The 72,089-nt window shown below is 37.3% G+C and overlaps 2 protein-coding genes and 4 long non-coding RNA genes across 8 annotated transcripts; all 6 read right to left on the bottom strand.

The window, feature by feature from the left end:
• Nucleotides 1–8,596: 8,596 nt before the first annotated feature.
• Nucleotides 8,597–9,280, bottom strand: LOC110944053 (extensin-like). The gene has a single exon (XM_022185775.1). It carries the CDS (start codon nt 9,278–9,280, stop codon nt 8,597–8,599), a length of 684 nt encoding a protein of 227 aa, XP_022041467.1.
• A 3,235-nt stretch (nt 9,281–12,515) lies between these two features.
• LOC110939441 lies at nt 12,516–12,987 on the bottom strand. Its single transcript, XR_002592259.1, has 2 exons — nt 12,910–12,987; nt 12,516–12,794 (listed from the first exon to the last, which is right to left on the bottom strand). It is a non-coding gene; the product is annotated as an uncharacterized LOC110939441 (long non-coding RNA).
• A 3,340-nt stretch (nt 12,988–16,327) lies between these two features.
• Nucleotides 16,328–21,954, bottom strand: LOC110942032 (receptor-like cytosolic serine/threonine-protein kinase RBK2). 3 transcript variants are annotated; one of them, XM_022183725.2, is made up of 9 exons: nt 21,711–21,954; nt 20,428–20,543; nt 19,967–20,336; nt 19,053–19,304; nt 18,822–18,976; nt 18,010–18,089; nt 17,181–17,316; nt 16,962–17,111; nt 16,328–16,657 (listed from the first exon to the last, which is right to left on the bottom strand). In XM_022183725.2, the coding sequence occupies exons 3-9, from the start codon at nt 20,313–20,315 to the stop codon at nt 16,514–16,516; spliced, it is 1,266 nt and encodes a 421-aa protein (XP_022039417.1). In that variant the 5' UTR covers nt 20,316–20,336; nt 20,428–20,543; nt 21,711–21,954; the 3' UTR covers nt 16,328–16,513. The 3 variants fall into 3 exon arrangements, with proteins under 3 accessions (XP_022039417.1, XP_022039416.1, XP_022039418.1); XM_022183724.2 differs by having other exon boundaries at nt 19,967–20,332; XM_022183726.2 differs by lacking the exon at nt 21,711–21,954 and having other exon boundaries at nt 19,967–20,343; nt 20,428–20,527.
• Nucleotides 21,955–28,688: 6,734 nt separating this feature from the next.
• On the bottom strand, nt 28,689–29,548 carry LOC110939442. The gene is made up of 3 exons (XR_002592260.2): nt 29,298–29,548; nt 29,135–29,188; nt 28,689–28,957 (listed from the first exon to the last, which is right to left on the bottom strand). It is a non-coding gene; the product is annotated as an uncharacterized LOC110939442 (long non-coding RNA).
• A 9,341-nt stretch (nt 29,549–38,889) lies between these two features.
• Nucleotides 38,890–43,150, bottom strand: LOC110942033. Its single transcript, XR_002594592.2, has 3 exons — nt 41,666–43,150; nt 40,093–40,177; nt 38,890–38,992 (listed from the first exon to the last, which is right to left on the bottom strand). It is a non-coding gene; the product is annotated as an uncharacterized LOC110942033 (long non-coding RNA).
• A 5,409-nt stretch (nt 43,151–48,559) lies between these two features.
• Nucleotides 48,560–55,316, bottom strand: LOC118480530. Its single transcript, XR_004863136.1, has 2 exons — nt 54,934–55,316; nt 48,560–48,653 (listed from the first exon to the last, which is right to left on the bottom strand). It is a non-coding gene; the product is annotated as an uncharacterized LOC118480530 (long non-coding RNA).
• Nucleotides 55,317–72,089: the final 16,773 nt, after the last annotated feature.

Raw genomic sequence — 72,089 nt, 5'->3', positions numbered from 1 at the left:
TGACACTATGGGTCATAGTTGATCGGCTCACCAAGTCTGCACACTCCCTGTCGATTAAGGAAGCGGACAAGTTCTCCACTCTCGCAGACATTTACCTTAAAGAAATTGTTCGAGGCACGGAGTGCCCACATCCATTATTTCGGATCGCGACGTACGATTCACGTCGGAACTATGGCAAGCGATGCATAAATCTTTTGGCTCACGGCTAGTCATGAGCACAACCTATCACCCTCAGACGGATGGGCAGTCTGAGCGAACGATTCAAACCCTTGAAGACATGCTTAGGGCGTGTGTTATCGATTTCGGCAACGGCTGGGAAAAGCATCTCCCTTTGGTGGAGTTCTCGTACAATAACAGTTACCATACCAGCATTCAAGCCGCTCCATTTGAGGCATTGTACGGACGTAAATGCCGGTCACCTCTCTGTTGGGCAGAGGTGGGGGATAGTCAAATTACGGGTCCAGAGATTGTAGTGGACGCCACAGAAAAGATTGCACAGATACGACAACGCATGGCGGCAGCACGCGACCGTCAGAAAGCCTACGCGGACAAGCGTAGAAAGCCATTGGAATTTGAGGTCGGGGACCGGGTTTTCTTGAAAGTTTCACCCTGGAAGGGTGTGGTACGTTTTGGCAAACGGGGCAAATTAAATCCGCGGTACGTCGGACCATTCGAAATTACAGAAAAGATTGGCAAGGTAGCCTACAAGTTGAACCTACCTCCTGAACTCGGTGCAGTTCACAATGTATTTCACGTGTCGAATCTGAAGAAATGCCTAGCAGATGAGACCCTTATAGTTCCTTTTAAGGAACTCACTATCGACGAGCGGTTGCAGTTCGTCGAGGAACCACTTGAAATCACGGACCGGGATGTGAAGGTCCTCAAACACAAGAGAATCCCTCTTGTTCGAGTTCGTTGGAACTCCCGACGTGGCCCAGAGTACACCTGGGAACGCGAGGATTAGATGACAGAAAAGTACCCCAGTTATTCGAAACCAATACAACCACTACTGAGGCTGAAGCTACTACTACTGAATTTCGGGACGAAATTCCAAATCAACGGGGGGATGATGTGACACCCCAGGAAAACCAGTAAACGATACAGCTTACCTAGCTTCCTCAGTGAGTGCATACCAAATTTCGGGACGAAATTTCCAATTAGTTGGGGATAATGTGACAACTCGAGTTTCTGACTTTCACTTTCGCATTAAATGCGCGTTGACTTTGACTGTTTAGTTGTTTGGATTATGGACTTGTAATTGTACACGTTGTGTTTTGATGAAATGAATTGTCGTGTTGCACATATGTGATTACTTGCTGTGGTATTAAAGTTATTATTGGAATATTATTAAAACACTTAGTTTAGATCGAAACATGTTATGCCAATCGAAGGACCCCGAAAGATATCCTTCGATTCGAAGGATCAACTGCCGGTTCGAAGGATCTCGAAACATATCCTTCGAACCAAGACCATATCCTTCGACTGGAACCCAGATCCTTCGGCCCAGTCTTTCAGATGGGCTTGGCCCATTTCTGTAATACGTATAAATACGTATCAACATGTACCGGCTGTCATTTCTATCATATTCCCAACCCTAGAGCTCTCCAAACTGTGACGGCAAGCTAGTAACCACAGGAGACCCTTGCGACCAAACCCTCATTTCGGTTAGTAAAATCTATTTGATTCGATCGTTCGTTTATATGCGTATGTGTTCACGTGTAGTGTGTTCTTGATTGTTGATGTAACCTGAACTGATACATGCCTGAATATCATGATTTTGGATACGATTGAATATCGATATAGATTTCACATAGGGTTTGATGATGTGTTAATGTGCGTTAACCGGTTTCGTGATACGTTTAAACTAGGTTCATGCTAGACAATGATTTCTGGATGATTGCGTTATGATTAGATGTGCTAAATGATTCTGATGATTTGGTAATGATGATGACGGCTGTACAGATGATTAGGGTTGCTGTTCCTGTGAAAACGTAACTGATTGTGAAAACGTAACTGTTGATTGATCGAAAGATACTGTTTGTCGAAACATAGGTAGTGTCGAAAGATGCTGGTAGTCGAAACATAGCATTGACCGAAGGATAGATATGACCGAAACATAATTAAGTTGACCGAAAGATACCTTAGGTCGAAAGATGACTGATGGTACGAAACATACCAACTAGTCCGAAAGATAACTGTGAAAACTTGTAAGTGTCGAAAGATTACTGATGTGTCGAAAGTTAACAGTGGATCGAAGGATAGTGGCAATTATAAACATCCTTCGAAGGATGGAATGTATACATGAACTATTTGACATGCCATGCTTGATGATGAATGTTTACATTTGTAATTGTGTGCACTAGCTGATGAGTAACTAGGAAATGGTACGTGTTGCGCCGATGTACAAACTGACTGTTACGTGAACATTATATTGCATGCGAATCATTGTGAACATGAACTGATTTGTTATACATGCATACAATAGGACGTGATTAATTACTTGTGAGTACATAACCTAGCATACCGAGCAAACCAAGGTGAGTTCACACTCTTACTAAGGCATGGGATTCCCGGGTTGTGGGAATGGGTTAAAGGCTTGATGATAAACTAATAACGTACATACACTACGCTTTTCCTAGACTATCACCTATCATAGTCCTCGGATGTCAGGACGGTTCCGTAGGTTGGAAAACACCTACGTGGTTCCGTAGGTTGGGATAACACCTACGTGGTCAGATGCCAATTACTATCCTCGATACAAAGGATACGCACGTAAGACATACGTGTACGCATTACTTACTTCTTCCGTAGGTTGGGATAACACCTACGTGGTCATATGCAAATTACTATCCTCGATACAAAGGATACGCACGTAAGACATACGTGTACGCATTACTTACTTCTTCCGTAGGTTGGGATAACACCTACGTGGTCATAATACGAATAGTCTAGTGGTCACTTAACATGGGAAGCCCCCACCTGTATAACTTACTATTGGCCCGGTAGAGCCACCCGTTACTTACTATTACGCATTTACGTACTGTGAACTCGCTCAACTATTTTGTTGATCCTTTCTTTTACATGCCTTGCAGATCGTTAGGCACTGGGAGCTTGCACTGGAGGCGCGGACGTTGTGGACTTGGATCGTGAACATCATATGGAACCCATATGATACTTGATACACTTTTACATTGGATATTTTTATATATACGCTTCCGCTAAACATTGATAACTGGCTTATGTTTTGGAAACACCTTTCATATGGATTTGTTCTGAATTATATTGCAATTACTTTTACTTTATACAATGTTCTATATGATTGGTGGCTTGGTCCTGGTCAGTCACGCTCCCAAGCGGTGATACTCCGCGTGTGGATTTTGGGGGTGTGACAAATTCGATACAATGAACATTTGAACATTTGATTACCAATTATGTGTATTAAGTTGATCGTGAAATCAAATTTAATTTGACCATGCTCTGATACCAATTGTTAGGATCTGAGTTTTAACTTATGTGCTTTCGTATGTGAATAAATGAAGTAATTGATGAAATAAATGAAGTATTAAATGAAAATGGAAAGAAATTAAATGAACACACAAGAATGGGAAATTTATCAGAACTATTTATATTGAAAATCAAAAGATTACAATTACATAAATGATTCTACAACTCCCCCTCAACCTAATCACTCATTTAGATTATTCGTACAAAAGGAATGTGTGTGATGTGATGAATTGATCTCTAACAAGTGAGATCTATTTATACAAAGTACAAACATTTGTTGGCAATCAAAGCTGACATTACCTTGACAACAACTTCTAATATTCCTAATAGAAAATTCCACATATGTTAGAAACATCTGATGGAATGTAATAATTGGTCTAATACTACTAAAATCTGTTTGGACATACGTTGTTACATTATAAGGACTGCTCTTTAAACTTCTGTTTGCTTGATCCAAACATCTGTTCTTGCCAAAACAAATGTTTGGTCTTCTATATCAGTGATTTGTCTTTAACAAGGCTTTGGCCTTTGAACAAACTTTTCTTCTTCTTTAACAGCGGTTTCATGTCTTCAACTAACCTTTGAAGTCTTCAAACAGATGCTCTGTTAGTGTTCAAGATTCACTATCTTTGGGAGGACGTGATCAAGGTAACATGTTTTGGCTTTTGTAATCATCTGTTCTTTTGTTAGTCCAACAGTCCCTCCTTACAAATGTGAGGTTATGGGTTCAAATCCTTGCAAGTGTAAGGTAAAGATTGAATTAAGGTGTAAAAGAAATCTGTTAAAAAATATATGTTTTGTAAGTTCAAAATGTTCTCAACCCTAAATAAGAAGTAAGAAGTTGTTAATAATAAAATATATTTAATAACTTTTTTTGTGTATATACTGAATTCTCGTCGTTATGTGTGGAGGAATTTCACTAGCTTGATTTATAATATGAAATAACATTGTTGCCAATGTGGATCTTTTGATTCGTAGTTGTGATATTGTCATTAAAATTTGAAGAAAATAAACAACATAGTTTTTTAAATTCACAAGAAATGTGACAACCCTCAAATTTACATGTAACCGTACAGTTTATTAATGAAAATTAAAGTGTTTGATGACTGTGCTGAATCATTTAACTGCTTCTGATATCTGTGTTATACTTACATGTACTTGTCAATATACTAATAGTGTACAGAAAGGTCACTAAATAGTCCGTTATATTTTCCTGAGTGTTGAAAATTAAAAACGTTACAAAAATATATATATATAGGACGCTTTACGAATTAATTAAGCACTGTAACGGAACAGTATCGGACCGAACAACCGGACTTTACCCGGAACACCAAAATAATGCTAGAAGCATTGTTTTTATTTTCTGAACCAGTTATGGTCCCCCAGCACCATAACACCCCTTGTAACATGATAACACGTTAAAGTCCCAATACTATACTAGAAAACTAATTAGATTACTTACACTACCATGGAAATTTACACTTTACCCCCCCCCCATTACATATGGACGGCCTAAGGTAGTGGCCCCCACCAAAATCCTCCATAATCTTCCTAAGATTACTTAATCTTTTCTTGGATTGAGAAAGATCATGATCTAGATTTGATTATGTACTACAAGAAACACATGACAACTAATTGGTGCAAAAAAATTGCACATAGACCCCTCCCCCATAGGCATGAAATCGGCTCACATGGCCTATTTCAAGACCTTCACTTGATTCTACAAGATTTGTGGAGATTGTGTAAGGATATGCTATGTACCTTGGTAGACATAGGACCCAAGGGTTAAAAACTCATTGGAAATTATAAGTATGAACCTCTAGGTCATAACACACACATTTCACTCAACACCCCTCTTCCCCTCACTCTCTTGCTCTCGGCTCAACCAAGCAGCCCCATCACCACCATCTTCAACACTCAATCATCCATTCCAAGCTTGTACAAAGGTGCTACGGGTCATACAACGAAGCTCGGTGTGTTCGGAAGTTGAAGGACCTCTCTCGTTTCCTTTTAACCACCACTTTTCCACACTTGAGCTTCCCTAGCCTTGTGCTAGTAGTAAGTTTCTTAAATCTTCATATTGTTCATGTATTTTATGGTTAATAGATGATTAATGGTTAAAAACTTATGAAACTCTAAAAGAACTTACATTAATCTTGGATAAAAGATGAATAAGATGAATAAAGGGAAGATAGGTGTGTAAATCATGTAGATCTTGTGTGATTATGATTATTGGTGGATTATCTGATGTTTTGCTGATTAATATTGATGTGTGATGTTGTTGTGATCACTAAACATGATTAACGGAATCAATCAAACACAAGTTAGTAAGTTGGAAAGTGAAAACAGAATCTGTCCCGGTTTTACAGCCAACTTCAGTTGGCTATAAACAGGTCATAAACTCAACGAAAAACTAATATTTCGAGTCTAAAATGTGATATTAGGAAATACGGTTCTAATGGAACCAGAATCATAATTTTTGGACTCCGTTTACTATTTTTAAAGTGTCATTTCGTAACAGCAGCTAGAGCTGCATTTTTACTGCAGAAAATGGGCGATATGTATTCAGTCATAACTTGAGTTCTGTGTCGAATCAGCCTATGAAATCTGTACAGTAGATGGACACTGATGTCGTAGTAATTGTCCCACTGGAATTTCGTCAATCCGACTTACAATGAATTTTTAATGAAATATTCCGTAGACTGCAGTCAGAAAAAGATAAATCTGATTGCAGTCCGGAAAATGATTTTTAATAAAATATTGGCGATGAATTAGATCCCGAGATTTTTACACAATAATATTTGGGTCGTTTAGCATCTTCTGTAGAAATTTGGGAATTTTTGGAACAAGTTAACTATTTTATTAAAATCCCCGAAAACAGCCCGCTTTTGAATATTTAAGCTGAAACTACGTAAGTAGTGATTTGCGTGTCTAAATGTCGAATATGTTATCTGTGAATGATCTAACATGTTATGTGTCGATAAAAGTGTTATGTGTAATATCGTATGTTTAATTGTGAATGGGAATAGATGGGGAGGTTACAGGGGCATAAACCGTCAAAGTAATGCATGTTATGTGATAGATACGTGTAGGAACTTTGTGCTCTATTTGAAAACCACTAAATGACTAACTGGTAATTATATTAGGACGTGATTGACCGACCTCGTCTGTTAGCTATATTTGAGAATCTAACCGAGCAAACCGAGGTGAGTTCTCACACTTTCTAAGGCATGGGATTCCCGGTGGTTTGGGAATGGGTTAAAGAATTAAAAAAAAACGGAATCTACATATCTTATTTAAGTAGGATATGTACGGCCATTCTCCTCGGGTAGGATGCCAGTATTAGTCCTGCGTATTCTCTTTGGGAGAACTACGTACGTTCGTCCTCCTTCGGTAGGACAACAACCTTAAAACTTACTAGACAAAACTCTATCATAAGTCCCTCATTTTATATCGACTTAATCGCCGAGGCCAATGGCGAGCGGGTCATTAGTTAATAGCGCTATTAGGTTTAACAAACCTCACACCGTGCCAGTCGGACGGGCGTGTACTAATGGACTATGGCAAACCATCAGTGATGATAGACACTGATGTAGGCCACAACTTACTTGCGTAGTAGTCGATATCATACGGTCTAGTGGTTCACATGGGGAAGCCCCCACTAATCATGAACAGGGTATGGGTAATAAAGAATGAACTGGTTAAAACTTTCTTTCAACTAAGGGGTAACCCCCACGGCAATTACGCCAACGAAAGACAAACCACGTTTTCGGAAAACAACTTAAAAACTAAACAACCAAACGTGAACTCACTCAACTTTGTTGTTGACTCGTTGTTACATGCCTTACAGGTCGCTAACTGCTTGGAGCTTGCACGAGGATGGAGTCGTTGTGGTGTACGGACAGTTATGTCCAGTGTTTAATATTTAAATCATTATGAACTTATTAAACCTATGTGTTAGACTTTAAACTTATGAACTGCGAACTTATGTTTTGAACTTTATGTTTATGCTTCCGCTGTCTAAATTAAAACTTGGTTAACTAGCTTTTGGTCACCAATCGTATTGTGGTTGGCTTGATTTACTTAAATACGTTGTTCAGTATGATTAGTGGCTCGATCCTGGTCACATCACGCCTCCAAGCGACGGTACTCCGCATGGTAGATTTTGGGGGTGTGACAAGAAATACCTAACATGTTTATTTAACATTTATGGTTATTGGAAATCAAAGTGAGGAAGAACAACATAATAAGTCATTGTCTTCATTTTCACAATATATTTTCATTTTATTTATTTGTGAAAAGAACATTTTAACTACTCTTCAACTTTCATTATTTTTCACTTATCCCCTCTCCTATTATAAATATAATATCAGTAAATGATTTCAATTAATATCATGTAACACTCTCTCTTTCAATTTATTAATAAATTATTTATTAATATGTTATATTAATATTATTAATTTATAATAACAAATAAACATAAATTACTGTTAAATATAGTTACCGAAGGTTAGAAAATTAACAAATATATAATTTAAATTAATTCTTATATGATTATTAAATTATATTTCAGTTTATGATTTTAATTTAAGATCACTAATAATAATTAAGTTGTTTCTCATTATTGTAGAATATATTTACATAAGTATTTAAGTTTACATTTGATCGGTGGGGGTAAATTAACGAGATATGTTTGATTTATTATAGTTATTAACAATAACAAATATATAATTGAAAGTAATAACTACTGAAATCCTCCGTTCGATGCAGCAAAATTCAGTTTCGATCGGTATCGATTTGGTTTGTTATCGTACGTATATGGTACTACCACTCGATATATCAATTAAAAGAAAAAAACCAAAGAAATAAAGGAGTTAAACTTTGGAGTATTTTGGTCAATTAAATTTCTGTTATTTTTACTATTCATTGCGTAGGAAACATAATAGTGCTCAAACTAATGTTTAAAATTTAGAAGTACTAGGGGTCTGTTTGGTATGGGGTAATGGAATGGACGATGAAATGGAAAAAAGTAATGATATAGATCGTTACAATTCCATGATCTCGTTTGGTTACCATGTGGGAATGAAATGAATCATACCTTGTGCTGTTTGGTAGACAAGAAAATAAGAAGGAATACAATCAGTGATGGGTTGCGGTTGCGGGTGGTGGCAGTGGTCCATGGCAACAGTGGGTGGTCGGTGGTGGCAACGACGATGCCGGTGTTCGGTGGTGGAGGGTGGCGGTAGTCGGCAATGGCACCTATGTTCGGACGGAGGGTGGCGGTGGTCGGCGGTGGCGGCGGTGTTCGGTGGCAAAAAGTGGCGGTGGTCGGCGATGACGCTAGTGTTCGGTGGCGGAGGGTGGCGGCGACGGTGGTTGGTGGTGGCGGTGGCCGGTAGTGGTGTCGATGTTCGGTGGTAGAGGGTGGCGACGACGATGGGCGGTGGTCGGTAGCGGCACCAGCGATGACAACGCTTGTGTTCGGTGTCGGAGGGTCGCAGTGGTCGGCGGTGTTTGGTGGTGGCGGGTGGTGATGGCACTGGTGTTTAATGGTGGATGATGGTGGTGGGTGGCGGCAACATGGTCGGCGGTGGCGCCAGTGATCGACAACATAGGGTGGTGGTGGCTTGCTAATGGTGGAGGTGGTGGGAGGTAATGGTGATGAAGGTGAGAGAGAATTGAATGAAAAAAACAAGGGGTGTGGATGTAATGAATTTGAGGGAATGTAATCCTCTATGTAATCGGTGATTCCATTACCTTGACCAACCAAACACATTTTTTTCCATTCTCTCGTAAGCGTCTATTTCATTCTGCCTCTCATTCCTATATATCAAACACTACCTAGTAGATTCTTAATTTGTAAATTTCCATTTTAAATTATGGGTACTTTTCGTCCTTTATGTTTGTATCAGATTGCAATGGATGACCTTTAACTTCAATAATTACAGTCATAATCCTTTATTTGTAAAACTCATTACACACTACGTCCTTTAGCATTAACCAGATTAAATTTTTCAGTCAAATCTATTCATACAAGGGCAGTTTAGTCTTTTTACTTAATTATTTATAGTATTTAATAACTTATTATAAAAACAAATATAAATACCCTCTCTCCCCCCTCTCTCTCTCTCTAAAAAAGCTTACAATCAGGTTCAAAATTCATCATAATCAGATCAATTTCCCCACTAATCGATCACAATCAAATCAATTTCTTTGATAATTCCACCAATTTCTTCACTAATTCCAAGAAAAAAACAAAAAAAGAGAAGATAATTACAAAAAGGTATAGCTAATCAACTAGAAGATTAACCAAAAATCAACGATTCATCACCAACACTAAACTAAAACTCCAAAAAAGTAAGGTGTCAAATTTAAATGCTTTACAAGAAGACAACGAAAAAAAAATGAAGATTTCTAAAAATTGAAGATTTCTTGAAGCTTTCGTTTACTTCCAATAAAATGAAGATTTCTAAATCAACACACAAATCACTCAGATTTAACTTCAATCATACATTCACATACCCCCAATCGAAAATGAGTGAACAGAGAGCCGGAGAACAACCGTCACTGACGGAACCTGTTTTCAGATCACATTAAGCTGTTTCGGCTCAGATCTATCCGATGACAACGATCCGACATCTTCAGAATCCTATATCTTCGATGTCGCTAGAGGAATCGATGTCGGTGGTCCGGCGAGTGGAGGTGCCAGGTCTGGTGGTACATCAGACGCTTGTTTTCAAGTGAAGTGGTCGGATTAGGGTTTGTGGTGGTGGTGGTCGTAGGTGGCAATGGCACTGGAGGTTGTTTTGGATGGCAGAGACTAGAGAGAGAGTGAAGAAAGATGGTTGGTTTAGAGAAGAGGGTTTTATGCGTGTTTGTTTGTATATATAATCTTTTTTAGTTTATTAACAAAAGAGTAAAATTACTGATTTACCCTCAAGTGCAAGTCATATAACTAGACTTAACTGAAAATTTTAACTTAGTTTGTGCTAAAGGACGTAGTGTGTAATGGGTTTTACAAATAAAGGATTATAACTGTAATTATTGAAGTTAAAGGTCATCAATTGCAATCTGATACAAACATAAATGACGAAAAGTGTAATTTACCCTTAAATTATTCATAATTCAAGATGTGCAAATCGTAAGTTTTAATTTATGTATTAAATGACGATTAGCAATCATTATCCATGACGTATTGGTCTTTTACACTGTGTTCCAGAGTTTACTAACGGAAGGAAAGGAAAGGAAACAAAAAGAAAGTAAAAATATTTTGTGTTCCAGAGTTTCATTTAAGGAAGGAAAAGAAAGGAAAATAAAACATGTCGTGTTCCCGAGTTTCATTTAAGGAAGGAAAAGAAAGGAAATGACGGGAAAGCTAGGCTAAATTATTTTGTTTTTCTTTATATTTCAAAGAAAGAAATTGACATTTAGAGGCTGTTTGGTAGCCTCTGAGAGGTTTTAAACCATTAAGAGGTAGCATCTGAATGATCATTAAGAGGCTACCAAACAGCCCTTACTTTTATCATGGGGGTTTAAATAAATTTTTATATGGTAATTATAATATTTATTTGCATGAAATATTTCTTTTATTCAACTCGTGTAATGAACGAGTCTATAAGCTAGCAAGTTTAATAAAAGTATTGGCAGCCGAATACTTAAAATACATTAACCTTATGTTTATTTGTTTAGTTTATATCTTATTATATCCTTATACAAAAACCAACTGGTGTCGGTTAAAACCAATCATCGAACAACTCCCGTCGGTAAGAAAAGGCACAACGTTTCGCTTCATATACTTATGCAATTAACTAAGGCGCCGGTAGAAAAAACAATATTAATATATAGAAACCCAACTTTACACTTTTCTTGCCGGAAAGTAACCGACGCGCGACACTCTGTTCGTAATTCAAACCCAAAATCCATCATGTTCGACATCAAAGCAACATACTTCTCTTTATTCATTTCCATGACTATCATTTTCCAACCGTAATTCCACAATCAAGTCACGTTTTGCCGGCGAGGGTGATTACTTTCTCACCCAAAAATCACCAGAATCGTTGTCAGATTGCGACGCCGACGATTCCGATGCAGATTTCGTTGAAATTGTGACCGAACCTTCCGGAGTTCCGGTCGTTACAGACGGTTTAGAATCTCAATCTCACATACTTTAAGTTATATGTTTCTACGATTTTTTTTCATTTAATTGGTGGTACTCTATTTTGAATTTGAATATTGGTATGATTTGTAGTATACAAGGAAAGGCCTGTGGCTTGCAAAAAGGTGTCTCCTTTATATATGTTTAACCGCCTACAATTTAGGGTGTTAATTGGGTTTATCGTTCAAGTTTTTGGTAGTTCGGGCCGGTCTATTTGGTAGTTTGAGTCTGGATATCTTTGTTGATTTAAAAAAAAAGTTGGTTTACAATTGTACATACTGCACTTTTGTTCCAAAAGATTCCAATCGTCGTGCTGTTTGAAAAAGTTAATATAATACAGGCCAACAGTTGAATCGATGTTGTTCGGGTTAATCGGATTACGGATATATATGGCTTTTGATGTTCACTCATACAGAAACAGAGATAGAAGATTGGTTTCGCACGGTTGCGAGGGGTGTAAATCAGTCTTCAGGTTTGTGCTTCATTTTGTCGCCATTTGTAGAATATTTTGTTTTGAATCCGGTTGATTTGGTCGTATTGTACGTTGCATGGGCTAGCTTCTAACGGTTAGAATATGAAGTTTCGTTTGATCACATTAGGAGACACGACCCGTTAGGACATTAAGTGTAACACATGGTAAATGTTTAAGATGGGTAGTATAGGCGGGTCAGGTAAAAAGGTCAACATGCGCGATTAAATGGGTTGGTCAGGTCGGGCCACAAACACTTTCGGTCAGTTTTAAAAGCTTTTTATATATAATTATGCTTTAATTATGTCCCGCCGCAACGCGCGGGTTGGCGTCAACTCGTTTTGAAACAATTAGTAACCGTATGTTGATAGTTTATGGTTTAACTTACACCAAAAAACCCAAACTTTATTTGCGTTTATAATTATTGATAATTGTGCATGTAATGCTTGAACAAAACTAGTTATTTTTAGGTGGACACCCATTGGTCGACTTAGATGGATCCTCGTTGCTCACCAATGAGCTAGGTTTTGGATTAAAGCCCTTTGTGAACATCTTTAGATTAGGTTGTGCATCAAAATCTCTTACGAACTGATCTTTCTTGATCTCTTTATCTTTTGACATTGTTGAATCCTCGAGGTCTTTTCTTGCTTCATGGACACTTCCAAGCTAATTACAGAACAGATAAAAAATTAAAAAAATCCAAAAGACATTAGATCAAATCAAGAAAGATGAATGCCACATGCATTTTTACATGAGCATTGACATATACATGAATTATTACCAAAAGAAGCGAGAAGAGAACCAAGAAAACGCAGAGGGATCTCATTTCTTTCATGTTAAAGGCTATGGTGAGATGAATACACAATTAATCTATGGGTATTTATATATAGAAAAATTTTGGTTGAACAATAAATATTTATGAGACCGATTGACATTTGGCAGAGATGCATGTTGCACAAGCTGAGTAATCAAATTTATAATAAATGCCTATAGGTGAATGGTAACACAAATTTACATGTGGCAAAGATGCATGTTGCACAAGTTAGTGTTCATACTTTGCTTTCCGATGAAAGGTAACACAAATTATATTCTAGTTGAAATGTAGAATCTTTTTATTAGCTTAGTTTTATAAATAGGTAGTGTGTGCAAAATATGATCTTAGAGTTTTATTATTATTTAAATTATTAAATTTCTAATAAGGTAACTTAAAAAATTATAATATAAGTTTTCTATAATGTGATTTCAATGTTATATGTATTAAAAATTATTTTAAATGAAACCCAGCTAAAAATAACTTAGTCAAAATTAATTGTAACATAAAGTGGCTCTCTAATTAATAGAAACTAGGGGGAGCAAACCTATGTTGCGGTGAGTGAGAAATCAATCGATTTTGGTGTACTCGCTGTAACATAGGAAATAGAAAATCCAAATGCATATAAGAAATTTAGAAAAATTAAATAAATATAGTTTTTTAATTAAATTAAGAGTATTATTTTTATGTAGTATTTGTATCTATTTTCATGCCCTTTTTTTCTAATTTGTTCATACCTTAACAAAACCAATATTTTGTTAGTGAAAAGGATAAAATTGAAAGAGATTGTTGTAGCTTATACAAAATATAAAGGAATGACAGGTGAAAAGGATAAAATTATAGGAGATTGTTGTTATACAAAACATGAAGGAATGAAAATGAAACTTGAATATAAGGGTAAATGATGGAGGTGAAAGGGAAAGGATGATTGTTGGATGCAAGCGAGTGTGGTGGTTTTGAAGCAGGTGGTAAGCTGGGTGGAAGAGAAACAAAGATACGACCAAATTTTGTGACGTGGCACATGGCACTCTTTTTACTGGTAATATTTATTTGGTATAATAAACAATATTGAGATCAATATTTATTGGTATACCAAGTACCAGTAAAGAATATTTTTCGTGTACCGAGTACGGATGCCGTAAAGAATTGTACCCATAAAGACTGAACAACATTAGTATTGGTATCAACATTTATTTTATGGTTTTTAATCGATGTAAAACATGTGTTAATATCCTTTTGAACGTATTTAAGCTTTAATTTATTAGTCACATGAAAAAAAATTGTGCAATTAAATCATTCTAAATATTTTTTCAATGTTGTATCGCGGAAAAATTTCCACCATTTATACATTAATAAAACTTCTATTAAGAAAAGTGTAAGAATATGTGGAGTTTTTTTTTTTTTTTTTTTTTTTTTTTTTTTTTTTTTTTTTTTTTTAAGAGTGTTGTGAGGAAAAATATTTACCAGTTTGGTATTGTTCTAAAATTATTTACTAATATGGTGTTGTTCTACAATTATTTACTAAAATATAAACAATACTTAGATCAACATGATCGAAAGATAAGAATCTTACGCAATCACTTGACAAAAATTCTTAATCGACTGTTTTTAATACTTGATATAAAAATGACAATTGAGTTTTTAATACTTGATATAAAAATGACAATTGACATAAGTGTAATGTAATGTTTATAGGAAGAGTAAATTACACAAAAAAAGGTTCTTTATGTTTCCTCAAACTTGCATGTTCTAACCCTTATGTTTAAAACTTACTAAAAACAACCTTTATATTTATTTTTGTCACGAGTTCAATCCTTTATGACTAACCAAATTAATTATCTCAGTTTAATTCCCTCACATGCCTAACATGTGAGGGCATATTTGTCATATTTGTCATTTTAGTTATTCTTGTTATAAAACCCCAAAATAGTTAAAATCATAAAAATATAAAAAACCATAAGTAAAAAAAGTATAATACTAAATCCATTGAGCCCCACAACACCCACTTCATCAACCAACACTACAATCACAACCCATCAACACTTGTAATCTCAGGCCGTCAGCTACCGCCATTAGAGACTTTGAGTATGAAATGAATCTATTCACAATTTAAAGAAACACAAATTTTGGACCCAAATATACATTCGGTCCATTAAATCCACTTACTTCTTCTTTCCCCATTCATGTCACATTGCTTTGTACCTAAATATCTAGTTTTTATTCTTCCCTATTTAATACATGTAATCTCAATCAAGCAATCAAAACTAGAGAGGAAAACAATTACAAAAAATGATATGCACTTTTCAATTTGAATTCACATAGAGTACTAATGTGAGGCTATCAACCTACAAATCTGGCTTGTTTGGCATTTAGTCAGCGAAACGCAGGCTGGATTTCTCCTCCGAGTGCAGGGCCGACTCAAAATTTTTTAATTTTTTCTAGGCCCAAAGTGGATAGCAAAATTGGGGCCCTTTTTTTAAACGAAAAAAACTGCTATGAATCTATTATTCATATATCATCTTTGTATACGCATAATTATAGATCATAAACCTCAATGTTAACAATTTCAAAGCCAAAATTACCAAAATATAAATATATTTTCTTAGAACTTGAGGCCCTAGGAAAATGAAGGCCTAAAGCTCTTGCTTTATTTCACTCCCCCTTGAGCCGGCCTTGTCCGAGTGGATGTTGATAGCTCGGATGAAAAGGGGCTTGCTCCATGTGAATGGCCCTATAAATTTAAGAGATCCAATTGTGGTTGGACTACATCTCCGGTGAAAACAAAGGCCATTTTGCTTGGGTTTCAGGCAGTTGTGCGTTTGCACCACAATCTCCGTTCCATTTTGCGAGTCAGTTGATGGTGGTCATCAAACGATAGTGGGGAGACAATGATGGATGCGGCTTTCAGATCTGGGTACGGTGGTGTTCGATGTGCATGAAAATCAATGGTGTTGGCCGTAGCCGGAAAATTGATGGTGGTTGATCGTCGGAAGGGTTTTGAACGAGGGGTTTTTTGGTTTTGACGATGTTATGTTTTTTAGGTTTTTATAAGAAGGGGAAACAAAATGACGAATATAACCCTCACATGTTAGGCATGTTTGGGAAATAAACTGAGATAATTAACTTGGTTAGTCATAAAGGATTAAACCCGTAACATATATAAACGTAAAGGTTGTTTTTAGCAAGTTTTACAAATAAAGGCTGAAACATGTAAGTTTGAGGAAACATAAAGGATGTTTTATGCAATTTATTCTTATAGTAATTGAACTCCACAATCTTTATATCTTTTAGAATAAAAAATGAAACATAATGCTTCAAAATTTACAAACCTGCCAATTATAATTAAAAAACTCCCAACCACCAAATGGCCATAATCAACCCAATAGGATAAATATACAAGATAGAAGCAATTTCCTGGGCTATAATATAATGATATGTACACATGTAATGAAAGTTTATGTTACTGCAAAGTTTATTCTCATGGATGATCCAGACCCGGCCCAACCGAGATTGCCAGACTTGAGCTCAAAAATATTAACAAGAATCCATATGTACAACAAAGTCATCTTCAGATTCAAGGTGCATTGTTGAGATGCTTTGTTGAATTGTATTCTTGAGCATCCATGAGCTCTTCTGAATATGTCCTTTGGAATGCTCGTTTTTTCTGTTGTGGCGTTGAGCCCTTGGGATCATAATCGTTTCTTAATAGCATCACAACCTGTGACATTAAAACATTTCAATGTTGTTTTCGACTAATTTTAGTCCAGAAGTTGATATGCAACATAAAATAATAAACTACAAAGTTCGACACAGAATTCGATCAAGAAGACTGTGAATGTCTAAAAATCCCAAAAATCAAAATGTTGATGTAACATCCGACCCCTCACACCAACCAACATTGTCCGTTTTGGGGGTATTTGAGGTCGGATATTCGTTATCACCCATTACCTCTCCTGTTGTTGACGAATTTGTCTAAGGTAGTAAGGTGTCACAAATAAAATCATTTTTAAATCAAGACTTGCCTGGCTCATTCGAGGACGGAGAACTGGGGTGAGTTCAATGCACAACGAAGCTGCCAAAATGGCACGTTCCATTTCTTGCTGGTCGTAATCATCACCAAGAGAAGGATCAACTAGTTCTTTTATTTGATTTCCTTCCATCAACGGTTTTGCCTTCAAAAGAAATTGTTTTTTTGTTAGCTACATAACTAAAGCTATACAACATGTTGTACATGAACTCACCCAAAGTACAAGACTTTTCTGTGAATCGTCTAAAGCTTGTCGTCCGGTTATGAGCTCCAAAAGTAACACCCCATAAGAAAATACATCGATCTTCTCATCCACAATGCCGTGCATGAAGTACTCTGGAGCAAAATAGCTGTGATCAACATGAAGAGTAAACATTATAACATAAGCTATCTGTTCAAAGACAAAATGTTTATCTAACTTATTACAGAATATTTAACACATGCTCCTCAAAGCCGACTTCATAAATAATGCAGCTTTGGTTTTATAGGTCAAGTTATTCTACAAAGGCTCCTAATTGTAAGAAGGATTTAGAGAGTGACAAGTGTCCAATAACCTAAAATTAAACCCGCTACATCACCACCCAAAACCTAAACACCCACCCCACCCCCACCCAAAAACCTAAACACCCCCCCCCCCCCCCCCACCCAAAACCTACCACCCCGCAAAAAAAAAAAAAAAAAAAAAAAAAAACTATACCTCACCAAAAAAAACCCCCAAAAAACCTAACCCCCACCCCCCAAAAACCTAAAAAAAAAAAAAAACTAACACCCCCCCCCCCCCAAACAAAAAACTAAACTAAACACCCACCCCTACCCAAAAACCTAAACCCCCACCCCTCGACAAAAAAAAAAAAAAAAAAAATGGGGGTGGGTGATGGGCTAGGGGGTGGGTGGGGGTGGGGGTTTAGGTTTTTGGGTGGTGGTGGATGTTTAAGTTTTTTTTTTTTTTTGTTTTTTTTTGTAGTGGGTTTTTTTAGGAGCTTTTGTACCCTTCTTACAATTAGGATCCTTTGTATTTGATCCTAATCCTTGGTTTTACATACCCAAATGTGCCTTCAAATTTTGATACGTTATGGTGAGTCCACTCTTTTGGTAGCCATGTTGCAAGGCCAAAGTCACAAATCTGAAATTTAATAGTCGCTGAATGTGAATAACATCAACTGAATATGAAAATGGCTAATGTCATCATCAATAAAGTGGTACTATGCAGTGGTTGAGGTTATAATGGGTTTGGGTCTTGGTTTAAAAAAGTGGGAAGCGCACAAAAGCGATGAGGCCTAAAACCGATTTTTAAAAAGCGAAGCGCAAAAGCGGTGAGCTTTTCGTATGCAAAGCGCAAAGTGATTATATAATTTATTTTATATGTCCCATAAGTGTTTAGCATCCAATACCTATGATTTAGCTATAATTAAGCTTTATATATGTTTTAAAATGAAAAAAACATAAATGTACAGCATAAAAAGCCTGGTGTACAACACTCAGAAGCATAGAAACACCCCATGTACAAAAAGCGTGCGCCTCAGCTGCGCCTTATGTCGATTTTCCCCCTAAAAAGCGCGCCTCAGCTGCGCTTCTTGTACACCCTGCGCCTTATGTCACACAAGGCGATCTACTTTGCGCCTAGGTGCGCTTCGCGCTTAAGGCGCACTTTTTTAAACCAAGGTTTGGGTTGTAAGTTGTAACAGTCATTCTAGTGCAACACAAAACCAGTTGGTTGGGTGCAAACACATTTTTTAAAAAAATTCCTATTAAATAATTAACGTCTTCAACTTGAATACAAAAAGAAGTTACAATTATACCTCAAACCTTTGAATACAAGTAACATCTTATGGTGTAAATAAAAGCAGAATGGTACCTGTGGCTCAAAATCCTCCATAAGAAGAATGTTATCAGCCTTGATATCCCTGTGAATGATTCGCCTTCGACAATTCTCATGAAGATACAACAAGCCATTGGCAGTGCCATGTATAATCTTATATCTCGCACCCCAATTTAGTTTCTCCTTTGCACCTGAAAAAAAAGCTAATAAATATTTTTATGAATCCGAGAAGAAGAAAAATCATTTTAGAGCATGCGATGAATATACCACGCAACAAGGATCCTAAGTTTCCATGTGGAGATAACTCCATAACCAGATGTGTTCCACCTTCAACTCCATATCCAATCAATGTAGCAGTATTAGGATGGTCAACATGTGCTATTGTTCCTATCTCCGACAAAAATCCAACTATCTGCTCCTCTGTTGTCCCTTTGTTAAGTCGTTTCACCGCCACCAACCTCCCATCATGCAAGCAGCCTTTGTAAACATCAGCATAACCACCTCTTCCAATCACATTATCTAAACCCAAAAAAAAGTCGAGAAAGAAAATGTAATCTATGAGCAAATTAACCGCCATAAGCGATAACCAAACCATAACCGACATAACCAAACCGCTATTGACCGATAACCAACATAACCAATGGTTATGGTTACGAACTTTGTATAACCGCTCAATCGGTTATGGTTATGAAGCTTTGGTTAACCGATATAACCGAAACCAAACCGAACCGAACTTGTAATGTTAAGTTTATATAGTGGATTATGTTTTACATAACCATATAGAGGGTTTTTACTAATATAAAAGTATGCTAATAACAAAATGCTCTTAATGTGGATGCCCTTTATTTTGATGAAGAATTAAGGTGTTATGATCATAAATTTTTTTGTTAAGAATTACCATATTAAAAAGAACCCCACACCGGTAATTAACAAAAAAGTTTAGTCTTGGTTATCTTATAAAAAAGGTTGAAGCTAAGTCCAAACCGTGCACAACCCTATTTATTTTAAACCTTGCTTGGTTACTTAACCGAAATTAACCAAAACCGACTTCATAACCGATTAACCATAACCGAAACTAGCAGTTATGGTTATGGTTAATGGTAAAAACCGAACCAAACCGACCCATGCACACCCCTAGTCTATGAATAATTGAATAGCAAAACCTGAAAGCTTTTACATACCCTCACTAAAATTGTCAGTTGCATCATTAAGCTCTGCAAGGGTGAAAATTTCCCATGAAGAATTGAAATGGGATAGATCTACATCTGGGTGATGTTTGGCACTCGTTTCTTTTTTTCTAGCTGATTTTGGTGTAAGGGGTGGCAGTGAAGGTACCCTCTTCGTAAAGCTTTTTTTCCACATTTTAAAGAATTTTAACCAACGCGATCTTGGTTGTGAAACGTTTTCATGTTTTTGGTCATGTGCATTAGGTGAACTTGAATTTGAATTTGAATTTGAATCCTCGATGTTGCGTACGCATGCTTCTAAAACTCCTCTAGGCGAAGCTGCATCCTCTCTCTCTTTTTCCATCTCGAATAGTCTCAAATCTGTCTAAAATCTATTAATCATAAATATGGTGGTCTGTAAATAGCCCGTTTAAATAAGCGCTACATATGAAAATATTTGTTAAGAGTATTAGTACCTTGTGCAGAAGAAGAAGCCCACAGTGAACGGCTGACTGTCCTATCTTGTACCTCAGAAGATTTACTATCCAAGATTTTTCTTATGACACGAGATAGGTGATGATGATCGTTTTTCCTATAGAGGTAAAATCACAGTCTAGTAAATACTCCATAGCTTAAGAAAATTATTTATATCCATAGATGGTCTCTCGCATGCGCGTGAGTGAGACTTGTGGGATGTGTGTGAAGATTTGAAGCCTAAATTAGCATTTGCAAAGAAAGCAAAAAATCAAAGTGCAAATTTCAAAGATAACAACCATAATCTAGGATATTTTATACATTCAAAGGCATTTTCGAAACAACCAAACGTCGTCACGGTACATTCTTGAAAATAAAATACTAACATGATATGCAGCATAAAAGAAGACAGAACAAACAATGATAGCATACAAATGAAAAGGACAAGATATATTCCAAAAGTTGGCATACCAATATCATCAAATGTGAAGTCAACAACCATACAAATAAAATAACTAATGATCTCAAGAATACAGGGACCATATTGGCTATAGGTTCAACTAAAGGATCAAGAATGTTGAGCTTTCACTGTCTAAATATCCATTCTACTCGGTCAAAAACTTTGACCACTAGTTTAGTCAACATAAATTGGGGATGAAAATTCAATTTTACATGACACCACCTGTTTACTGAGAAAGTGATTTTTTTACTTTTTAAAAATAAATAAAAGAGTTAATTACTGTTTTCGTCCATGTGGTTTGTCAAAAATCATTATTACAGTCCATTAGTTTAAAAATTGCGATTTCAGTCCCTTGGTTTCACTTTTGTAACCATTTCAATCCATTTTTCTATTAAGTACTAGGACTAAAATGGTTACGAGGTGGACTGAAATGGTTATGAAAGTGAAACCACAAGGACTGAAATCGCAATTTTTAAACTAATGGACTGAAATAGTGATTTTTGACAAACCACATAAAACAGTAATTAACTCTAAATAAAATTATAAAGTTAGAATCCATCATTTCTTTTCGTTGGTACATAATAAAACTGTGCTATAGACATGATATCAAGTAGTTACACGAGTCATATTCATATTTAATACTTGTGTTATATGCGTCGTGAGAGAGCTGTTAAACGCGATAAGACACGATTTGTCAGTCATATTTTATTGATGCATTTGAAATTGAGTGGAATAAGGTGGCCAAAACTGCATTAGCCCTAACCATTTACATAATCATCATAAATAGAAGCAAATGATAATGATTAAAGAAAGGAAGAAGGTTACGGCTCTTGAGCAGCCATGACCGGGAAATGGTGGAAATCCAGCCGTACGTTGTTCTATACATTAATGGATTGATTGTTTCATCAATAATCAGATCAAAAACCTAATGAGGATTTTCGTTGAACTCGAAGAGATAGATTGTTGTCACCGTCGGCGAGGTTCATTGCAAAATCCGCCTTTTGTTCTGGGCCATTAACCTCTGGATACCGGAGAGCCAGCCATGGGAGGTCAATTTCACATGATGCATTTTGCTCCTTCAACTATCATCTCATTCTCAACTTTAGTCCACAACACTTTTTTAAAAGACAAAAAGGCCACCCACACCCGTGAACGCTAACGACGAGAAAACTTACCATTCGTAGGCCCACTGTGGTAAACCCTCCTAGCTCAACCTAGAGCAATTTTGCTCCACATAAGACTCGAACCCATGACATCCAGATTAGTAAATCATGGGGCTGCCAATGACATGTTAGTCTTTTAAAACTATAGAAAAAATATCGTCATGGGTGCATATGGACGATCTTAAATAACGAAGAATAGTGATATAAGATAAACAAGACAACAAAACCCTAGTCTAATGAAGTTATAAAAAAACAGGTATTATATGTTAATTATACAGTTTCTTTGGACTGTCAAAACATTTATTTTTATAAACTATATAATATAGCATGTTAATTCAATGTCTAGTAAAATAAAAATAAACACATAGCCTAATTGTAGAAAACAATATTTATGTTTGCCTCGAACTGTATTTTATACATTTCACTATGAAATTGGCAAAAACCAACATTTATGTTCATGTTTTATGACATCCTATAACCTTTGGCACTAACCACGTCAAAAAATTCAGTTAAATGGCCTCACATGCCTTGTATGTGAGGGCATTTAAGTCTTTTAATATATCCCTTTATAAACGAACCTACCGTACCCCACCCCACCCCACCCCACCCCACCCTCACCCTCACCCTCACCCCATTTTTTTCTCTTCTTCACATATCCACCTGCACCCTGCACCACTTTTTCGACCACAACCAACCCCACCACTTCCACCTTCCTTTTGTATCCTCCAGCCACCACAAACCCCAATTTCAATCGCCCTCCACCTCAACACTAGTGTTTCTTTACTCTGACTGGCCTGTGCTATATTCAAGCCATGCCAATGTTGTGGAGAGTTCTCTTCACACTTGAGCAAATCATAGAACATGAGGGCATAGACATAGGTCTTTCTGAATTTAGCCACATGTATAACCTGGTTAGCCATGGGTCTCACCGTTTCCTCTTTAAACATAAGCCACAAAAACCCCATCCACCCTTGAAGGTCACCAAGAACGACACTCACTGGAGAAATCAGTTCTTCTTTGTGAGGAGAGATTCCATTCTAGATGGAAACTTTCTTCTCAAAAAATGGAACACCCAGGGTAGGATATAGGATCCTTAGGCTAGGACCATGAAAAGATCTTTCTTTTTCACAGAGGATAGCTGATCCTTATTTTTCTTGTCTGTGCAATTGATGTGTGCAAAACGCAACATATAAATTACATCAAATGAGGCATAAAACTAACCCTTTTTAGTACTAATGTTGGAAAAAGTGTGTTTTTGTCTTCCTTTTGTATTTTCAGGACAAAACGAGCTTAAATGAACAAAAGGAACAAATATGCAGCAAAAACTAACAAAAATACAAAGAAAAGGAATAAACGTGGCATGCCTGACCCCTCGACAGCATCTCCCCGAGCAAAAACAAGAAACAGAAAGCTGACCACAACCCGTGCCCAGCGGATACGGGGGCTTGGTCAGGTGTCTGCAGAAATGGACAAAGCTGTGGAAGCTTCTATTCCCACCACGGGGGCGTGCCCAGCTCAGCACAGGGCATGGTCAACGCTAAGATTCGCAGAATCTTGCAAATCTTGATAGTACAGATATGTTTCAGCACACGGGGCCGTGCCCGGCGAACACGGGGCCGTGTGGAGCCTAATGCAGACAAGCGCAATTAATGAAGGAAGAGAAAGAGGATGGCCACGGGGGCGTGTCCAGCGTACACGGGGTCGTGGCCGGGCTTCTATTCAGGCTATAAATAGGGGTGCTTGGCTCACTTCAAAGGCATCCCTTGGCAAACCACCTCTCTCCCACTTTGCCACCACTCCACCACTACTACAACACCCACATCCACCACCATCATCCATCATCCACCTTAGAGTGTGTGTAGTAGTCTCGGGATCCAAGATTGATCGTAAGAGTTCTTGTCAATCAAAGGCCATGTTTGGCTAAGTCTCTTACATCACTTGGTGAAGACAATAATTTAATGTAATACTTTTGATTTTTAATCTTTCGCACTTTTTATTTGGTTTTGTATTAATAACTTTAATAACTAGTTTCTTATGTTGAAGGTGGAACTTCTTTATCATTTGTCCGTAGTGTCTTGCCATTACTTTACTGTCTATATAAAGTAAAAGATTTTCACCATTCATATCTCTACGGTCTATATAGAGATATGTTGGCTACCTGGTCGGGGGTTAAAGGAATGGTTTAGTAAGGTTCATGCCTTGTTCAGTGTATAGATCCTGCAAGGACCTAGGTCAAGCTTACTAAGACCTCCTTCAATACCCACTGGTATTGGATGGCGGGGGTACGAATGGTTTGATCCCCTCATATGTAAACTACTATTAATACATTAAACTGGCTACTTGGGATTGTATCCCTGCTGACTCAAACCACTTAGCCGAGGGTAATGTTACCTTCAAAAGAGGGGCCTACCACTTTACGCATTAATAACTTAATTAATTATCTTTCAATATTCGGACCCTTTGGGATTGTATCCTTGCTGACTCAAACCACTGGGTTGAGGGTAACGTCACCTTCAAAAGAGGGGCCTACTACTATAAGTAAGATAATCTCTTAAAAAGTACAAAAGTGCGGAAATCATCAAAGGTTACATTAAAGGCGAGTCGGATCCAAGTGATTCATCTTGTCTGTCTGTTTTTATTTTATTTTTATTTTCAGCATTTTAGTTTTTATTTTTCATGTTTAAAAACCTTTTCTAAAAATTTTAGTTTGATTAGACGTTGAGGATAAACCGATACTAAAAGCTCTTGTGTCCTTGGACGACCTCGGTATCATACCAATGCTATACTACGCTCACGATGGGTGCACTTGCCCATGTGTGTGTTTAGTGTTAGTAGAATATCGTGTTTTATAAATTTAAAACTTGACTAATGTGTAAAATGGGCTTAAATTATCAACAAAAACATAACACATCTTACACACACCGGCAGCTATCTCCTTGTCAAGTATACAAGATTCACCTGTCACAGCTGAAAGACTCAGTGCCTTCTGGAATCTCGATACAGCTATCAGAACATTTCAGCCAAGGATAAAGGATTCACAAGAAGTTTCTTCCACCTCCTACACCATGTCAAGTAAGTATCCGTTTCTATAAATATCTAATTGAAAAATAAATAATGAATACTTATCTTTTTTTATGTGTGTAGGCGCTGCAAAGTCATCGAAGTCTGCCTCCAAGTTTGGTGTTAGCGACATCCAGGATATTGTCTCCCCCGATCCATCAAGAAGGAGCTGGCTGTAAGCCAAAGCATCCCGGAGAGCAAAGGCATGAGCACCCGTGCCAAAGGTGGGAACAAAAGGAAGTAGCCCTCCGAGTCCTCTGAAGGTCTCCCTCTGATCGAACAGCAACTCCACGAAGCAATCTCTGAGGTAAGGATCATATATCCTGAAACTTGTATCCTATCCAAGGATAAATGATCCTGAATGATGATTCTTTGTTTGCAGAAATTTGCTGAGATCCAGATCCTCCAAGGCCAACACTTGGCCGATGCTGAAGAGCGTATCCTTGACCTCCAAACCATTGGGGCTACCAAAGACAACAGGATTGCGCACCTGGAGAAGGAAAATAAGACGTTGCAAAAGCAGATCCTTCTTGCTGATATCACTGCTAACAAGGAGCGATCGGAGATCATTGACGAAGCCAAGAACTCTGCTGCCATTGTAACGTTGAAGATCAGGCTTCAGATGCCAAGGAAGCTGCTGATCCTTCCTTCGACAGAGCTGAGTGGGATGTGGCTGCTTGGAAGCAGAGGCTGCAAGAGCTTGGGGACGACGAGGATGCTGAGGAGATGCTGACCATTGAGGCTGGTGGAAACGGTGGCAAGGATCCGGTGGATCCGGGATTAGTTTTTACCACTAACGGTATTTTACTCGTTCATTATTATTAACGTAGTTTGATTACCGAAACCCATTTTCGGGGTGTTACAAGTCTACCCCCTTAAAGAGGTTTCGCCCCCGAAACCTTCTTTACGTAGTTCATTGGTAAGACCAAACGAACTTAGTTTCATTTTCAAGGCATTTATTCTTTTTGGTATAAAGTTTTCATTCGTATTGACATGTGCGTCTTTTATGTCTAAGTCCTCATGGACCGTAACTTCTATCATGTATATCTTATCCTTGTCGCCTACTTGACTGAGTTGTCATTTGATCACCCGATCACTGAGTCTGTCATGTTCATTTCATGTTAATCCTATATTGACAAGCGCGTTACATAGGTCATAGTATTACCTTAACCTTGAATGGTTTTACCGGCTAGACTGTTTAGTCACCATTACTTCATACCCCGTCATCCGTGTGTACCACATTGCCATCCCCGGCCTTATGTGAATTCTTGATCTCATACTACTTACGTTTTGTTAAAATGTTGTTTTCAGTACGTTTTCTCCTTGTCTTATGTCATTTACTTGTATCAAGGAATTTTACATCCGAGGATTTATTCCTTTCCATTATTATTTAATGTGGGGAATTATAACTAGTTCCCACGTTTAACCCAAACAACCCGTAGGTTCTTTCACTTAGCCTCGTAAGCTTTTTCTTTAGGTTTTCACCTTTTTAAGGTGAGACCCCAACAGTTCGTTTCTTTCTATTTGTGACCCAAGGGTCATTTTGGTCCCGTAAACCTTTACATTGTTTACAACCCGAAGGTTATGGTGATCCCGTAGATCATCTTTTACTCGTGTCTTTATTCAATTACATATATTTATATATATGGCGTCAAGGCACCCCCTTTTATGTTTAGAAAATTTTATTTTCTCTTTTGAAATTAATTTGACCTTGACCGTAGTCTAAGGCTACATTCGTTTTCTTTCGGATTATCTTTCCGACTCTATGACTTCTCACGTCATTAACACGTCGGTTTGTCTCACTCTTACCGTTATTCAGTTTACGCCTCTATTTCCTTTCAACCTGTTACCCGGGTTCTTTATCCTTATGTTTTTTAACACTCCTGTTTCACTGGTTTGCGTTTTCCTTTCTATACTCTTTTTCGACCTATCACATAGGTTCATTAATATTTTGCGCTCCCATTATTCGGTTTGTGCTTACTTGGACTATCAAGTATTTATACTTTATTTGGCCAGTTTGAGATATTCGTGTGAATTCATCACTTATTGTCACACCCCAACCGGTGGCGGAATCATCGGGGCGTGGCACTATGTCACACCCCAACCGATGGCGGAAACATCGGGATGAGACGTACAAATTGCTCAAAACAACATAACACTAATTGTGACAATATGGATTAAATTTATTTCATTAAATCTCATAGTGGGATACATAGTTCCAAATAAATAAATAAACATAACATTTAACAATAATCGAAATGCTAAGTGGGCGAGTATACAAGTTTTCATACATAGCATATACGTGTTTAAAATGTTGCTCATATCCAAATGTGAAATACAATATCATGTTAACAGTATATACTCGAAACGATGTTACTCTATGTGCCCAAACCAAAGTTTAACGCAATTAAAGTGTACCCAAACGAGTTTGAGTATGTTGACATAGTTTAACCTAACAATACCTGCTCATAGAACAGGAGGGGCGTTTCTCAACCTATAGCGCTACCATTGTTAGGGGAGACTTGTACGAAGTTAATGAACACATAGTCATTAGGTGTTTACAATAGCATAACATGTCTAACATGATTAAAATGTATCACATAGAGTAAGGATAGAGTGTGCATAAAATGTTTAATGTGTTGTGATGCTTGATATGTAATACATATTGCACCCAAAAGTGTAAAACGAAAATGGGTCATGTATACTCACATTGATTGCGTTGCGCTTTCTTGTAACAATGCATGAGTAAGAATGGAGAATCCGAACGAACGAATGAGAGCGGTTATCCTAGATGTTTAGAATAACACGTAACGAACCCGTTAAAAATTGTAGATTAAATAAAGTTCCTAAGTTTTATGGTTAACATTTTATAATTCGCACGTTATATTTTATCTCCTTATAACATTTGTTGTTATAAAAAGAATTTTATTAATTTGTCGCCTTTATTAAGTTTCAAAGTTTTTAATTGTAAAAGAAAAGAATTAAATAAATTTGTTAATTCTTGATAAAGATAAACAATGATCGAAATGTTAATATGGTTCTTAAAGATTTTAATGCTGAAAAAACATAAACTGTTAACCTAAAATTAAGGGTTGTAAAGAAATAAATAATAATAATAATAATAATAATGATAATAATAATAATAATAATAATAATAATAATAATAATAATAATAATAATAATAATAATAATAATAATAATAATAAAAAATAGGAAACGAGGTCACCTGATGAGTTATGAATTCTAAAATTAGTCTTGAATATTATAAAAGACTTAAAAATAGTATGTTAATTATTGATGTTATCAAAGAATTTAAGAAAATAAATAGGAGTAAATAAAAAGAAAGCTGTTTACTTAAAAATAGTATGTGAACAAAATTAACAAAAGAAAATATTGAGAAAAATGCCCGGATAGTCCCTGTGGTTTCGCATTTTTTCACCTATAGTCCTCAACTTTCTAAAACTACCTGAATAGTCCCCAACTTTTCATTTTTTGTTCCCGGATAGTCCTTGGGTCTAACTTCAGTTTGTTTTCTCTGTTAAGTGGGTGTGAAATGACAAAAATACCCTTTCCTTTAAAAGGCCAAACCACAGGGACTATCCGGGCATCTTCTACATTTTTAGAGAAAAACCCCACCACCACACTTTCCGGCGAACTTTTCCGGCAAAATTAATTTCCGGCTACTTTAAATCTTGAACGCGAGTCATTCCGGCACCGCCACCTTTCCGCATGATGGTTGGAAACTAACATTTGTCAGACTTCGATTTCAAACATTTGTAGATCTTCAGCATGATGGTTCTTTTAAATCAAACTAGCATATGCAAGAGCGTCTTCTGATGGCCCGCTGTACTGCACAAATTTACAAGTCAACAACCATCAAAAAGTCAGTTTTATGTTTGCAACTCGTCAAAATCAAGTTATGAGTCTTTATCTTCCGGTTCATCGATATTCCATGTACAATGAAACATGAAAACAAACAGATGACAGTAAACACAGATGAGTAAACATGGATGCAAGAATGATCACCTGAGCATTGATTCCTTGTTCATTTATGTATATCCGACCGTGTATGTCACGACCCTGGAGGCCAAGGAAAGTAAATCAAAATCATTAGATGATGACTATATGATGAAGTACCCTAGAAGAACTATTCAGTAATTAAATTGCAATTTAATTTGATGAAAAGGACCTGTAGAAAGTGAAGGTGTTTGTCGACCTCAGCTTCTCTGGGTGTTGGATGGAAACAAATCGATAGAAATTGACAACTACAAAAATCCTTTCAAAAACCTCATTTCCTTTTACCCAATTGGGTGTGGATGATGATAGTGCGGTGGTGCAATTGCAAGGTTGTAATCGAATGTTGATCAACTTAATCCTCCTCCTCGTAGTTTTAATTGAAATTGAACAATTTCTGAACCAATTGTTTGGAGTAATAGTGGTTTAAATAAGTGAACCAGTGGTAGAATGAAAGGAGAACAACGACCTCAAAGGGAATAAAAAAAAGGGAATAAAAAAAACTGGCAAGAAACTCAAACTGAACCAATCAGTAAACAACATTATCTCCGGCAAAGAAAACGACTGGAAAGCATACATCCAACGTGAACTGATCAATAACAATAAAAACCACACTTGGATACTCACAGATTCCAAGCCGAATCTGAAACAGTTCCAAAACACGTCTCCGGCGGGTTTTCCGATAAAGATCCGACCAAACATAAAACTGAAACGAGACACCGAGGCTCTGATACCAAATGATAGGTCCGTAACGATCCGGAAAGGTGGCGGTGCCGGAATAACTCGCGTTCAAGATTTAAAGTCGCCGGAAATTAATTTCGCCGGAAAAGTTCGCCGGAAAGTGTGGTGGTAGGGTTTTTCTCTAAAAATGTAGAAGATGCCCGGATAGTCCCTGTGGTTTGGCCTTTTAAAGGAAAGGGTATTTTTGTCATTTCACACCCACTTAACAGAGAAAACAAACTGAAGTTAGACCCAGGGACTATCCGAGAACAAAAAATGAAAAGTTGGGGACTATTCAGGTAGTTTTAGAAAGTTAGGGACTATAGGTGAAAAAATACGAAACCACAGGGACTATCCGGGCATTTTTCTCGAAAATATTTGAATAAGTTGAAGAACTTAGACCCTTTTACTTGACTTGAACCAACAAAACAATCATCTTCCACATTTATAAAGAAAGTTCGACGTCAGTGTTATAGTGCTATTAAAACTTAATTGTAATAAGCCATGTTTATTGGCAAAAGGTTAAGAGTTCTGGTGGGATTAGTCGGAAAAAAAAGAGAAAAAGTATACCGAAGCAAGGCGAGTTCCGTTATTACAACGTCCTGACCTTCGGGCGGCACGGTGACTGTTCCCGGTGAACTCAAATGACGATACGAGTTCTGATGACTGCGGCGAAACAGAAGAGGGTAGCGAGTCATGAGGTTGTTTCTGATGCAAACTCCGGCGAACTTGGAAACGAAGCGAAACGGAACGGCTGAAACCGAAACAAAAGGTTCTGGCGCGGTTCAGACGGGACTTCGGACGTTTCCGGCGGAGCTCCAATCTCCGGCGATGTCCTTCGATACTCCAGCGACGACTAGCTTCTACGGCAAGGTTGTGCGAAAGATGTCGAAGTGTGTGATGATTGTGTGAGGGTGTTCAAAACAGGTTGTGAAGGGTGTGTCGAGGGTGGCTATGAGGGTGTTCGAGAGGATGAAGGCTATTTATATACACATTTCGAATGCCCGTTTCGGTAAGTTACGGAGTTTCCGAATTAAACAAAAGTGTCGGTTGATGTATCTCATTCGACATAGGGCTAGGTTCTTGATTGTTTGCAAGTATGGAAACGCGGAAAATCATCTCGAAATCCCGATCACTCAGCGGTCAAACAGAAATGGAAAGAAAGGAGCTGTACATCGTTGACGAATTTGGCGGCAAGAAGGAATGAGATTGAACTTTAAAGTTTCATGGATTTTGCAGAAACAGTCCCTAAATTTTCATCCTTTCATTATAAAAATAAAATAAAAAAAGAATACCACTTTTGGTCCCTTAACTATGCTAACCTGACTAACGCTGGCTTGGTTAATTGGTTTAGCTTAGACTCTCATTTTAACTCATCAAATTAACTAGGTTAATTAACTTGGTTAACCAGGTTAACTTATATTACTTCAAACTAACCTTAAAACTTAACAAGACTCACTAGTTTAATAAAAAAAAATTATATTGCAATATTAATTGATTTAATTAATTTAAATAAATAAATAAAAACTAGATTGATAATTGGATTAGAATAAATCCTTTAACGTTTGTTTATTTAGCGAAAAAAATTTATGAGGTTTCAAAGGTTAGGATCCTAATTTCAAAACGGGTCGGATTTTGGAAACTCATTTTGACGGATGTTACACACTAGGCGAATCAGATTGCTCAAGAGAATCCATAACAACTATTTAGTGACGATATTTAAAGCGTTCATTATCCCATACTAATAAGAAATACATCAATAAACAGTCATACAAATTTTCATGTTCTTTCAAACAATACAAATCCGACAACCTAGATTTATTGTGAGTTTCTAGACTTCCTAGCTTGATTTCGAGATAGCCTGCAATTTTCCTGCAACATACGTTAAAGCGACGTCAATACAAAAAGTATTGGCGAGTATACAGGTTTGACATGGTAAAATAAGTAGATAAAAGTGCTGCAAATTTCCACATACATAAACGAGATACACAACATATACACTACAAAAAAATACTACCAACTAAGTCACTCGATGTTAGCTAAGGTGGGACGTTGCGAGTAAAAGTCCTAGCACATATGTATCAAGCATCACGTGTAAATATATATGACCGTAATTCGCATGTGGTAATAGTTTTGATAAGTGCGTTTTAGTTATGAACGTATGTTACACCCCAAAGTGTGTATAAAACGTTAAAAAGGGGTCAAGTATACTCACTATAGGTGTTTAACAAGTAAACACAACTTGATTGGATTGATTGAGAGCACGTCAGAGTTAGCGAAATCGCGAAGAATCGAGAGAAAAGTGCTTGGGAGCGTGCTGGTCGGATGAGGCTGTCACATCAACCAACAGTTGATATGACAAGTGAGGTATTTATAGGTGAGAGGGAGAAAGGCGATGTGGTTTAAGCGGGTGGGACGGCCGTTCGATCGGATGGCCATCCGATCGGATGGTTATCCGGACGGATGGCCATTCGATTGAAGGGTCATTCGATCGGGCAGTTTGTGCGAGTTCGTTTTCCGACTTTAGTTTCGTTCGTCGTGTTTGGTTGCGTTAATCATTGTGGACACATTAAGCGTTTTAGCGATAATTGTAGTGTCGAGTTAAGTGCGATAGATGGAGTTGCGCGTGCCTGCGAGTGCGCGTTTAGATAGTTTCCACAACTTCATTATTATTATTATTATTATTATTATTATTATTATTATTATTATTATTATTATTATATATAACAGGTCATAGCATAAGTAATTGCATTTGAGTCTGCGTTAGCGTTTACGACGCTTTACGATGATTGATGGGAATCACTCAAGTACTCACGTGATGTCGTCGTTAGCGTGATTGCGTTGCATCACGACGATCGATGGGATCGACTTAACTATTCACGCGATGTCATCGTTAGCGTTAGTGCATGCGTTGTGATGTGCAATATAGCATGTTGAAAGTATGCGAGTATATGCGAAATAGTGTTGTAAGCGATATGGTTACATAATGATCCGAATCTCTGGTGCTAGGCATAACGAGTGTAACAAGTGTAACAAGCACGAAGGTGCTGGTTGTTACAGTCTCCCCTGCTTTAAGAAATTTCATCCCGAAATTAATCCACAAGGAGGGTTGCGAAAATTGATGCGAGTGAGAGTAGCGATAAAGCGAGCGAGATAAGCGGAGAGCGAACAGGTGAGCGGCGATGAGCGAAAAGAAACGAGTGACGAAGGCGTTAGAATAAGTGGAGAGCAAACGAGTGGTCGATCGGGGATTGACTAACGAGTGCGTCTAAGCAATATAAGGAAAAGCGATGAGTAAGGCGATTCGTTTGTCTAAGGGATGGTATTTAGCGATTCAAAAAGCGTTTTAAGTTCTCGAAAAGTTTAATGGCAATGAGATTTTTAAAGAAAAAGTTTTGGTTTAGGAAAATTTTCGTACGGCGTGGCGTTGAACTTGAGTTGATGTTCATGCTAGCGTTGCCGAAAAGGTTTTGTCGATTTATCGGAAGATCTTTATGGAAAACTTGATTTTCGAAAAGTTTCTTATGACGTGGTGTTAACTTGAATAGATCATTAACTAACGTTACAAGAGAGTTTGTTTGTTAAAAAGGTTTTAATTAAAATTTTTAGAAATTTTCCATTTTATATTAAAAAAATTTGTTTTCACAAAAGTTTTAAATGGTTCAAGAGTTTTAATTATCGTCGAGCCCCACATGGCACCTCTCCACGAAAGTTTGTCAATATGGCTAAAATACTTATATATAGGAAGTACCAGCGGCTTATCCACCATGTTTAGCTATATTGCCTCTATCCCGTGAAGCAATGTCATGTGTGTTGATATGGTATGGATAGATTTCGCGCCCTCGGTCCAAGCGAATTGTGGTTGGACCAAGTTTGGAAAGAAGAGCGAGTAAACTAGGCGATGAAATCCTTTGCGAACTTAGTTGTAGCGGCACGAGTGTGCGCGAATGAGTCAGCGATTAAAGCATCGAGGTAGTCGGTGAGCGGTAAGCGTTGTGCAATACGTGAGACAAGATAGGCGGTGAGCGTTATATGGCAAGAGAAAAGCGAAAATCAGTAGGTGATAAGCAAACAACGACACACAATAAGCGATAAGCGAACGACGAAATGTGATAAGCGATACGCGAATAGCGACAGGCGGTAGGCGATAAGCGTCAAAAGCGATAAGTGACGTGCGACAGGCGAGTAACGAACAGTGAAATGCGATAAGCGATAAGCGGTAAGCGAGGAGACTATTGAAGCGTTGATATTGACACATGCGATAAGCGTTTAAGCGATTTCGAATGCGAGTTAGATTTCCAGCGAAGGTGCGATTGCGTGCGGGTAGACTTACGAAAAGTCTATCGGTGACGCATTTGAGTTGCGATGAGATATTACACCTTGTGGATGAGTTTAGCATGTTGAAATTAGTCTCAGTAGTATCAGAGGTCTAATAACGTTCAACTCCGTATGGCATTTTCTTCACAAGAATTTGGTTAACATGGCGAAGCACTTATATATAGGAAGTACCAGCGGCGTATCAACCATGCTTCAACCACACACCTCTGTCCCGTTAATAGATGTCACACTCTGTCGACATGGTTAAGACGCTTATATATAGGAAGTACCAGTGGCGTATCCACCACGCTTCACCATGCCTTGAACGTTATGGCATCATTGGAACTTACTACGATCTCCGTGCACCGACCAAAATAATCTTGTATGCACCCGTGATTAAGTTGTTCCTTGCACGTTTATCGTAACCCATTTCAAGGACGCATAGTAAGGGTAAAACGCATTATATCGTGATATAGTATATAGTATTAGTGTCGTGCGAACTTAGATTAAGTGCAAGGACTAGGGGGGAGAGAGAGAGAGAAAGAGTCAGCGTTGCATCGAGTAATAGAATAAGTACACAAGAGTTTTCATCAAGTATAGCATCATTACAACGTTATTCTACGCCTGTTTGGTGTTCGGTGTTGTAGACTCCTGCTCGGGTTGCGGTTGCTGCTAAAGCCATGGGTTGCGTTGGCGGTGCGGGATGTGCTAGCGTGCTTTAAGTTCGTGGCCCTGTGTGGCAATGATGGGTATGGTGACCAAGACAGTTGCAATTTGCGCAATAGCGACAGTCAGCTTCTGGCTGGTGGTGGTAGGTACATTTGTGACACAGGGGAAGAGTTCTAGTGTAGGCGCGCCTCGATTGAACTAGAACTGCTTGGAGAGGCTCTGGTTGCGATAGGTTTCTTCGATGGTAGCAGGTTTTGCAGCTTCGACGATATCACCCACACACTCAGGCAAAGCACGGATGTACTTCTTGATAGCCTTTTCGGGAGTGTCAACTTGGCTTGGGTAGATAATGCTAAGCTGTTTGAACCTTGCTGTGAGGCATGTGTTGTCACCGTCGATTTGCTTGATTTCCCAAAATTCGTTCTCTAGCTTCTGGACCTCGTGGGGAGGGCAGTACTCTTCCTTCATGAGCTCCTTCAACTCATTCCAGGAGAGAGCGTAGGCTGCATCGTTCCCACGCTTGTTACACTCGGCTGTCCACCAGTCGAGGGCTCTTGATTGAAATACTCCTGTTGCGCATTGGTACGGAAATGCTCGGGGCACCCACTCTGACGAAGGGTCACCTCGATGGCATCAAACCACTGGAGTAGCTGAGATACACCTCCTTTACCTGTGAAGACCATTGGGTCACAGGCTTTGAAGTGCTTGTAAAAGAAGGTAGTCTGCGATACGTTAGTCTTAGAGTCTTCTGAAGTTCGAGAGTTGCCGAGAGATTGAACCTGTGCAACAATTTGAGGAATGACCCTGGCCACTTCCTTGGCCACGAGTGAGGCGATCATCTTATCGGCACTTTGTCTGGCTCTTCTCTTGGCTGTACGTCTCGAGGTGAAGTCGTTCGAAGACATCTAAACGAAAAGAGATTTGGAGTGAGATTCGATCATAATGATTTGAGTACGCGATGTGATTGAGTGTGTTTAAAGTTTGTTGCAGGTATCATAGTAATACGTATTCACATAGGAGCCACATAGGAGACACGAGATTCCTAAGTTCTCACGTATAACACATATAGTCGTATATAATAAATATAGATACTGACGCACATATATGCTTGTATAAAGTGAGCGAGGACGCGATGAAGAGAGAGAGAGGGCGAGTTATCAGACCTTAGTTTTGTTGCGTACATTCAGCTTTTGTTTTAGATTGCGATGGCTGTGCGAGTTGTGCATAATAAGCGGGGAGCGAAAAGTGACAAATCGAATAAGCGGTAAAGTGGTAAAATAGATAAAGCGTAAAATCATAAACATGTAAAATATGTTAACACGTAGAAATTGGCGATTGGGGGTTCAAAAGTAGGTGGAGTGTCTGGGGTGTTAGACATCGACTACCCAAGGTGATTCAACTATCATTAACAAGTTCGAACACACGCGTTGGCCTGATGGACTATGCTCTTGCCGGGATGCGGCTACAGCTTACGTCCTTCTAGTTACAACGCGGCTCGAGTTGTCGGTATCATTGAGACCTTGGTGAGAGCTTTTGAAAACCATTTTAAGGATTGAAACTAGTCATTAAGATGCGGGTTTCACTGTAACAAACCTCAGAAAAGATCTATAAATAAAATCTGAAGTGTGCGCGACGAAACTTGAAAACTTGACGGTTAATGAACTAAACCACACAAAAGTACCTTTAGTAGACTTGTAATTATAAACCGAACAATTTAGGATCAAGACCCAAAAATACGCGATAAACACCAGCACAAAATCGAGAAAAGCGCACGACTGGATGAGAAGGGCGGCCAAGGACACGCGTCACGACACTGCGACACGTGTCTGGCCTACGTGTGACACGTGGCGACCAAAGCCAGGTCGACCATCCCCGCGACACGCGCCAGGGGAGGCCGACCCGTGCGCGACACGTGGGGGAGACCCATTTGTGGGTATATAAGCAGCGGTGTGGGAATGAACTTTTTGCACCAGTTCGATCAATTTTGACGAGCTATCTCTCTCGTTCTACATTTTCTTTGCACTAAAACCCCTAAACCCCGAAACTCTACTCGCTATCAGGGTAATAACTCTAATCACGGACACGGTACTATATCTGATTGATTGAAAGTGATCCAATGGATGTTTAAGTGCTGCCAATATCTGGCTATACTTTGTCATTCGTTGTGAGGGTTGCGATCTCGTGATTATCGTTAAAGTTGAATTGAGTTAATACACTAATACGAGTTCCGTTCTATCTAGAAATTAGAACTCATAACCGGGAAGCTGTTAAACTAGAATACTTAGTAATTAAGTAAACTTAGTGGTTAAAGAAACTTAATGATTAAGAAAACTTAATGATTAAGTAAACTTAATTCTTATGAAAGCTTAGCAGTTAAGATAATTTAGCGGTTAAGAAAACTTAATAAGCTAAGGAAACATTAATAGGAAAGGAAACTTAGCAGTTAAGCATGCTGAGTAAGTTAATTAATCAGCTAATTAAGTTAATTAACCGGCTAAGTAAATTATGTATTTAAACAGTTAAGGTAGATCAATCAGACAAATGACTAATAAGTTAATCAGTTAAGTTAGTTAATTAATTAATCAGTTAAGCAAGATTAATTAAGCTAAGTAAGATTAATTAATCAGTTAAACAAGATTAATTAAGCTAAGTAAGATTAATTAATCAGCTAAGTAAAGTTAATTAAACACCTAAATAGATATACATAAAAATAGATATACATGAAAGGAAGGTGCAAGGAAGGTGTAAGAAGATATACATGTAAGTAGGAAGCTTCCTAGAAAATGTATAGGTAACTTCTTAGAAAGTATTTAGGAAACTTCCTAGACATTTCATACTTCTTACCTATAAATAGGAAGCTTAGAATTCATTTTTCTTTGCTCATTCCTTCTATTCTTCTCTCTATACGTTGGTGTTCTAACCAATAATCACCAATATGATATTCTGTTCGATCGATTCGGAAACTAACGGACGAATGCCAAAGTGCTGTCTAAACAAGACTATACTTTGTGAATTTCGTTAAGGTTCTGATCTCTTGACCAACGTTAGGTTTGATGTGGTTTTACACTAATACGTATTCCACCCTGTTAAACAAAACTCCGGTCCATAAACCTACTATCAAACAAGATGTATAATCATCAGAAGACTTAGAATCAAGATGCTTGTTAGTTAAGACTATATGCTAACAAGGTGAGTCATTCTCTTTTTACCAAATTGTTTGCAAAACCCTATATGTTTTCCAGTTATACTTTGCAGTGATTAAGTCTTTGCTAATCTTTTATTACTGGCAGTAAGTGGGGGTATGTGCACATTACTACTAATGATTTATCACTTTAGGTGGGCGAGCCTAATTAGTGATATGTCTACAGTCATAGATCCGAGTCGAGTGACAACTGAACCAGCTAATTATAAGATAAGGGCAAATATAAAAACTCTAAATGCTATGAATTATAACAAATATGTTTTTGTTCCAAAAAATGAATGAACTCACCAGTATTTCCTGCTGACCAAATGTTTTTAAAACGCGTTTCATGTGATTACAGTAGATTGGAATAAGACTGATGATACGGCACCGAAAGGCTTGAAAAAGTGGCTTATTTTATCAATTAAATTAAATTAAACTAAATTAAATTAAATTAAATTAAATTAAATGTTGTTTCATATATTCGGGTTTATCCCATATTAAAGCTACCTTTGTAAAACATGGGTTTATTCCCATCTGTTTAATAAATAAAAATCCGGTGTTTCTAAACTCTGGTATTTTCCTAACTCACGGTTGTCACACCCGCTCATAGCTGTAACACCCAAATTTCATATTCCGAAAATGACTATTATCATACTATTATTTAACAAAATTCGGGCATGACCCGTTCGTAATAAGAACAATTCCGTGTAAGACTAACGTGTAATAACTTAAAATACGACACAGCGGAAAATAAGAGCCCAAAAATTTCGTTCTTTACTAGACATAATACTTACAGGAAGGTTCCAAGACAAAAATTCATACACTCATTAAATAGGAATTTACCACGTCCCGTTATATTAATACTTCAAGACCTATATTTTTTTTGTCAAATTATGTGACTGATCCTTCCCGTACAACCCTCGCTCTTGACTCGATCTTCAAACCTTCTTTTCTTCGTAATGATGCTAAGTCCACGCCACCTGCATTCACCACATACATATACATCGGTTAGATACAATGACATCATTCCTAAACTAGACCTACGTAATCAATAGCCAGTCCGCGTTCCTTCTTCCCATACTAATCCCCACGAATAAGCTTTCCGTGTACATTCGTGCATTCCAAATTCTTTAACCCTGATAACGACGTTAAAAGAATACCTGCATTCTTATTTCATACTCAAGACAATGGTTTAGTAACTTATTACTTCAACTGATTTAAACTGTATAAACACATACATGAGGTTAGTTCGCTAATAAGCAATAAATCCTATTTCAATCACATTCCTATGCATGGGACATAATACTCAATTTGACAACCCGTTCCCAAAGCCTTTAATCTACTCGCATTCTCGCTTCGACTACCGGCTTGTGTGTTTAATGTTTCTTTACCCGTAACCCCGGGCTTAGCACTTATGGAATTGTGCACCCATTTACCCGGTTTGCACCTATTATTGCTCAACCCGTTGATTTGTCTATCATAAATCCTTATTTTAAACAAATCAAACATTTTTACATCTCGAACTTTCATATATCATCAATATATAAGATTTACGTATTAACAATTAACAACAACAAAATGTTTCGTCGCATACCTGGCTCGAGTCAACGCATAGACCCGTTTTTATACCTCGCTTTATTAGCCGAAACTTTATGGCGATGCAATTATCCAAATTGCTATTCGTTCCTATGAACAAGTGACTTGCCAACCAAACATTAGTCGAATTTGTCAAATGGTATTATTACTACCATTTGGCCCGTGTGGTCTGACTGACCAAATATTGATGTTTAAAAAACTTGATATTTTAATTTCAAATTCACGCATACGACCCATTTCGGATTTTACCCCGCTATTTCTTTTATTAGTTACACTATAAGGTAACCTTAACGAAAACTCATTAAATCTTAGTCATTCATGACTAAATTACCAATTTGCCCCTTTTTACTATTAACCATGGTTTTTATCGTTTATATCTATTCCGACATGTATCATATCGCGTCGGAAATCACATTTCGATTTTATCATATTTATAGTTCATAAAAACAAATTCATATTCTACAAAAGATGTAAGCTTACTTACTTTGTGTCCATTAGAGCTTCTTTGCGTACTTGATCCGTTTAACCCATTCTTCTCCAAGATCCCATATAGCTTGTCAAGAGTCGAGCTATTATATCATATCCATAAGATGATTAGTTTAGCCATCTAATATCATAATAATTAGACCTTATGGATTTTATTACCACATTTATCAAGATACTAGTTTTGGGACAGTTTGACTTTTAGAAGTCACACCACTTATAGATAAGTATGTCTTCCAACTATTACATACAAACACTTTAAACACACCTTAACAACTGTAAACATTCACCCGAAGCAATATTTAGTGTTTAGTAAATTGGTAACTAGAAAATCATATTTTTAAGTTCATAAAACACATTATTTTTATTGCTGCATTTTTCACGTAACAGTTGTTCGGGGTCACTTTCCCCCTTTTTAATCACATAATCTGACTTCGACTTTCAAATAAGAATGGTGCTTCATTTAAATATCTTTCCAGGCATATAAAGAACACCTCCATACGATTTTTCTATGATTTTATACGATTTTTGAAAGATCAGGTCAGAAACTAAATTATGTGTAAACAGCTTGCTGTCAAAACGAATTTATTAACTTTTCATGCTGTTTTGACCCACTAAATCTCATAACCAGCCTCTTATGACCAAATATGAAATGTAATATGCGAAACAACCTTTTCAATGATATAAGGCTCGTTGTCTAACTCATAACAAGGAATGAGATACGGCCTATACAAGATGACTATCTAAGGCTGTCAAAAGTGACGAATTTACTAACTTTTCATGCCGTTTTGACCGACGAAATCTCATAACCAGCCTCTTATGACCAAATATGAAATGTAATATGCGAAACGAACTTTTCAACGATATAAGGCTCGTTGTCTAACTCATAATAACGAATGAGATACGGCATTTACAAGATGACTATCTAAGGCTGTCAAAAGTGACGAATTTACTAACTTTTCATGTTGTTTTGACCCACTAAATCTCATAACCAGCCTCTTATGACCAAATATGAAATGTAATATGCGAAAGACCTTTTCAACGATATAAGGCTCGTTGTCTAACTCCTAATAACGAATGAGATACGGCATTTACAAGATGACTATCTAAGGTTGTCAAAAGTGACGAATTTACTAACTTTTTAACACAAACTTGAATCAATTCAAGTTTCATGTAGGCATTTTACCAAACACTTAATGTGCAACCATTTAACACATGATTCTTTAACATGTCAAGATGGTTCTTAACCCTTTAAAACTTGTAGTTTTCACCACGACTTTCACCAAGTCTAAGCACCCTAGTAATTATTATCATCAATTGACATCAACTAACATAGATTCAAGCTAGGAACAAGTACATCAAACAAGGATTTGGACATGGGTAGAACACCCAAGTCGCCACCTTCACTCACCATTATGGGTTTCACCTTGAATCACCAAATTACTTGAACTTATTCATAAAACATAACCTAAATGGTGATTTTAACACCTCTACATTCACAATTTCATACAATTTCGTAGTTTGATCATCGTCTCACTTCATACCAAATCATAAAATTAACTTCTACAGCTTACCTCATGTGTAGAAAGTCTAGATGATTAAGAATCTAGGTCCATGCATCCGATTAGAGCCAGTTTCCCCTTTCAATTTGAAGGTTTATCTTGAATTAGGGTTTATGCCCGAAGAATTAGGTTTCGGCACGTGTAACATTTTCATAACTTCGTTTCCATCCTATTATTATATTTCATTAAAATTTTTCCTTCATTTGATAAATTTTACCATTACATGCACCCATATGCTAAATTTACGTACCTGGGTCAATATGTCTTATTACATGCCTTGGTGCCGGTCCTAGACCACATTCACAGATCATCCTTTCCAAGCAATTGCGCTTACCCTTCACATAACATACTATTAGTTTCCTTCAAATACATAATTTAATACATACTTCCATTCGCTTTTAACTTTAGGCCTTGATCGAGTCTTGGATTGTATGGGTTCCTTGTCACAAGAGCACACAGGTTTGAGTTCAAGTATTCACCTCCTTCTACTTGATTTCCCTCAAACCAGGGCTCTGATACCAACTTGTAACACCCAAATTTCATATTCCGAAAATGACTATTATCATACTATTATTTAACAAAATTCGGGCATGGCCCGTTCGTAATAAGAACAATTCCCTGTAAGACTAACGTGTAATAACTTAAAATACGACACAGCGAAAAATAAGAGCCCAAAAATTTCGTTCTTTACTAGACATAATACTTACAGGAAGGTTCCAAGACAACAATTCATACACTCATTAAAAAGGAATTTACCACGTCCCATTATATTAATACTTCAAGACCTATATTTTTTTTGTCAAATTATGCGACCGATCCTTCCCGTACAACCCTCGCTCTTGACTCGATCTTCAAACCTTCTTTTCTTCGTAATGATGCTAAGTCCACGCCACCTGCATTCACCACATACATATACATCGGTTAGATACAATGACATCATTCCTAAACTAGACCTACGTAATCAATAGCCAGTCCGCGTTCCTTCTTCCCATACTAATCCCCACGAATAAGCTTTCCGTGTACATTCGTGCATTCCAAATTCTTTAACCCTGATAACGACGTTAAAAGAATACCTGCATTCTCATTTCATACTCAAGACAATGTTTAGTAACTTATTACTTCAACTGATTTAAACTGTATAAACACATACACGAGGTTAGTTCGCTAATAAGCAATAAATCCTATTTCAATCACATTCCTATGCATGGGACTTAATACTCAATTTGACAACCCGTTCCCAAATCCTTTAATCTACTCGCATTCTCGCTTCGACTACCGGCTTGTGTGTTTAATGTTTCTTTACCCGTAACCCCGGGCTTAGCACTTATGGAATTGTGCACCCATTTACCCGGTTTGCACCTATTATTGCTCAACCCGCTAATTTGTCTATCATAAATCCTTATTACAGACAAATCAAACATTTTTACATCTCGAACTTTCATATATCATCAATATATAAGATTTACGTATTAACAATTAACAACAACAAAATGTTTCGTCGCGTACCTGGCTCGAGTCAACGCATAGACCCGTTTTTATACCTTGCTTTATTAGCCGAAACTTTATGGCGATGCAATTATCTAAATTGCTATTCGTTCCTATGAACAAGTGACTTGCTAACCAAACATTAGTCGAATTTGTCAAATGGTATTATTACTACCATTTGGCCCGTGTGGTCTGACTGACCAAATATTGATGTTTACAAAAGTTGATATTTTAATTTCAAATTCACGCATACGACCCATTTCGGATTTTACCCCGCTATTTCTTTTATTAGTTACACTATAAGGCAACCTTAACGAAAACTCATTAAATCTTAGTCATTCATGACTAAATTACCAATTTGCCCCTTTTTACTATTAACCATGGTTTTTATCGTTTATATCTATTCCGACATGTATCATATCGCGTCGGAAATCACATTTCGATTTTATCATATTTATAGTTCATAAAAACAAATTCATATTCTACAAAAGATGTAAGCTTACTTACTTTGTGTCCATTAGAGCTTCTTTGCGTACTTGATCCGTTTAACCCATTCTTCTCCAAGATCCCATATAGCTTGTCAAGAGTCGAGCTATTACATCATATCCATAAGATGATTAGTTTAGCTATCTAATATCATAATTATTAGACCTTATGGATTTTATTACCACATTTATCAAGATACTAGTTTTGGGTCAGTTTGACTCTTAGAAGTCACACCACTTATAGATAAGTATATCTTCCAACTATTACATAGAAACACTTTAAACACACCTTAACAACTGTAAACATTCACCCGAAGCAATATTTAGTGTTTAGTAAATTGGTAACTAGAAAATCATATTTTTAAGTTCATAAAACACATTATTTTTATTGCTGCATTTTTCACGCAGCAGCTGTTCGGGGTCACTTTCCCCCTTTTTAATCACATAATCTGACTTCGACTTTCAAATAAGAATTGTGCTTCATTTAAATATCTTTCCAGGCATAAAAAGAACACCTCCAAACGATTTTTCTATGATTTTATACGATTTTTTAAAGATCAGGCCAGCAACTAAATTATGTGTAAACAGCTTGCTGTCAAAACGAATTTTTCATGCTGTTTTGACCCACTAAATCTCATAACCAGCCTCTTACGACCAAATATGAAATGTAATATGCGAAACAACCTTTTCAACGATATAAGGCTCGTTGTCTAACTCCTAACAACGAGTGAGATACGGCCTTTACAAGATGACTATCTAAGGCTGTCAAAAGTGACGAATTTACTAACTTTTCATGCCATTTTGACCCACTAAATCTCATAACCAGCCTCTTATGACCAAATATGAAATGTAATATGCGAAACGACCTTTTCAACGATGTAAGGCTCGTTGTCTAACTCATAATAACGAATGAGATACGGCATTTACAAGATGACTATCTAAGGCTGTCAAAAGTGACGAATTTACTAACTTTTCATGTTGTTTTGACCCACTAAATCTCATAACCAGCCTCTTATGACCAAATATGAAATGTAATATGCGAAACGACCTTTTCAACGATATAAGGCTCGTTGTCTAACTCCTAATAACGAATGAGATACGACATTTACAAGATGACTATCTAAGGCTGTCAAAAGTGACGAATTTACTAACTTTTTAATAGAAACTTGAATCAATTCAAGTTTCATGTAGGCATTTTACCAAACACTTAATGTGCAACCATTTAACACATGATTCTTTAACATGTCAAGATGGTTCTTAACCCTTTAAAACTTGTAGTTTTCACTACGAGTTTCACCAAGTCTAAGCACCCTAGTAATTATTATCATCAATTGACATCAACTAACATAGATTCAAGCTAGGAACAAGTACATCAAACAAGGATTGGACATGGGTAGAACACCCAAGTCGCCACCTTCACTCACCATTATGGATTTCACCTTGAATCACCAAATTACTTGAACTTATTCATAAAACATAACCTAAATGGTGATTTTAACACCTCTACATTCACAATTTCATACAATTTCGTTGTTTGGTCATAGTCTCACTTCATACCAAATCATAAAATTAACTTCTACAACTTACCTCATGTGTAGAAAGTCTAGATGATTAAGAATGTAGGTCCATGCATCCGATTAGAGCCAGTTTCCCCTTTTAATTTGAAGGTTTATCTTGAATTAGGGTTTGTGCCCCTTTCCGCCTCTTCTCCTGTGCGATCGTACGCACCCCCACACACACTCAGTGTGTGTTTTTGAGTTTTTATTTTTATTTTATATTTCATCTTTCCATCTTTTCCAAATCAACCCCTCAAGTTTGTCATTTGTTCATAATTAACTTGATTTCCTATCCTTATTGTTTTAACCAAGCATATAACTAGGTTTAATAACCTAGTTATTTTATTTCCTTCTTTTAAACGTGGTATATACTAGTAACTGAATAATTCGAGTTTTTAGGGTGTTACAAATCTACCCCCTTAAAGAAGGTTTTGTCCCCGAAACCTCTTTCATTTCTTCTATAACCCGTCTAGTCTTACTCTTCGTTCGTTCATTCATTCAGGTTACATTGGAGGACTTACATAAGTATGTTGTGAGGAATTGACGTTTGTCACACATCCCATATTCCATAATTTGAAACTAACATCCTTTCTAGGTTCCTTCATGTCCCTATGTGAAGTGAGCGTATGATAGTACGCATTACCGTAAACATCCAAGTATCAACATTCTAACATAACTATCATTTTTATATCTCATTATCCGTACTTGTCACGAGGATCAATCATTAATCTACATTTCTACCACCACTTGAACTACTTACAACCTTATGTCTAACCTTATATTTAATCTTTCACATTACTTCCTTATACTAACCCGGCATGTCATGCAAAGAGCAACATATGAGCATTAATCAACTAGTTCCAAGTTTTCATTCAGGGTCCTTAAATCTTCCTCTTATTGACATAAATACTTTCTAAAGATGACCATTTCTAGTCGGTTATTTCATACTATACCATATTTGTCCTACCATTCATCTCATTCATATGTACAAATAATTCACAGATTCTTACCTTTCAATCTAGAATTAAACATTTTACTAACCTCGCCTTCATTGTATAACTTAACGATCTGCAAACCGGATTGGCCCGCTTCTGAATGAGTCCGTGTCAAGGCCGGTTCGATCCCTTCCTTTCATGAATGGCTTCCGCTCATGGTCTTCCTTCTAACAATATCTTGCTTAAATGAACATGGCCAACAAACCTAGCATCAAGGTTAGCATTTTCCGTTGGTACTTATCATTATTTCATTCTTTCCAATTTATTCTGTTTAGTGTTTTAAACACCCACAATTCCTTCATTTTTTTTAATTATTTCACCGACCCATTACAGTTGACTTTCCAAGGTCAAATTGACGTTTCTTAATTATCATGGATGTAATAAAGTACACGATTGTATTTCTTTCCATTCATGCTTACATACAAGTACTTTAATACATCCTTTACATTCTTCTTGCAAAACTTACCCTTCCCGTCCATACTTAAGTTATTCTTCGGGTCGTAGCCCGCCATTCATTTTGACCCACAAGAGTAATTTAGTAATATACCTTTCATGTAACTTGCTCACAACTTATTTCTTTCAACTAAGGTTTCTTGCTACTACAATAGCTTACATCGGTTTTACCTACATAGTAAATCAAATACTTCATGCTAATTTTACTATTACTTGCTTAATAACTATCACTTGCTTCATTTAACTATTCAGAATCCAATTGTAAAATACATTATGACCGTATGTCCACCAACTACCCATTTCTGGCGTATCCTTCTCTAATCGAGCTATAAGCCCCTACTTAAAAGAAAATATAACCTTGGTACATACCTTGCACGAATCAAAACCTTTTAACTCGTTATCCATAACTTACAATGGTTATTTCTTTCCAATTGTGATAATGCATGCCCATTCATTACGCTTATCTATAAGCATAAAACTTGTCAAAATAAACATTAAGTACAAGGTTTAAATGGCGATTACCATTTGACCCGCATGACTCATTCGTCCCTTTAACCATTCTTGCATACAATCATATTTGTATAGATACATATATATTCACATATATATATATATATACATATGTTTAAGACATAACTTAGATAATATCCGCTTTTTAAAGAATATGTACTTGTTTAGTCTATAATCACTTACACATTCGAACTTTTATTTATTTATTTATTTTTTAATTTTAATTGTTCCTTTCTATGTTTCGAATCCGTCTCGCAGATTCTAACATATCATTCATACTTTCATTCCTTTCATGTTTCAAATCTGTCTCGCGGATTCTAACATATCATTCATACTTTCATTCCTTTCATGTTTTGAATCCGTCTCGCAGATTCTAACATATCATTCATACTTTCATTCCTTTCATGTTTCGAATCCGTCTCGCGGATTCTAACATATCATTCATACTTTCATTCCTTTCATGATTCGAATCCGTCTCGCGGATTCTAACATATCATTCATACTTTCATTCCTTTCATGATTTGAATCCGTCTCGCGGATTCTAACATATCATTCATACTTTCAAATCCCTGAAAGTCTTACTTTTCTCTTCACCCTCACCTCTACCTACTACCTAATTCTAATAGACATACCTGCAACAATTATCACGGTCTCACGAACGTCATATGCTTCTTGAGTACTGGCCAGGTACACAATCCACATACTAGTTTCGTGTCTTCATGTAATCGTCACCTTATGCCCGAAGAGTTAGGTTTCGGCACGTGTAACATTTTCATAACTTCGTTTCCATCCTATTATTATATTTCATTAAAATTTTTCCTTCATTTGATAAATTTTACCATTACATGCACCCATATGCTAAATTTACGTACCTGGGTCAATATGTCTTATTACATGCCTTGGTGCCGGTCCTAGACCACATTCACAGATCATCCCTTCCAAGCAATTGCGCTTACCCTTCACATAACATACTATTAGTTTCCTTCAAATACATAATTTAATACATACTTACATTCGCTTTTAACTTTAGGCCTTGATCGAGTCTTGGATTGTACGGGTTCCTTGTCACAAGAGCACACAGGTTTGAGTTCAAGTATTCACCTCCTTCTACTTGATTTCCCTCAAACCAGGGCTCTGATACCAACTTGTAACACCCAAATTTCATATTCCGAAAATGACTATTATCATACTATTATTTAACAAAATTCGGGCATGACCCGTTCGTAATAAGAACAATTCCCTGTAAGACTAACATGTAATAACTTAAAATACGACACAGCGGAAAATAAGAGCCCAAAAATATCGTTCTTTACTAGACATAATACTTACAGGAAGGTTCCAAGACAACAATTCATACACTCATTAAAAAGGAATTTACCACGTCCCATTATATTAATACTTCAAGACCTATATTTTTTTTTCTCAAATTATGTGACTGATCCTTCCCGTACAACCCTCGCTCGTGACTCGATCTTCAAACCTTCTTTTCTTCGTAATGATGCTAAGTCCACGCCACCTGCATTCACCACATACATATACATTGGTTAGATACAATGACATCATTCCTAAACTAGACCTACGTAATCAATAGCCAGTCCGCGTTCCTTCTTCCCATACCACACCCCACGAATAAGCTTTCCGTGTACATTCGTGCATTCCAAATTCTTTAACCCTGATAACAACGTTAAAAGAATACCTGCATTCTCATTTCATACTCAAGACAATGGTTTAGTAACTTATTACTTCAACTGATATAAACTGTGTCACACCCCCAAAATCCACCCGCGGAGTACCACCGCTTGGAGGCGTGACATGACCAGGATCAAGCCATCAATCATATTGAACATAATGTATAATGATTAAAATAGTTCGTAAAACCCAATTCAATACAATTGATGTTCAAACCAAACGAAACGTAATTTGAGTAGCGGAAGCATAAGTATGTAAACCCAATGTAAATCATAAGTTCAATTGTTTTAACGTTTAACATGGCGTCTACGATCCATGTCCCACAACGACCTGCTCCTCCCTGTGCAAGCTCCATAAGTACCTAAGGTCCTGCAAGGCATGCAGCAGAGAGTCAACAACTAGTTGAGCGAGTTCACAGAAAGTAAGTTCGTAATAGCAAAACGTATGTTCATTTAGTGGGGGCTTCCCATGTATGTATGTACTAATAGTGGGGGTTTCCCATGATTATATTTATTACTAATGGGGGCTTCCCATGTTTATCCTTACTAGACTATTGTAACCATGTGTTCTTCTTAGCCCGAGAACAGGAATACGTACAAGGTCACGTAGGTTTTACGTGAGTGCCCTTCCCCGAGGACTGTGGTACGCGTGGGGTTTACGTAGGTTTTACGTAAGTGTCCTTCCGACCCGGAAGACAGTAGTTGGTATGAGTTTACGTAGGTTTTACGTAAGTGTCCTCCCGACCCAGGAGACAGTGGTAGATACTAGTTTACGTAGGTTTTACGTAAGTGTCCTGACTAACCTGAGGACGATGGTATGTAGTCTAGCAATAGCGTAAATACGAGTAATTATCCAATTCAAATCTTCCAACCCATTCCCAACCCGGGAATCCCATGCCTTGGCTGTCAGAACTCACCTTGGTTTGCTCGGCAGATACACAGAAAAGTTCGGTTAAGCTATATAGTGATCAACCACGTCCTAGCATGGTTATCATACAAGTCAAGTTCGTATTCAAGTATAGTACGTATGTTCTACACGTATTGTACATAAGTGTAAACATGGCATGCACAAGTATTCATAGCAGTTCAGTAGAAATCACGTAATAAGTCCAAGTATCCGGCCCAAACAGTTGGGCTCGTAACAGTGAAAGTCCAATAGTGTTCAAGTGTTGATGGTCTCGAGTCGAGACTAACGATCTCGAGTTGTATTGGTTTCAGGGTCTCGAGTCGCAACAAAGGAGATCTCGAGTCATCATGGTCTAGTCGAGACTACCCGGTCTCGAGTCACAACCGGACCCGCAACCGTGGTCTCGATTTGTGCTGTTGTGTGTCGGCAATGTGGTCTCGAGTCGAGACTGAGGGTTCTCGACTCGCAACCCTTATCGAGACAATGTGTAACAGATTCCATAATTAATCAGCAACAATTATTCCGTAATATCAGCAACATATACGGCAGTTTCATAATCCAGATCAAACAACAACTTATTCAGGAATCAAACATGTTCATATACGTTCATATCATATCAAGAACAACCATTTACCAACATGCAGAACATATGATCGGATTCATGTGATTAATCAAATTATAAACTATCATGCAACCTAATTCATAATCACACTCATAAGTCATACTCATCACAGCCGATTAACAAGAATTCGGTCCATCATGCAGTCAATCCAATTTACAACAAGAACAATAACAAGGCTAGTAAACTTCGATCCGGTTATCATGCATACAACATATTATACAACATATGAACCGAGTCACTAGCATAAACCCTAACCGATCATGTAATCCGATTAACAACAATATCATCATCTAAACATACATATAAAACTTGCAACTGGTAAACATACTACTAACCGAGATTTGAAGAGGAATGATCCGAATCCAAAAAGCTTCAATGAAAGGGATGTTCGGCTGCCTTGGTTCCGATCGAGAGAGAGAGAGAGAGAGAGAGAGAGAGAGAGAGAGAGAGAGAGAGAGAGAGAGAGAGCGTGTTCTAGGGTTTGTGTGTGTGTTAGGATGTTTGGTAAAAGTGTGAGATAGTTACTACATCTCAAAGTGTATACGATTAGGGGATGGGCCGAACCCTCACTTGGGCCGCCCCATGGTCTCGAGTCGGATGTGTGTGGCCCGAATGGGCTTGTGTAGCCAATTTACTATTCGGTTCTATGAACAATATACACACTCACATGCAATCACGTAACATGCAGTATTTATTCGCTAATCAAATTCACGTAGTCACATAAATGCTCATATAGTTACACGTAATACAAGAGACGGTTAAATACGAGTTGTCACAAACTGTATAAACCCATCTTGAGACACCTTTGGCAACGACCCTTGTTCTACTGGCCACTGTGGTGCCTGTTGCAGTTGTGGCACTTTGGTTGATTTCCCTGATATCTTCTCTGCCCACGACTACCAGAAAACTGCTGACTGGGACTCTGGTAGTGGTCAGTCTTCTGCTGCTGAGCCTGAGACTGAACTGTTGCTGAACCTTTGCTAGAATCCCCTTCCCACTTTCTTTTGTTGTCAATGGGGGTAGTAGGAGTAGCGGCTGATGTGGTAGCAGTAGTAGCGCTGATACGTTTCGGTAGCTTGTCCTGATCCACTGCCTGATCAGTGAGACGATGAGCGAGTCACTGAATATCCTGGATGTTGTCGAGATTAGCCGATGTCACGTGGCTCTGGATTTCTGGCGCTAAACCCTTGAGATACAACTCAATGCGCTTAATTGGAGGGTCCACCATAGTTGGACACAAGATAGCCAGTTCGTTTGACCGTTTCGTATAAGCCTCGATTTCTGACCCCGTCATTTTCAAATGATAAAGCTCCACTTGCAACTTGTGGATGTCATCACGCGTGCAGTATTCTCGTTTGATCAGTTCCTTAAAGTCGTTCCAAGGGGTGGCGTTAGCAGCTGCCAACCCTAAAATCTGAACTTGCGCGTTCCACCAAGTTAGCGCAATCCCTTCCAAAGTACCAGTGGCGTACTTGACCCTGCAAGCCTCAGGGCATTCACACATCTCGAATACTAACTCGAGCTTTTCGAACTAATGGAGTAGTCCCACTGCTCCTTCCGTGCCACTGAACGTACTTGGACGACAGTCCATGAAGTTCTTGAAAGTGCAAACTGGTTGTGGTGCGTGTTGACCTATTGTGTACGAATAGGACAAGGTTAAACACAAGAGTTGGTCTAGGAGTGTAGGACCTAAAGATCCTAGTGTGAGTTATAACTACAGGATATACCTCCTGCTTGTGCGGCTGCAAGTGCCGCAGCAACTTGTTCGTTAATGAGAGCCGTCAACTGGGCTTGAGTCATGTTAACACGTCCAGACATGATCTTCATAGTAAAAGTAGCATAAGTGAGAATGGTTCGCGAGTAGTGCGATGACAGAAGTGTGTAAGCACATAGGTATTCTCATGCAATAGTGTCATGTGTATCTAAGCATACTACGAGCAAAGTTCTATGTAATCTAGCAAGTAGGCAATATAAACATAAACCATATTACCTAGGATGTTGAGTCTTGCATGTGGAGTGAAGCGTCGTTGTGGATCGTTGAGAGCACTGTTCTGGTTATAGTCTGGTTTTAATAAAAACGTTTTTCCCATATTAAAACCAAGTTCTCTATAACCAATGGCTCTGATACCAATCTGTCACACCCCCAAAATCCACCCGCGGAGTACCACCGCTTGGAGGCGTGACATGACCAGGATCAAGCCATCAATCATATTGAACATAATGTATAATGATTAAAATAGTTCGTAAAACCCAATTCAATACAATTGATGTTCAAACCAAACGAAATGTAATTTGAGTAGCGGAAGCATAAGTATGTAAACCCAATGTAAATCATAAGTTCAATTGTTTTAACGTTTAACATGGCGTCTACGATCCATGTCCCACAACGACCTGCTCCTCCCAGTGCAAGCTCCATAAGTACCTAAGGTCCTGCAAGGCATGCAGCAGAGAGTCAACAACTAGTTGAGCGAGTTCACAGAAAGTAAGTTCGTAATAGCAAAACGTATGTTCATTTAGTGGGGGCTTCCCATGTATGTATGTACTAATAGTGGGGGTTTCCCATGATTATATTTATTACTAATGGGGGCTTCCCATGTTTATCCTTACTAGACTATTGTAACCATGTGTTCTTCTTAGCCCGAGAACAGGAATACGTACAAGGTCACGTAGGTTTTACGTGAGTGCCCTTCCCCGAGGACAGTGGTACGCGTGGGGTTTACGTAGGTTTTACGTAAGTGTCCTTCCGACCCGGAAGACAGTAGTTGGTATGAGTTTACGTAGGTTTTACGTAAGTGTCCTCCCGACCCAGGAGACAGTGGTAGATACTAGTTTACGTAGGTTTTACGTAAGTGTCCTGACTAACCTGAGGACGATGGTATGTAGTCTAGCAATAGCGTAAATACAAGTAATTATCCAATTCAAATCTTCCAACCCATTCCCAACCCGGGAATCCCATGCCTTGGCTGTGTGAACTCACCTTGGTTTGCTCGGCAGATACACAGAAAAGTTCGGTTAAGCTATATAGTGATCAACCACGTCCTAGCATGGTTATCATACAAGTCAGGTTCGTATTCAAGTATAGTACGTATGTTCTACACGTATTGTACACAAGTATAAACATGGCATGCACAAGTATTCGTAGCAGTTCAGTAGAAATCACGTAATAAGTCCAAGTATCCGGCCCAAACAGTTGGGCTCGTAACAGTGAAAGTCCAATAGTGTTCAAGTGTTCACGGTCTCGAGTCGAGACTAACGATCTCGAGTTGTATTGGTTTCGGGGTCTCGAGTCGCAACAAAGGAGATCTCGAGTCATCATGGTCTAGTCGAGATTACACGGTCTCGAGTCGCAACCGGACCCGCAACCGTGGTCTCGATTTGTGCTGTTGTGTGTCGGCAATGTGGTCTCGAGTCGAGACTGAGGGTTCTCGACTCGCAACCCTTATCGAGACAATGTGTAACAGATTTCCATAATTAATCAGCAATAATTATTCCGTAATATTGGCAACATATAAAGCAGTTTCATAATCCAGATCAAACAACAACTTATTCAGGAATCAAACATGTTCATATACGTTCATATCATATCAAGAACAACCATTTACCAACATGCAGAACATATGATCGGATTCATGTGATTAATCAAATTATAAACTATCATGCAACCTAATTCATAATCACACTCATAAGTCATACTCATCACAGCCGATTAACAAGAATTCGGTCCATCATGCAGTCAATCCAATTTACAACAAGAACAATAACAAGGATCGTAAACTTCGATCCGGTTATCATGCATACAACATATTATACAACATATGAACCGAGTCACTAGCATAAACCCTAACCGATCATGTAATCCGATTAACAACAATATCATCATCTAAACATACATATAAAACTTGCAACTGGTAAACATACTACTAACTGAGATGAGAAGAGGAATGATCCGAATCCAAAAAGCTTCGATGAAAGGGATGTTCGGCTGCCTTGGTTCCGATCGAGAGAGAGAGCGTGTTCTAGGGTTTGTGTGTGTGTTAGGATGTTTGGTAAAAGTGTGAGATAGTTACTACATCTCAAAGTGTATACGATTAGGGGATGGGCCGAACCCTCACTTGGGCCGCCCCATGGTCTCGAGTCGGATGTGTGTGGCCCGAATGGGCTTGTGTAGCCAAATTACTATTCGGTTCTATGGACAATATACACACTCACATGCAATCACGTAACATGCAGTATTTATTCGCTAATCAAATTCACGTAATCACATAAATGCTCATATAGTTACACGTAATACAAGAGACGGTTAAATACGAGTTGTCACAAACTGTATAAACCCATCTTGAGACAAATCACTTATGGAATGTTTAATGTTTCTTTACCCGTAACCCCGGGCTTAGCACTTATGGAATTGTGCACCCATTTACCCGGTTTGCACCTATTATTGCTCAACCCGTTGATTTGTCTATCATAAATCCTTATTTTAGACAAATCAAACATTTTTACATCTCGAACTTTCATATATCATCAATATATAAGATTTACGTATTAACAATTAACAACAACAAAATGTTTCGTCGCGTACCTGGCTCGAGTCAACGCATAGACCCGTTTTTATACCTCGCTTTATTAGCCGAAACTTTATGGCGATGCAATTATCCAAATTGCTATTCGTTCCTATGAACAAGTGACTTGCCAACCAAACATTAGTCGAATTTGTCAAATGGTATTATTACTACCATCTGGCCCGTGTGGTCTGCCTGACCAAATATTGATGTTTACAAAACTTGATATTTTAATTTCAAATTCACGCATACGACCCATTTCGGATTTTACCCCGCTATTTCTTTTATTAGTTACACTATAAGGTAACCTTAACGAAAACTCATTAAATCTTAGTCATTCATGACTAAATTACCAATTTGCCCCTTTTTACTATTAACCATGGTTTTTATCGTTTATATCTATTCCGACATGTATCATATGGCGTCGGAAATCACATTTCGATTTTATCATATTTATAGTTCATAAAAACAAATTCATATTCTACAAAAGATGTAAGCTTACTTACTTTGTGTCGATTAGAGCTTCTTTGCGTACTTGATCCGTTTAACCCATTCTTCTCCAAGATCCCATATAGCTTGTCAAGAGTCGAGCTATTACATCATATCCATAAGATGATTAGTTTAGCCATCTAATATCATAACAATTAGACCTTATGGATTTTATTACCACATTTATCAAGATACTAGTTTTGGGTCAGCTTGACTTTTAGAAGTCACACCACTTATAGATAAGTATATCTTCCAACTATTACATACAAACACTTTAAACACACCTTAACAACTGTAAACATTCACCCGAAGCAATATTTAGTGTTTAGTAAACTGGTAACTAGAAAATCATATTTTTAAGTTCATAAAACACATTATTTTTATTGCTGCATTTTTCACGCAGCAGCTGTTCGGGGTCACTTTCCCCCTTTTTAATCACATAATCTGACTTTGACTTTCAAATAAGAATTGTGATTCATTAAATATCTTTCCAGGCATATAAAGAACACCTCCATACGATTTTTCTATGATTTTATACGATTTTTGAAAGATCAGGTCAGAAACTAAATTATGTGTAAACAGTTTGCTGTCAAAACGAATTTACTAACTTTTCATGCTGTTTTGACCCACTAAATCTCATAACCAGCCTCTTATGACCAAATATGAAATGTAATATGCGAAACAACCTTTTCAACTATATAAGGCTCGTTGTCTAACTCCTAACAACGAGTGAGATACGGCCTTTACAAGATGACTATCTAAGGCTGTCAAAAGTGACGAATTTACTAACTTTTCATGCCGTTTTGACCCACTAAATCTCATAACCAGCCTCTTATGACCAAATATGAAATGTAATATGCGAAACGACCTTTTCAACGATATAAGGCTCGTTGTCTAACTCCTAATAACGAATGAGATACGGCTTTTACAAGATGACTATCTAAGGCTGTCAAAAGTGACGAATTTACTAACTTTTCATGTTGTTTTGACCCACTAAATCTCATAACCAGCCTCTTATGACCAAATATGAAATGTAATATGCGAAATGACCTTTTCAACGATATATGGCTCGTTGTCTAACTCCTAATAACGAATGAGATACGGCATTTACAAGATGACTATCTAAGGCTGTCAAAAGTGACGAATTTACTAACTTTTTAACAGAAACTTGAATCAATTCAAGTTTCATGTAGGCATTTTACCAAACACTTAATGTGCAACCATTTAACACATGATTCTTTAACATGTCAAGATGGTTCTTAACCCTTTAAAACTTGTAGTTTTCACTACGATTTTCACCAAGTCTAAGCACCCTAGTAATTATTATCATCAATTGACATCAACTAACATAGATTCAAGCTAGGAACAAGTACATCAAACAAGGATTTGGACATGGGTAGAACACCCAAGTCGCCACCTTCACTCACCATTATGGGTTTCACTTTGAATCACCAAATTACTTGAACTTATTCATAAAACATAACCTAAATGGTGATTTTAACACCTCTACATTCACAATTTCATACAATTTCGTAGTTTGATCATAGTCTCACTTCATACCAAATCATAAAATTAACTTCTACAACTTACCTCATGTGTAGAAAGTCTAGATGATTAAGAATCTAGGTCCATGCATCTGATTAGAGCCAGTTTTCCCTTTCAATTTAAAGGTTTATCTTGAATTAGGGTTTGTGCCCCTTTCTGCCTCTTCTGCTGTGCGATCGTACGCACCCCCACACACACTCAGTGTGTGTTCTTGAGTTTTTATTTATATTTCATCTTTCCATCTTTTCCAAATCAACCCCTCAAGTTTGTCATTTGTTCATAATTAACTTAATTTCCTATCCTTATTGTTTTAACCAAGCATATAACTAGATTTAATAACCTAGTTATTTTATTTCCTTCTTTTAAACGTGGTATATACTAGTAACTGAATAATTCGAGTTTTTAGGGTGTTACAATAGCGGAAGCGCGAGGTGTGATCTGATCGGTTCTCATTGCATAACAATATAAGTGAACATACTAAATGAATAAAAACAAGCTCCAATGCCATTGTCATCATCCTTTCAAAAGAATGCAACATAAGTTAAATGTATTGGTTACAAACCATCAAATGAAAATAAGTTGTCATTGTTTTATACATCAAAATGTAAGTCTTAAAATGTCAAGGCTTTGACCACAGAACGATGATTTCATTGTCTACTGTGATGCTTCCAACCTTGGCCTTGGTTGTGTCCTCATGCAACGAGACAAGGTTATAGCTTACGCTTCTCGACAGCTCAAAATCCACGAGAAGAACTACACAACCCATGATCTCGAGCTAGGCGCGGTTGTCTTTGCATTAAAGTCCTAACTCACAGTTGTCACACCCGCTCATAGCGGAAGCGTGAGGTGTGATCTGATCGGTTCTCATTGCATAACAATATAAGTGAACATACTAAATGAATAAAAACAAGCTCCAATGCCATTGTCATAATCGTTTCAAAAGAATGCAACATAAGTTAAATGTATTGGTTACAAACCATCAAATGAAAATAAGTTGTCATTGTTTTATACATCAAAATGTAAGTCTTAAAATGTCAAGGCTTTGACCACTATATCACCGCAAAGAGGCGGTATATAACGGGCAAGCCATTCAAATGGTGGCATGGAGTCTTGATACTTGCTTTCCTTGACTGAAATATCTGCACGGTCGACTAATTTCCTGAAATACATGTTAAGTTTGAAAACATCAACAAAAGGTGGCGAGTTCATGCAGTTTAGTTGTATGAGATGTATCTGTAAAATGTGAGTTGTATAAAATGTATCTGTAAAATGTGAGTTGTATAAAATGTATCCATAAAATGTGAGTTGTATAAACTGTATCCATAAAATGTGAGTTGTATAAGATGTATTTGTATGTAATGATGTAGTATGTAAAGCGTCAATGAAATTGTTGATCATTAATGTTTCACGAGGACATTAATATGTGTGACGAATTAGAAAGCAATCCAAACCTAGACGATTTCGTGTCGACTACCATCGACTGGGACACAAACGCACTCTTCTGTATGGGTCCACGACCAAGAGTGGGGCTCGCCAAAACCCATTAGATCTAACCTTCTGTACCTAGGTCCAAACTGGATTAATGGTGCTTAGATGTATGACCCTAATCGCACATGATCTAAGGTGTTTCATTCCATGACTTATCATACTATTGTACATGTATTTTCCCTGATAGCTGTAAAGCTGAAAAGCATTTAAAATGAAAAGGGGACATGAACTCACAGAATTGCGTCCGTGAATGGTAAGTAACTATGATCTGACGTACAACCGTCCTGAATAGTGTCACAACCTACAAACGTTCTATATTTGTTAGACACTTCGGTCTTTATAAATGACTTGAGTACAAGTCTTGTGTCTTGAATGTGTGTAAGACTTGTATGTCTTTGTTTTTCGTTGAACTGTGTATTAGATGTATGATTTGTTAAACTATTATATATATTTGACCAAATATATATATGTAATCTTGTATCTTGTGAGTTGTATCATCGGGTCTTATCCTCTTGATTTCATGTCTTGTATGAATAAATTGTATAATTGTATTTTCATCAATTATATGTCATTGGGCTGAGCCCATGTCTTTATGTTATTGGGCCTTAGCCAATATGTTTTGACATTGGGCTTAGCCCATGTATTCATGTTATTGGGCTTAATATTATTGGGCCTAGCCCAAGAATTTATGTTATTGGGCCCAAATGTTATTGGGCCTAAATAGTATTGGGCCTAAATAGTATTGGGTTTAATGTTATTGGGCGTTGGCCCATATGTTTGGTATTGGGCTTAGCCCATGAGTTTACGATATTGGGCTTAGCCCATGAGTTTACGATATTGGGCTTAGCCCATGTATTTATGTTAAGCCCATTTAGGATGATAAGCACATTTGTATAAAATAAGCCCATATGTAAAATAAGCCCATTTGTATTAAAAATAAGCCCATTTATATAAAATAGGCCCATATGTAAAATAAGCCCATTTGTATAAAATAAGCCCATGTGTTAAAATGTATTCTTTCATTTTTATAAAAGTTACTAAATATGGGCTTTTTAATTAAAAGAATACATAATAGTTTTTATAAGTTTCAAAACATCCGGATATTGTTGTCGGTGAGTTGTATGTATTCACGTCGAAAGATCGCCTAAGCGTCGCAGTAACTCCTCGGAATGGCGATATGTTCATAGATTCGCCCGTCGTCCGTTTTGACTATAAGTTGTGTCCGAAAGCTCGGAATCTCCGTAAGTGGTTTTTAAGGCGTATTTACATGTAGTCTTGTAAGACTTTAGTCGAAATTTACATTGTGTTTATTTGTATCATCGTATTTAAGTTCCTAACTTTCATGTATATAACTAATACAATCAAATAATACATAGCACATAAGTTGTTAAGATCACTAAATATATATTTCTCAAAAATATATATTTGTATCTAGTTTTTGCCTTTTATAAAAACCATTCTTTCAAATCTTTTATTCCAGTAAAGATTTTACCAAAAATGATAGTTTTTATAACATATGATTTATAAGAAAAATTGGCCATATTTCCTTTGAAATATAAACTTGCCATGTTTAATAAAACATATCTTTTTCTTTTCAAAATCACCAACAATTTACTCATCTTGTTTCTAAGCAAAACCACATGAGATTTATAACATAAACTTAACAAGATGAACCCATAATCATGTAGGGTTTTGTTTTGATCTTCACATATGTTTACTAGTTCAAAAATATACTTTACTTCTAGTTTTATCAAACTTTTAAACAAAACCCATCTTGTATGTTTCTTTTTACAAATATTGTAAAAGCATTATTTTTAGCTAAAAACTTTTTATACTTTAACAATATCAAATATTATGATCATCCATTAAACATTATGTTTAACAAAACCCTTTTAACACTTTTATGTACACTTGTTAGATCATGTTTTTAAACATCATCTAACAAGTTATTCATATGATATTCATCAATACTAGATCAAATATGCAAGAAATAAACTTTAAATCACAACATAAACAATCTTATATATCATGATTTTTATTATGCTTCTTTGTATTTTCATCTTATTTTGTATGATTGTTTTAGTTATAACTTGTTCTTTAAACAATATATACATAAATAAGTATGAAAAGGGATTTAGAAGGCTCACTTCTAGCTCTTGTGGCTAGGGATGATCTAGATGATGATAAAAGCAAATAAAAAGGAGGATATTGATGATTGAAAGCTCTTGAATGGAAGGAAATGCTTGCTTTAACTTGTGGTTGCTTTAGATCTTCCTATGTTTCATGGAAATCCATCTTGTTCATCAAGAAAAAGGCTTGAAATGAAGTAGGTTTATGGGGTGTTCTTGGCTAAAATAGTGATGAATGTTGAGAGCTTTTGTGTGGGAAATGTATGGTGTAAAAAGTGAAGTAATGTGCTAGTAAACTAGTGAATCAAAGTGTTATAATCTTTCACCATATTCACCAACTTGTCCCACTTGGTAAACAACTTGCAAACTAAAGGTAAAAACCAAGATATTTGTGGAGACAAGGTAAAAAAGTGGGTCCCACATGTTGTAACTTGTTTTATTAGTGTAAAAGTGTTAGTTTACTTAGGTGAAATGTTAGGAAACTTCATATGCTTAAGTGTTTAAGTGTTTTAAATGTGTTAAGTGGCCATTACTAGACCATAATAATCCAATTAACACTAGATGGTCATTAAAAAAAATCCGATATTGTTTGGATATTCGTTTCAAATTGTTTCCGTTAGACGTTATTTGAACGCTAAGTTGTGTAACTTGTATGAATTGATGTAGTTATTGGTTCGGATGATACCCGAAGGCATCCTCATATGAATTCTATGTTAAAAAGCATTTTTACATGTTGCAAAAATATTAAAAAGCTGAATTCTACAGAATTTCTGCGGAAAAGTGTTGAAATCGTCGCTTTTAGTGCTTTTCGGGTAGTTTTTAGTGTTATCGGACTTCGGAAAGGTTTCAAATCAAACCCTTGCATTCCTAGTTAGGGTTTAATGCATATTAGATGTTGGAATTTCATCTGAGTCCTAAAGATATCGTTTAGATGGTTTCTGCGGATCCTGCGTTTTCGTCAGAATACTAGTTTACTAAGTGCTTTTCTAGTAGTTTCAATGCATTGTTTAAACTGTTTCAAATGTACTTAATAAAAATGAATCATATGCATCCTAAGTAAGTATTCCATGAGTATTCTAAGTGTATGTCACGAAATACGCAGTTTGGGTGTTCAAAATGAATAAAAATGTGGCAAAAAATGAGTACTTTAAGTGTAAGAAAGTTATCGAAAAGGGGCAGTTGTCACATTCTCCCCCTGTTATTGAGAATTTTGTCCCGAAATTCAAGCTGAGTCATCCTTTGCAGGAGTATTCTCGAACAGGTGGGGGTATTTTGGTTTTGATTTGATCTGCACGTTCCCAAGTATATTCGGGTCTGTGTCGAGAGTTCCAACGAATTTTTAGTAATATGTTACGACTCCTTCGTATTTTCTGGACCTTCCGGTCCATGACCTTAACAGTTGCTTTATGAATTGGAGTTTGTCATCAATGTGAACTTCATCCGCCGGGATGATAACCGTTTCTTGTGTTGGACTCTTCTTAAGATTCGACACATGAAATGTGTCGTGTACACTACTTAGTTCTTCTAGTAACTTCAGTTTGTAGGAAACGATGCCAATCTTCTCTAAGATTTCAAATGGTCCTACACATCGTGGGTTAAGCTTTCCACGCTTACCGAACCTTACTACGCCCTTCCAAGTCGAGACTTTGAATAAGACTTTGTCTCCGACCTCGAAAGATTATGGCTTCCGTCTCTTGTCTGCGTTGCTCTTTTGTCGATCGCGAGCCGTCTTGATACGGTCTCTAATCTGAAAAATTTTATCTGTAGTCTTTTGAACTAATTCCGGAGCACTTAATTGTTTATTGCCCGCTTCCGCCCAACATGGCGGAGAGTGGTACTTTCAACCATAGAGAGCTTCAAACGGTGTAGCTTGTATACTTGTATGGTAGCTGTTGTTGTAGGAAAACTTAACCAAAGGTAAATGAGTATCCCCGTTGCCGCCCAAATCCAAAACACACGCACGAAGCATATCTTTGGGTGTTTGGATTGTCCGTTCGCTCTGGCCGTCAGTTTGTGGATGAAAAGTCATGCTTAGATTTAAATGAGATCCAAAGGTCTGTTGGAATGACTTCCAAATTCTTGAAATAAAGGGACTGTCTCGGTCTGAAATGATTGAAATAGGCACTCCAAGACGAGCCACTATTTCTTTGAGATAGAGTTCCGCTAGTTTCTCTGTGCTATCTTTCTCCCGAATCGGCAAGAAGTGTATGGATTTTGTCAATCTATCAACGATTACCCATATCATGTCATGGCCTCTTGAGGTCCTGGGTAATTTCGTAATGAAGTCCATCGATATTCGTTCCCATTTCCAACCGGAAATCTCAGGTTGTTGTAGCAAGCCCGAGGGTTTATGATATTCGGCCTTGCCCTTCGCGCAAGTCAAGCATCTCAAAGGCCGCCAAAGAGTGGAACCCAAATTCTACCCATAAATTATAAAGTTCCATCTTCTTTCGGCACTAATTGTTTTATGTGACTCAAAGTGTTTCTGCTCGAATATGTTCTTCCTTGAGCGCTTCTTGTTGTGCATCATGAATTCGTGTGGTAAGATCCGTGTGAATCATCGTCTCTAATGCTCAAACTCTCAAAGTTCTAACTCGTTCCTTGCGGCTCCAGGCGTCTGCTACAACGTTCGCCTTGCCCGGATGGTACTTTATTTCATAATCATAGTCGTTCAGCAATTAAATCCAACGTCGCTGACGCATATTTAGTTCTTTTTGATTGAATATGTGCTGAAGACTTTTATGATCCGTGAAAATTGTACACTGAGTACCATATAAGTAATGTCGCTGTATTTTCAAAGCGAATACCATCGTACCTAACTCGAGGTCGTGAGTGGTATAGTTCTTTTCATGAACTTTCAGTTGACGTGATACGTACGCGATAACTTTCTCCCGTTGCTTAAGTACGCAACCCAATCCTTGATGCGAAGCATCACAGTAAACTACGAAGTCATCGGTACCATCGGGTAGTGATAAGATTGGTGCATCGCACAACTTATCCTTGAGAAGTTGAAATGATTCTTCTTGTTTCCCGATTGGGTGAGGGAGGTTAGCGGTTGAGAAAATTTTAAAAAATTCTCTATAAATCTCCGATAGTACCCTGCTAATCCCAAGAATTGTCGGACTTCAGTTGGAGTCTTGGGCGCTTCCCAATTCTTAATTGCTTCGATCTTCGAGGTGTCTACTTGAATGCCTTTCTCGTTCACTATTTGCTCGAGAAATTGTACTTCACGAATCCAAAACTCGTATTTGGAAAGTTTTGCGTATAGTGTCTCCTTCTTGAGTAGCTCTAAGATGGTTCTCAAAATGTTGTTCGTTCTCTTCTGCCGATCGTGAGTATATCAAAATGTCGTCAATGAACACTATGACGAATTTGTCGAGGTATGGCTTGCACACGCGGTTCATTAAATCCATGAAGACCGCAGGTGTGTTCGTTAAACTAAAAGGTATAATGAGAAACTCGTACTGACCATAACGAGTCCGAAAAGCCGTTTTCGGTACGCCTTCCTCTTGAATTCGTAACTGGTGATACCCCGATCGTAAGTCTATCTTGGAGTAGAAGCTTGAACCTTTCATAAACCATTTGAGTTAGTTGGAAATTTATTTATAACATGGTTTAGAAATATGAATTTTGGTTCATTGGAATGTTGTGCACTTTTGCAAAACTTGCATCTCCGTCCACCCCCGGAAACATTTATACAGATGTAAAATGGTAAAGAGTGGGGGTTATGAACTCACAACATCCTTATTCGGTCAACTACAAGGTTCAGAAGGTGCTAATCGATATGGAGATTTGGCTATGGGTGCGGTTCCCGGTACCAAGTCGATATGAAACTCGACTTGTCGATATGGTTATAGTCCCGGAAAGTCTTCAAGAAGGACTTGAAGAAACTCTTTTACCACTGGAATGTCTGTCAGCTTCGGCCCAACGACCTTCTTGTCGACAACATGTGCCAGAAAGGCAACACAACCTTTCCGTAAGCACTTCTGTGCCTTCATGCAATTGGTGATCCGCAATGGGGTGTCGCGCTTCTCTCCACGAATAACAAGTGTCTCTTTGTTCAGTAGTGGTAGGCGAATGACCTTCTCATGACAAAAGACTTCGGCTTGGTTATCGGATAACCAATCCATGCCAACCGCTACGTCAAAACTGCCCACTCAACGGGTAAGAGATCGATATAGAATTTTCGCTCACCAAGTTCCAAGGAACATCCTCTAACAACTTTCCCTGACTCGACTAGTTTACCGTATGTCGATTCTATAGAATGAGGGGACGTCTAGCTTACTTGGCTCTAGGCCAAGTACATTTTAAATTCTGTGTGGCGAGGACTTCACTGTAAAGTTTTAGGAACCCTATGTTTAAATGTAGGATAACCCAATCCATATGTTTAGATGTAGGATAACCCGATCCATATGTTTGGATGTTGGATAACCTAACCATATGTTTAGATGTAGGATAACCCAATCCCTAATTATAGCTAGGACAATCCAGTCCCTAGCCATGAAACTCATGTATGTTAAATGTTGAGATGAAGCTAAAATTGGCACCAGTATCAAATAACATGGATGTGAAATGTTGGTTGATTGGAAACGTGTCGAGTAACTACTGTTTGAGTGATCGAGGTAGGGTTGGATGATGCGGTCATGCCTCGGATCTCCGAGGCTAAATCCCATATGTAACGCGTAATGCGTTTGAATTTGGGTGTTACGTAGTATGGAAACAACCCTTGAGATATCGTGAAAGCCTCGAGTGTAACCAACAACATTGGCTCTAATCATGATCGAGTTCTAGAATTTTGTTTCCAACCTTTGAATTTAAATCAGCGAGCAATACTCTTCTCGTATAAGATCCTTGAGTTCTTCCCCCGACAACCTCTTCACTATATCCCTTCCTAGCGTTTGTACCTAGAGATTCCACCAAGTTAAGGTTGCGTTCAGCAGGAGACTCTCTGTGTATCTAATTGTCTACCCAGGAATGCGTTTCCTAGTATGACTAACCGACTTCATTGTCTTTACGTGGTAGACAGAACCTACCGCACCTATCGTATTAACGGGGTCTTGCCGCTTACAGTCCGAAAAGTCTTAAAATTAAGGCCTTGTGTGGTCGCATCTTCTGGTGTGGCATTGCTACTCGTTCCCGATCCATCAGGATTCGAACCACTTGAACTACCAGTACCACCAGTACCGTCACTAGTGTCGTCTTGCTTAACTTTATATTGTGCGATCTCTGCACCCTTGTGTTGTTCCATAAGAACTCTTGTTCGACTTAATCAGTAAGATGTTGATTTGTTAATCCTTTTTGGGTGTAAACCTTCCTTTTGGCGCCATGATCTTTTCAATATACACTATTAAAAGAATCTAGACATATATTTGGACAATATAGTCTATCCTGCACCCAAGAATGAAGAATGCAGTCGGTCATGGAAACCTCACGATCGCATTGTTCATACATGTTCGAATTGATGATAATGTGAATAACCGCAACTAAATGCGTAGTGCCTCTTGCGTGTATTGTTTATATGTCTAAGTGGAAAACGAAATAATTTGTTGAGGAGGGGAAACCAACCAGTGGCCCCCATCCCTATAGTATGCATTCCATACTACATAGGCTTTGATCATCCGAAGTAGGGAAATTCCTTTGTCGTACTTGTCCATGTGACGAATATGGTAATAGTGCTTGAGCTTCACAAGCTCCAACAAGATCATTAAGATCTTCATAGATGTCGAATAGAATGCAATGAGGGAGTTGTAGCATGGCTCATGCCATACTATCCCTTTGGATAAGACAAATGTCAAAATGACGGAATTTATTGTATTCATTTCCAATAAATAAGATAAGGTGTCATAGACACCCAAGAACCAACTCATGTACAAGAATTCTAGAATGTTGAGGAAAGATCCTCCATGAGTGGTTAACAAGTTTTGTTTGTTTAGATGACTAGTCTCGAACAACTCGTGTTGTAGATCGAATGTTAGGTGCGAACAATACGTATCGTCTTCCTGTATTGTATCGTAGGGTGTTAGAGTAATCATCTCGGTTAGTGCTCTATTGGATAGAAAAGACTGAATTTTAAGTAACAATTAAAAATTCTTGAATGAATAGTGATCATTAGCTTGCCCCGCAGAGTACACCAGGATTTCCATGTACTACAACTTGTTATTACGTGGGCCCCCATAATAATAAATTGTCTTGCATGGTTACCCTAGCATTCTCTCGTTCAAAGCAGAAAATCAGTCAGAGAGAGGACACTATTGTCTATGTTTAACACATGAGGGAACTTCATGATAGTTCATGTGTCAACGTCCGTTGTCATTAATCGGAATGACACGACGTTAGATGAAATAAAAAATAGAGAATTTGTAAAAATAACAACTGGTGGGGCACCTTCAAGATGAGTACTCCATCTTCCTTGACTGGACAAAAGTGTCATCAATCATGATTTGTATGAGCCACAGGGACCTCGTCCCACTAATGGAGTTGTTGTCCAAGGCTGCCGCCTCCGCCTCATCATCACTACCAAAGTCAGGCATCTCAGCATCCGTGATAAAGCAACCATCTTCCACGAGATCAATGCTTTATGGTCTCACTTAGGAACCGCGTTCGCCATAAGCTCCACAATAGACGTGAGGTCGATATTCTCATGGAAGATGTATCGTATAAAATATGTTATGTTTTGAAATAGAGTATCATGTCTTGTGTAAAAGATGTCGTGTCTTAACCATGTTATGCGTGTCAAGGATGACAATGGAATTCAAAGTCAAAGGCATTTTGTTCTTACCACAATATTCCTTAGAACACATATATAAATCATTTATATATAATCACATAAAATCCTATCTAACAAGGATTTCTATCTTGCATAAGCTGAACTTGTAAACCGTTTATAATGCCTAAACTGATAATGTAATGTATTGTAGGCACATAGTCTGTTAATGTAATGTGTCTATTTCTCATAGACTTCACCCATGGAAATGTCCTCGCTTGATTTATGTGAAGTGAATTTTTGTTGTAGTGGACCTTGAAAAAAGTTTATGCAATGAAAACCTTTTGACCTGTCCAATTTTATTTATAATCTGTTCAACATGAACAAGAGGTTTTCGTGAGAGGTCCCTAGTGATTGTAGACTTAGACTCGAGAAAGAATCCTGGTTCACTACAATCGATGCTCTGATACCAATCTGTCACACCCGCTCATAGCGGAAGCGCGGGGTGTGATCTGATCGGTTCTCATTGCATAACAATATAAGTGAACATACTAAATGAATAAAAACAAGCTCCAATGCCATTGTCATTATCGTTTCAAAAGAATGCAACATAAGTTAAATGTATTGGTTACAAACCATCAAATGAAAATAAGTTGTCATTGTTTTATACATCAAAATGTAAGTCTTAAAATGTCAAGGCTTTGACCACTATATCACCGCAAAGAGGCGGTATATAACGGGCAAGCCATTCAAATGGTGGCATGGAGTCTTGATACTTGCTTTCCTTGACTGAAATATCTGCATGGTGCACTAATTTCCTGAAATACATGTTAAGTTTGAAAACATCAACAAAAGTTGGCGAGTTCATGCAGTTTAGTTGTATGAGATGTATCTGTAAAATGAGAGTTGTATAAAATGTATCTGTAAAATGTGAGTTGTATAAAATGTATCCATAAAATGTGAGTTGTATAAACTGTATCCATAAAATGTGAGTTGTATAAGATGTATCTGTATGTAATGATGTAGTATGTAAAGCGTCAATGAAATCGTTGATCATTAATGTTTTGCGAGGACATTAATATGTGTGATGAATTAGGAAGCAATCCAAACCTAGACGATTTCGTGTCGACTACCATCGACTGGGACACAAACGCACTCTTCTGTATGGGTCCACGACCAAGAGTGGGGCTCGCCAAAACCCATTAGATCTAACCTTCTATACCTAGGTCCAAACTAGATTAATGGTGCTTAGATGTATGACCCTAATCGCACATGATCTAAGGTGTTTCATTCCATGACTTATCATACTATTATACATGTATCTTCCCTGATAGCTGTAAAGCTGAAAAGCATTTAAAATGAAAAGGGGACATGAACTCGCAGAATTGCGTCCGTGAATGGTAAGTAACTGTGATCTGACGTACAACCGTCCTGAATAGTGTCACAACCTACAAACGTTCTATATTTGTTAGACACTTCGGTCTTTGTAAATGACTTGAGTACAAGTCTTGTGTCTTGAATGTGTGTAAGACTTGTATGTCTTTGTTTTCCGTTGAACTGTGTATTAGATGTAAGATTTGTTAAACTGTTAAATATATTTCACCAAATATATATATGTAATCTTGTATCTTGTGAGTTGTATCATCGGGTCTTCTCCTCTTGATTTCATGTCTTGTATGAATAAATTGTATAATTGTATTTTCATCAATTATATGTCATTGGGCTGAGCCCATATCTTTATGTTATTGGGCCTTAGCCCATATGTTTTGACATTGGGCTTAGCCCATGTATTCATGTTATTGGGCTTAATATTATTGGGCCTAGCCCAAGAATTTATGTTATTGGGCCCAAATGTTATTGGGCCTAAATAGTATTGGGCCTAAATAGTATTGGGCTTAATGTTATTGGGCCTTGGCCCATATGTTTGATATTGGGCTTAGCCCATGAGTTTTCGATATCGGCTTTGCCCATGTATTTATCTTAAGCCCATTTAGGATGATAAGCCCATTTGTATAAAATAAGCCCATATGTAAAATAAGCCCATTTGTATTAAAAATAAGCCCATTTATATAAAATAGGCCCATATGTAAAATAAGCCCATTTGTATAAAATAAGCCCATGTGTTAAAATATATTCTTTCATTTTTATAAAAGTTACTAAATATAGGCTTTTTAATTAAAAGAATACATAATAGTTTTTATAAGTTTCAAAACGTCCGGATATTGTTGTTGGTGACTTGTATGTATTCGCGTCTAAAGATCGCCTAAGCGTCGTAGTAACTCCTCGGAATTGCGATATGTTTATAGATTCGCCCGTCGTCCGTTTTGACCATAAGTTGTGTCCGAAAGCTCGGAATGTCCGTAAGTTGTTTTTAAGGCGTATTTACATGTAGTCTTGTAAGACTTTAGTCGAAATGTACATTGTGTTTATTTGTATCATTGTATTCAAGTTCCTAACTTTCATGTATATAACTAATACAATCAAGTAATACATAGCACATAAGTTGTTAAGATCAGTAAATATATATTTCTCAAAAATATATATTTGTATCTAGTTTTTGCCTTTTATAAAAACCATTCTTTCAAATCTTTTATTCCAGTAAAGATTTTGCCAAAAATGATAGTTTTTATAACATATGATTTATAAGAAAAATTGGCCATATTTCCTTTGAAATATAAACTTGCCATGTTTAATAAAACATATCTTTTTCTTTTCAAAATCACCAACAATTTACTCATCGTGTTTCTAAGCAAAAGCACATGAGATTTATAACATAAACTTAACAAGATGAACCCATAATCATGTAGGGTTTTGTTTTGATCTTCACATATGTTTATTAGTTCAAAAATCATACTTTACTTCTAGTTTTATCAAACTTTTATACAAAACCCATCTTGTATGTTTCTTTCTACGAATATTGTAAAAGCATTATTTTTAGCTAAAAACTTTATATACTTTAACAATATCAAATATTATGATCATCCATTAAACATTATGTTTAACAAAACCCTTTTAACACTTTCATGTACACTTGTTAGATCATGTTTTTAAACATCATCTAACAAGTTATTCATATGATATTCATCAATACTAGATCAAATATGCAAGAAATAAGCTTTAAATCACAACATAAATAATCTTATATATCATGATTTTTATTATGCTTCTTTGTATTTTCATCTTATTTTGTATGATTGTTTTAGTTATAACTTGTTCTTTAAACAATATATACATATATAAGTATGAAAAGGGATTTAGAAGGCTCACTTCTAGCTCTTGTGGCTAGGGATGATCTAGATGATGATAAAAACAAATAAAAAGGATGATCTTGATGATTGAAAGCTCTTGAATGGAAGGAAATGCTTGCTTTAACTGGTGGTTGCTTTAGATCTTCCTAAGTTCATGGAAATCCATCTTGTTCATCAAGGAAAAGGCTTGAAATGAAGTGGGTTTATGGGGCGTTCTTGGTTAAAATGGTGATGAATGTTGAGAGCTTTTGTGTGGGAAATGTATGGTGTAAAAAGTGAAGTAATGTGCTAGTAAACTAGTGAATCAAAGTGTTATAATCTTTCACCATATTCACCAACTTGTCCCACTTGGTAAACAACTTGCAAACTAAAGGTAAAAACCAAGATATTTGTGGAGACAAGGTAAAAAAAAGTGGGTCCCACATGTTGTAACTTGTCTTATTAGTGTAAAAGTGTTAGTTTACTTAGGTGAAATGTTAGGAAACTTCATATGCTTAATTGTTTAAGTGTTTTAAATGTGTTAAGTGGCCATTACTAGACCATAATAATCCGATTAACACTAGATGGTCATTAAAAAAAAGATCCGATATTGTTTGGATATTCGTTTCGAATTGTTTCCGTTAGACGTTATTTGAACGCTAAGTTGTGTAACTTGTATGAATTGATGTAGTTATTGGTTCGGATGATACCCGAAGGCATCCTCATATGAATTCTATGTTAAAAAGCATTTTTACATGTTGCAAAAATATTAAAAAGCTGAATTCTGCAGAATTTCTGCGGAAAAGTGTTGAAATCGTCGCTTTTAGTGCTTTTCAGGTAGTTTTTAGTATTATCGGACTTCAGAAAGGTTTCAAATCAAACCCTTTTATTCCTAGTTAGGGTTTAATGTATATTAGATGTTGGACTTTCGTCTGAGTCCTAAAGATGTCATTTAGATGGTTTATGCGGATCCTGCGTTTTCGTCAGAATACTAGTTTACTAGGTGCTTTTCTAGTAGTTTTGATGCATTGTTTAAACTGTTTCAAATGTACCTAATAAAAATGAATCATATGCATCCTAAGTAAGTATTCCATGAGTATTCTAAGTGTATGTCACGAAATACGCAGTTCGGGTGTTCAAAGTGAATAAAAATGTGGCAAAAAATGAGTACTTTAAGTGTAAGAAAGTTACCGAAAAGGGGCAGTTGTCACAACGGTCCTGATGAACTTTTCCGCTGCAATATTTTCAAAATAACCACCGGTACCACTTGACTGCTCGCGGCTCCCGTCCAGGGTGTGGTCAGGGGTCGTGATATTCACCCCTGACTTAACGACTTATTCCTGGAAGTGTGGTAAAACCACGAGATAGAGATGGAGAATTTCGTCAAGTTGGGGGTTTTACTCCTTACTTAACAGAGATTCTCGTGCTTTGAGTAAAAATTTCACGTAGAGTGAGCGATTCTATCGAGAGTTCTTGGTTTTCACACATAATCTCAACCAAATCACCCGGTTGTGTTATGCGAGTGTTTTCAAAAACATGTGTGTTGTGTCTGCCTTAGGAAAGGCAATAGTGAGTTTTCAGCCTTAGGAAAGGCT

This window comes from Helianthus annuus, chromosome 7 (genome assembly GCF_002127325.2).
Source record: "Helianthus annuus cultivar XRQ/B chromosome 7, HanXRQr2.0-SUNRISE, whole genome shotgun sequence".
Classification (NCBI taxonomy): domain Eukaryota; kingdom Viridiplantae; phylum Streptophyta; class Magnoliopsida; order Asterales; family Asteraceae; genus Helianthus; species Helianthus annuus.
This window is presented reverse-complemented; position numbering and strand designations above follow the sequence as displayed.

What these genes read in the sequence shown, in the direction of transcription:
- LOC110944053 (XM_022185775.1), bottom strand. Translation starts at nt 9,280, where the DNA reads ATGTGTTTGGTTGGTCAAGGTAATGGAATCACCGATTACATAGAGGAT.
- LOC110942032 (XM_022183724.2), bottom strand. An exon ending in GGCTTCTTCTTCTGCACAAG is followed by an intron (nt 20,333 to 20,427) that starts GTACTAATACTC and finishes GATTTTAGACAG; the next exon opens with ATTTGAGACTATTCGAGATG. An exon ending in CTTAGGATCCTTGTTGCGTG is followed by an intron (nt 18,977 to 19,052) that starts GTATATTCATCG and finishes CTTTTTTTTCAG; the next exon opens with GTGCAAAGGAGAAACTAAAT.